At 34.2% G+C, this 69,259-nt stretch overlaps 3 protein-coding genes across 4 annotated transcripts; 2 read left to right on the forward strand and 1 right to left on the reverse strand.

Moving 5' to 3' along the window:
* Window positions 1-26,306: 26,306 nt before the first annotated feature.
* Window positions 26,307-39,356, forward strand: LOC133305974 (ATP-dependent Clp protease ATP-binding subunit ClpA homolog, chloroplastic-like). The gene is made up of 12 exons (XM_061506242.1): window positions 26,307-26,643; window positions 27,267-27,382; window positions 27,463-27,663; window positions 28,088-28,273; window positions 28,430-28,642; window positions 28,798-29,015; window positions 29,340-29,415; window positions 32,401-33,468; window positions 38,006-38,146; window positions 38,376-38,986; window positions 39,087-39,165; window positions 39,255-39,356. The coding sequence occupies exons 1-12, from the start codon at window positions 26,307-26,309 to the stop codon at window positions 39,354-39,356; spliced, it is 3,348 nt and encodes a 1,115-aa protein (XP_061362226.1).
* Window positions 39,357-43,516: 4,160 nt separating this feature from the next.
* LOC133305985 (protein YELLOW LEAF 1, choloroplastic-like) lies at window positions 43,517-46,964 on the forward strand. Its single transcript, XM_061506251.1, has 5 exons — window positions 43,517-43,712; window positions 44,111-44,180; window positions 45,142-45,308; window positions 45,946-46,015; window positions 46,491-46,964. The coding sequence occupies exons 2-5, from the start codon at window positions 44,135-44,137 to the stop codon at window positions 46,697-46,699; spliced, it is 492 nt and encodes a 163-aa protein (XP_061362235.1). The 5' UTR covers window positions 43,517-43,712; window positions 44,111-44,134; the 3' UTR covers window positions 46,700-46,964.
* A 2,233-nt stretch (window positions 46,965-49,197) lies between these two features.
* LOC133305978 (uncharacterized) lies at window positions 49,198-55,998 on the reverse strand. 2 transcript variants are annotated; one of them, XM_061506245.1, is made up of 11 exons: window positions 55,668-55,998; window positions 54,779-54,871; window positions 54,125-54,243; window positions 52,678-53,420; window positions 51,514-52,559; window positions 51,171-51,386; window positions 50,546-50,625; window positions 50,324-50,416; window positions 50,174-50,247; window positions 49,956-50,088; window positions 49,198-49,532 (listed from the first exon to the last, which is right to left on the reverse strand). In XM_061506245.1, the coding sequence occupies exons 1-11, from the start codon at window positions 55,750-55,752 to the stop codon at window positions 49,449-49,451; spliced, it is 2,766 nt and encodes a 921-aa protein (XP_061362229.1). In that variant the 5' UTR covers window positions 55,753-55,998; the 3' UTR covers window positions 49,198-49,448. The 2 variants fall into 2 exon arrangements, with proteins under 2 accessions (XP_061362229.1, XP_061362230.1); XM_061506246.1 differs by having other exon boundaries at window positions 54,503-54,871; window positions 55,668-55,714.
* Between the last annotated feature and the right edge of the window lie 13,261 nt (window positions 55,999-69,259).

Here is a 69,259-nt window from a genome sequence, read left to right on the forward strand (position 1 = left end):
GTGTGGCTTCCTGGAGGGTGTGGAGCAAGCGAAGAAGGCTGGATTCAGAAATGTTTGCTTTGAAGGAGACTCATTGGTGGCAGTTAATTTAATCAAAAATGGCTGTGAGGAGAACCATCCTCTAGCTCATTTGGTCAATAGAATTAAAATGACCATTGCTGATGATTGGAATACGGTTATAACACATACCCACAGAGAGGGGAACATGCTAGCAGACTGGCTAGTAGCTTACGCACACCAACTAGAAAATTGAGAGGTTCATGTTTTTTCTGTTCCACTTCTTGGGTGTAGATCTTTACTAGATAGAGATGCTTTGGGCATTACTCTGCCTATAAGCTGTATTATGTAATTGACTTTTCCCTTATTCCAAAAATATATATATATATATATATATATATATATATATATATATATATATATATATTCTATGAGTGACAAACTAGTTTATTTGCTTACACCAATATGATTACCATCCTTCCTAATCTTGGTAATTCATGATATAACAATGAAAGACAATATTTGATTGTTATGGTACATGTAATAACAAGAGACAATTATAACATGGATAGTTAAGTTGGACCCACATTGCTTGTCTAATGGATTGAACATAGTATAGGTAATAATATACTATGGATTTCTTAAAATGTTGTGGTCATTGTGTGATGACAGCTATTATATAATATGTATATAGTCATATCTCATATTGTAGGTTCTAGCAGAAAATTTCTACAACATTTTTTGTCTGAATACTTTCTGTAAATGATTGTATAACTAGACTTAGGAATATCAGAATTTGGTGAAACCGGTGCCATAAAAAATCTGACTCATTAAGCTATAATTCTGCAAATTTATAGTCTGTTTGAGAATACTTAGTGGCTTCAGTTCCGTTAGAAAGTTGACAGATTGTTTTGATTGCTGTCATAGATTACTGATTTGAACAGCCAACTTCCTGGATGGATATCTCGACCTAGAGACCTCAAAACAATGTGGTTCTAATTGCATATCAAATATACATAAGTGTATTATATGTTGGGTTTGCTCTTTTACTAAAGCCCAAATGGGTTATTAGTATGAGAAGAGCCCAAGGAACCTAGAGCCCAATGAGCTAGGGTTTCTTGGAACCCATATAAATAGTATCTTTTAAGTCATCAGCCTCCTAGGTCCTTTTTGGTGAGAAAGAGGCAAGCTCAGAATCTAATCAGTGCCCACACACTTCCCCTTCCTCCTCGAGAGATAGTTTGGAAGATCTGCCACAGTCCAGCTTCAAGGAGGTTGTTCGTGCTGCGGCGCTGAGGTGAGCTATTCGTGAAGAGGAATCCTACAAGGGAAGATTCTACACGAGACCTGCGCACCGAGAGGTAATTGTGAAACAAGGATGATTCGGTAAGCATACCAATGTACTAGGTCCTAAACCGCTTCCGCATAAATCTAAGATTTCCAACAATTGGTATCAGATCCTTGGCTGTACATTGGTATGTGAATCTAGTGTCACTATTCATGTAATTAGTTTTGCTTCTTGAAATGTGGCACCTAGGGTTCTAGGATTATGGTATGAATCTAGCATGTGTATTTTATAATTCATTTTCATAAAAGTTTAAATTTTAATCGGTAAAAATGCTTTAATCCATGGTTAGGGTCTCTCGTGTATTTCTCGATTTGTAACAAGGAGGCTAATCCCATATGATTAGGTTTTCTCCTTGCTGTTTTTATTTATTTTTGGAATTTCTGTGTATTTTTCCAATATTTTGTAAAAGTTCAAGATCGAGAAACCGCGAGTAAGATGCGCAGTCAGTACTGTCGGAGACTTTTCGAGGACTTCCCGATCTCAGAATGGGGCGATCTATATATGGTTGGAAAGAGGACGGAAAGAAGAATGGAAAGGTGGGTGGATCACCGCCATCGGAGACTACACGCTCCCCCATGCGCCTCCACAAGAGGCTGAGAGTGGTTGTCACTCTCCGGCAAAGAATTGGAGAGTGAGGGAGCGTCCGGCCACCTTTTTGGGTGGTTCCAGAAGCGGTGCACTCGTCTCTATGTGGCGGTCCTTGCCCTGGAGTTTTGGTCTGATTTGACTTCGAGTGACGGCGCGGCAGACCTGACGGCTAGGGTTCCTCTTTCGCGTCCTAGGGTTTCTCGCCAAAGGATTGGGTCTTTGGGCTTTTGGGCCCATGAAACCCTAAAGGGGCTTGAGACAGATACTATGGGCTAGGCGAAAGTCGAATTCCAAAGTTGTATTATTTAAATTAATTTTATTTTATTTTCTTTAAAATAGGAAGGCCATGGATTAAAGGAATTATGATTTATTATTTAATGCTTTTATTGATTGGTATAAATTATATGATTGATAACATGCTTTATTGCGATAACATGCCATATAGAATAGGTGGTGCCATATTGTTGCATAACTTGTATGATTGCATGAGCATAATAGTTATTATGTCTTCAGCGACTAGTATGATAGTTATTATGGGATTATTTTGATTTTAAATCATCCTAAGAAATTAATTAATAATTATTATGATTTTTATTAAAAATCTAGATTAATAATTGAATTAATTAATTTTGGATAATTAACATCAAGACAAATAATCATTATGGAAATTATTTTGATTTCAAATTATCCTCATAAATGATAATTATTATGATTGTTACAATCTAGATTAATAATTAAGTCAGCTATTTGGATGATTTAAATCTAGAAAAATAATTAGAGAAAATTTCCTAAGAGAATTCTTTTATTTTGCGAGTAATTTGTGGGTTTTCTGAAATGGTCGTGGAATAACACACGCTGCATACAACATTCATGTATCATGATTGTTTGGAGCACACGCTGACGTAAAGTGACCGGATTTCAGGACCTTAATGCTTTCAAAATTATGTTAAGCTTAGTGCACGTTTATCGGTGCTCTTACTTATATAGTTTTTGAAATCGAACAAAGGATACTCTCAATTAAATAATTCTTGGAAATTAGAAAATGTTGCTTATGTTGAATGGAAGGAGATTTAAATTAAGAGATTAATTTAACCTTCAAGCGCATTATAGGACCATTAATAAAATAATCATGTGAAGTCCCATCGAATAAGCATGATTGAATTTTATTAGATTGGACTTGAATATCTATGGGAGGAGATTTAAATTAAGAAATTAATTTAACCTCCAGGCGCATTGTGGGCCTATCAATAAAATAATCATATGAGGCCCCAACGGATAAGCATGATTGGATTTTATTGTGCCTTAATAATTTTAAAATTTTAATAAAGTATTGTACGGCCCATCGTCGATAATACTAAGTTATTAAAGATAATTTTGAAATTAAACAATGAATTCGACTGGGCTTATGAAAATTCTCAAACAAAAATGTTGAATGGGTGAAGGTTTTAAAAATTAATTAATTTTAAAACCTGCGGGCTCCATTTGTGGGTTTATTAGTGAAATGGTTATCGCTGAAGCCCCATCGGATAAGGATAATCAGATTTCACTAGATTGAATCTTAATAATTTCAAAATTTTAGTAAAGTATTGTACGGCCCATCGTCGGCAATGCTTAGACACTAAGGATAATTTTGAAATTAAACAATGGTTAATTACATTCAACTTTGGTAAAATTGTTAACCCTCCCATCGAGGCTCTGGCAATGGCACTGAAGGCCCAAATAACAATTTTGGTTTTTACAAGTGACTTGCCCATCGTAAGCCTTGTAAAGATAAACTGAAGGATTGTTAACAATAAACAAGAGTAGTTATGAGAATCTACTTGCACTTCGTTTGTTTATTGCATTATTTGTTTGTAATTGTGTGCTTTATATGTTTTTCAGAAAATATCTTAGAAATGATTTTGAGTCGAAAACCTCTAGATGGTACCAACTATGAATAAGTGAAAAGCAAATCTTTGATATTGTTCTAAAACATGGAAGCTAAAATTTGTCCTGACAATGCGAAGGCCATAGCAACCTGCAGAGAATGCGTCTAAGGAAACTAAGATGCATTTCTCAGATTGGGAAAGGGCAGATATGGTAGTTCGCTGCTATATTATTGTCAGTCTTTCCAAATACTTGCAGAAGCAAGTGTACATGATTAAGAGTGGAGTAGAAATGCTTCAGACTCTTAATGACATGTTTGCTGCGTCCAGCAGTTCTGCTAGACAGAATGCAGTCGGTGCAGGTTTTGCTAAGAGTCTTGTTAAATCCAAAGGAAAACCCAAGGGTGGTAACAAGAACAAAATGACTTGGTTATCAGTTGTCAAACCAGTTTCTATGAAGAAGCCGCAAGGCAAGTTCTTCAAGTGCAGACTGAAGGGATACTGAAAGAAAAATTGCCCAGAGGTGATGAAAAGAACCAGACATGGGCATATCAAGGCCTGATCAGTGAATGAATTATTGATTCAGGAATCACTGATTATGTTTGTTACTCTTTGTAGTAGTTCAAACATGGCATACCTGTCAGCAATGGACATAGATATTTTAAGGTTGAAAATGGAAACTTGTGTCTGCATTTGCAGTAGGACAAGTTATTTATAAGACTATGGTTTTGGGTGACTGTTTGTTTGTTCCAGATTTCAAGAGGAATTCAATTATTGTTAGTTGTTTTGATTAAAACATGGGTTGACAATGCAATTGATTCCTCAGTTACATTTCGAAGTTCATCTTCGTCTTGTTTTGTTCTGGTACATTGTTTAAATAGTCTTTATTACCTATGTCTTATACCCTTTTTAAATTTGTTATGTTGAATGGAAAGGATGATGAACAAGAACTTTCACCAAAGAAATAAAAGTTTCAAATGAAACATAACTTTGGCCTTTGTGATTGAGTCATATTATCTCAAGTAGGAAACATATTTTAGTTAAAAGAGGGACTGAAAGTTCAATAATCTTTTAACTAACAGCTACATGTTAGTCCTATTTGGAAGGTAAAGTGGCCAAGCAATCCTACAAGGGCCAAAAAGGTTTGCGCAACTATTCAACTGGAACTGGTACATACTAATGTATGTGGACCAATTAGTGTTCAGACTAGAAGAGGTGATGAGTACTTCATTATATTAATGTTTACTCTGGATTTGGACAGATGAACCAAGTGCACTATAAGTCTAAAGCTTTTGAAAATTTCCAAGAGGTTTAAGTCTGAGGCAGAAAAGCATGTAGGTGTTCATCAAAAACCACTTTGGTCTACTAAAGTGTTTGGCTACCTGTCTGGTAATTTCAGGTCTTACCTGATTTAAGAGAGGATAGTTTTCGTAACTGTCAACTCTAAGAACGCGTCAGTTGAATGAAGTTGCAGTATGCAAAAATCAAACATTTCTAGACTTGGTGAAGATCATGTTCAGTTATTCATTTTTGTCAATGTTGTTCAAGGGAGATGCCTAAGAGAAGGAAATGTACCTTCTTAACTTGATTCCGTCAAAGTTTGTGGTAAAGACACCTAAAGAATTATGGAAAGGGTGCAAGCCCAGATCAAACCATATTCGGATTTAGGGTGCTACGGCACACGTCCTACAACAGCAGTCAAATAAGATGGAATCTTGTATGGAAGAGTGCATATCTTTTGGCTACCTAAGAGAACTAGGGGTGATTTCTTATTTAGTCTTAAGGACAAGATAATCTAAGTGAGCACTCACATGATTTTCTTAAAGGAGGACTAGATAAGAAATTATAAGCTCTTAAGTTAGGTTATTCTTGATGAGATTTATCTCAGATCAAGAATTTCCAGAATCTCTAGAAGCTTCATCCACTGTCCCCTTGATTGTTCAAGAGGGGATAGATATATCTCTAAGTGAACAAACAAGAGAACCATGATTGGAAATTCAACATGATAATATATAAGTGAAACTAGTAGAAATATTAGTATCACATGTAAAGGAACAATATCAAGGATAAGCGGATCCTCAAGAAATTGAAGATCCATCATTTGACCCACTCTTTGTTTTACCTATAAATACACAAGGTCTAGTGCAGTACATTCGTAGTGGGAGAGAACCTTGTTAACTCTCAAGTTGTTTCTTGTTGAGTGACATTGATTCTACAAGTTACGATAATGCACTAGAAGATGTTGTTGATCAAGTGTTGCTCAGGCTATGAACAATGAGATGAAATACTTGTATTTCAACTCCGTTCGGTCCTAGTAAAGACACCAAGAGGGGTAAAACCCACAAGGTGCATGTGGACATAAAAGGCAAAGAGAGGATGGATAGAAAGGTGAAAACCTTCAAAGCTAGCTTGGTGGCATTTTTTGCCAGACGCCATGCTTGAGTCTATCCATATTCTCTTAGTTGCTATAAGTCTCAATTATTAGATTTCATTTTGGGAGTTGGATGTCAGGATATATACATACAACAACCAAAAGGGTTTATAGCAAATGAGTAGGAACACACGGTATGCAAGTTGTGAAAGTCTATTTCATAGACTTAAGCAAGCATCCAGGTCTTGAAACATCAGTTTTGATCAGGTTATCAAAATTTTGATTTTGAGAGAACCTTGATGAATGATGTGTATTTGTATGTAAAGGATACAACGGAAGACAGTAGCTTTTCTGGTACTTTATGTAGATGATATGCTCCTTATTAGAAACAATGTGGAGGTAATATCAAGCATAAAGAGTTGGCTAAGTTAGTGTTTTGGTATGGAAGTACTGGGGAAGCCAATTATATTCTTGGTATAAAACTCTTATGAGACCGAAAGAATAAGTTGTTGGCATCACCTCAGGCTACTTACATTGACAAAACCCAAAATTCAACATGAGAATTCTAAGAGAAGAATTATAATTCTCAGATGTGGAATTCATCTTCCTAAGGAGTGACCAAAGACTTCGAAGAAGGAAGAATGCATTAGCAAGATATCTTATGCTTTGGCAAAGGTAGACTCACGCATATCATGTTGGGCGTTAAACCAGACATCTGTCACGTAGTGGGAGTAGTGAGATAGTACCATTTTGAACCTAGAGGAATACTAGATTATTGTTAAGCATGTACTCAAGTATCTTCGGAGAACGAGAGATTATATGCTGGTATATTCTAGTGGGAGTCTTGAAAAGCTGAGTTTTCAAAAATTCAGTTATTTCAAATGGATATTGACTCAAGAAAATCAACCTCGAGCTATGAGTTTTTCACTAAACTCAGATAACATTAGAGGTGGATCTTGCAGACCCAGTTACTAAGAGTTTGCCTGAACTTGTGTTCGAGAGGCATGTTACTTCTTTGGGTCTTAGGAGGATCCCAGACTTGCATTAAGCAAGTGGGAGTTATTGGTTTTATTGTGCTCTTGGAGTAAGACGATGAAACAATAAAATAATTTTCTGAATTTCATAAATAAGGTTTTATTTGTTTATTTTGCGCACTATTTACAAACATAAAGGTCCGGATCAAATTGTGGAGTATATGATCATATGGATACGTTCATGGAGGACATGATCATAGGATCTCACAATTGATGAATGGAGTCACAGCCGTTAAATAAAGTTGGGCACTTTATTCAGGCTGCAATATTTTATGAAATGATTTTGTCCGAATCATTGTAAAATATTGGTGTGAATTAACATTCACATTGAAAGGATCAAGGAGAGATTTGATTAAGGTTGTTTTTCTGTCATAAGGTATCAAATCTCCAGTTAACTATAGTTATGAGATTGCTCTTAATCCTGAGTTTATTATAAATAGGTAATCAGATAGTTTTCATTCTTTGATTTACCAACGGGTGAGGTTCGATCTATTGACGGCCAATAACTCGGTATTTTGGGAGTGAGATTATTTGATTATCGGTATTTATGAGATAAACAACATGGAATTTGTAGGATATGTCCCCTTGATAGGTTTCGGTACTTGGATATTAAAGACACTGGCCAGTGCATGTAATCCATTAGAGAAACTATCATAGTCAAGGGAGTAAATAATTGATTGAGTTACAGAAAACTTGTCAATCAATTATAGACATTCTACAAAGGGGTGATGCATATTCATGTTATAAGTGTTGTTAATCTTGGAGTTCAAGTTCGGGCTTTTAGTGGAGTAGCACCGAATTAGATAATCATTCGTTGATTATCAGGAGCCTTGATTAATAACAGATGGTAGATCCCTAAGCTAGCTTGAGACAAGGGATGGGGTATTTTTCGGATAGATGATGACTTATGGGTTACATGATCTTGGGTTTTACGACTCAAGTTTGTATCCAAAAGAGCAAGTGGGAGATTGTTGGGTTTGCTCTTTTACTAAAGCCCAAATGGGTTATTAGTATGAGAAGAGCCCAAGGAACCTAGAGCCCAATGAGCTAGGGTTTCTTGGAACCCATATAAATAGTACATTTTAAGTCATCAGCCTCCTAGGTCCTTTTGGTGAGAAAGAGGCAAGCTCAGAATCTAATCAGTGCCCACACATTTCCCTTCCTCCTCGAGAGATAGTTTGGAAGATCTGCCACAGTCCAGCTTCAAGGAGGTTGTTCGTGCTGCGGCGCTGAGGTGAGCTGTTCGTGAAGAGGAATCCTACAAGGGAAGATTCTACACGAGACCTGCGCACCGAGAGGTAATTGTGAAACAAGGATGATTCGGTAAGCATACCAATGTACTAGGTCCTAAACCGCTTCCGCATAAATCTAAGATTTCCAACATTATATGCCTCTAAAATATCAGATCAATTGAGCAAAAATGCAAGGAGTTGTGCAAGATGTAATTTGACTGCCCTGTTTTGCACTTCAAGCTGAATAGCTAACTTGATAGCTGCACATCTCAGGCCTCAGGAATCCAATTCATGTGATTCTTGAGGCCACAAATCAGGGAACTAAAGTACTTTCAGACTGGAGAGTTTCGTATTCTTGGGATTCGTATGTGAAAATACGTATAGTTGGAACCAACTCTAGGTAAAAATCAACAAAATGTTGTAATGTGTCATCTATGTCCACTGTTTTAAAAAAAATCTATTTCTGGATCTACAAACCTCCAAAGGAGTAAAATCTTATATCATTTTGAAGTCCCAGAGTTCGACTTTACTCCATTGAAATTTCAAGTCATTTGATAAAGATTTCGAATTTATATGATTTTCTGAAGTCAAGTCTAAATAAACACATGTTGTGACATTTATTTTCCACTTACTCATCATATATGTTCTGTCTTCCTTGAGACAATGTGTAACTCAAGTGTGCATTGCATCCAAGTATGCTTTCTGTTCAACCAAAGTTCATGGAAATTGCATTGTACGGTTATAACCAGATAAGTTTGTGGCTAGTATATTAGTTACCACATAGCTTACTAATTGGTGGAAAATTTATATATCTAAGATACGTGTGAATGATTATTGCTGGACATATAGTAGTCTCTCATGTCACTATACTTTGTGCTACTTTTATAGCATTGTGTGATTTAATTTAAAGACATCTTATATATGATGTTGACTGCCCAAGTGTTCAGATTATACATGAGAATCCATGAATGGAAGACCAAAGTAATATTCATGAGTGTATATATATATATATATATATATTCGTTTGTGGGATGGGTCTTGTGCTAAGATTATATAACTAAGTATTATGTGAATGCCTCCATTTTTAGGACCCTATGTACTCTTTTGGAAGGATAATGCCAATATGCATGCTTCAGGGTTGCCAAGAATGCTATAAAGTTTGATGTGCAAATTATTATGAGAAAGCTTATGAGTATTATGATAGGTGTTCCCTGCCCATATGTTTAAAGCTTCCATTTTATTAAAATTATGATGAAAAAGGGTACTTGAGTGAAGATAGCATGTTACTATGAGTATTATTCATGGGAGCATTTACGGATAAGTTATTGTCTCTCGAAAGAGATATAGCTTCAAGTTTCTTGGTAAGTCGGTTGTGATATTGTGAATATGTTTTATTGGGATTGCTATTTTTTTGGCTCCTGATAATAAGCTACATGTAAAATAAATAAATAAATAATGATGAAGCCATGATATTTTGGTTATGTAACTGAAGCATGATGTTAAAGTGATGGCTTGCATGAGTGATTACACTCTTGTTATTAAATATAGACACATGAAATGAATGTGGTTTAAATCTTCTATGACTGTTTGAGGATATCACTCTGTATTTGTAAGATGAATTGATTTGTATAGCAAATACGTTACATGTATTAGTGACGAAGATGATGAATCCAAGGATGTAGAATTCCCTTAGAAGTTTATATAAACCTCTGGCCAGGTGAATGGATAAGTTAAAACCCCGATTAGGAGACGTCCTATAGTAAGCTTAGCTCACAGAGGTATTATATGAATTTTGTTGTTGGGTTGCCCAAGACTCAAGAAGGATATGATTCTATATGGGTTATGGTTGATAGGCTTACGAAGTATGTCCATTTTCTGCTAGTGAAGGTGACTTTTTCTACAGAGCAATTGGCTCAACTCTATCTGAAGGATATTTTGAGACTTCACGGGGTGCCCGAGAGCATTGTAAGTGATTGGGACCCGAGGTTCACATCTCGCTTCTAGGGAGCACTACAGCAAGCTTTCGGCACTTAGTTGCGACTGAGCATGGCTTATCATCCTCAGACTGATGGTCAAACAGAGATGACTATTCAGACCCTAGAGGACATGTTAAGAGCATGTGCCCTAGAGCAGGGTAAGTCATGGGATAGATATCTTCCATTGGTAGAGTTCTCGTATAATAATAGTTTCCATTCCAATTTGGGCATGGCACCATATGAGGCTTTTTGTGGCCGGTAGTGTAGATCAACTACTTGTTGGAATGAGGTTAGAGATAGGAAAATGATTGAGCCAGACTTTGTACAGGACAATTCTAATCAGATAAGAATAATTAGAGATAAATTGAAACAGACACAGATTCGCCAGAAGATCTATTATGATCACAAGCATCGACCACTAGAGTTTGCAAAGGGTGAGCTTGTTTTGTGATATTATCACCTGTGATAGGTGTGGGGCGTGCTCTTAGTGTAAAGAAGCTGAGTCTCAGGTTTATCGATCTCTATCAGATAATCAAAAGCGTGGAACCGGTGGCTTTTCTGCTTGCCTTGCCTCCACAATTATCTGGTATTCATAACGTATTCCATCTGTCTCAACTGTGGAGATAGATTCGTATGAATCCCATGTTGCGCATCTTGATGAGGTTCAAATAAAGGGAAATCTGAAAACTCCTGTGAGGCCGTGAAAAATTCTTGACAGAGATGAAAGAAAACTGAGAAATAAGTCAAATTCCTATGATCAAGATTCAATGTGAAGGCGGGACGTCTGAGGAGGTTACTTGGGAGCGTGAGGATAAGATCCCCCGACTATATCGTATGTTCGTTTCCAGGTAAAATCCTATTTTGCGGACAAAAACCCAAAAAGGTGAGGTAAGTATAATAATGCTCACATTTAATTGTGGATTAATGATTTTATCATAATATTGAAGAATAATTAGAGGCAAAGTATAAGAAAGTGAAATAAAGTCACCTTGGTGAAAAAGTATTAAAAATGATAGTTAAGGGAGTAAAAATGTGGGTAGGCAAAGTTACCCGAAAGTTAAGAGTAAAATAGTAAATATTACCACAAAAATATTTTAAATCAATGTGCAAAATTGGAATTAGAGTCACGTGAGAAAGATAGATAAGTTTATACCAACACTGTTAGTTGAACTCACTTAAAGAACTAAAACACTATCTGATGAGTCTCCAAATTATTATATATTAAGGGTCAATATGAGCTGAAATTTACTTCAAAATATAAGAAATTTTATGAAAATATTATTGAAAATAAAATAATAATTCAATTATAATTCTCATAACTTATAATTATTTTTAATCAATTTTATGCTCATATATTTTGGAAAAACATTCAGAGACACCAATACCAGTAGAACAGAAAACAAAAAAACTAAAAAAATCAAAAGGTAAAAATAATCAGAAGAGCACTGTTCACATCGCCCCTTCATGCAGTCAAGAAAACAACTCAAATAAAATTACAAGTCATCCACTCTTCTGGCCTATAAATAGGACGTTCCAACATGAAGAAAAAATCGAATTCCTTAAAAAGAAATCACTTAGGATAGTTTCAATTTCTACTTTTCAGTTATATAATTTTTAGCAATAGTTAAGTGACAGCAACCCCCCTCCATTCTGTATCTTCCGTTTGAGACTCCTCACGAGTAACTACCATACTTCTCCATTTTATTTTCTTGTAACCTAATCTTGTTTCTTATTAATATAAGTTGTCATTTCTCTTATCTTCCAGTCGTTATCTCTAAATTGAATCTCGGGTCTATGAGACTTCAGTTTGGAATAATTATGTTTATAGTTATAGCCATGGGCTAAGTTATTTGCGGAACAAAAAAGCTGTGAAGTTCTTAAAGAATTATATTAAAAACTTTTGCACTGAAGATTTTGTAATTTTGTGATTAAGTGGGCTTTATTCTTTGTGTATCAATGGAAATTGAACTCAAACTGAGAAAGTAACTTCTGTTGGGTGTGAACTTGTTGGTTGCTTAGATGTTCTTTTAAGGACGTTCCCTTGACTTAGTTCATCAAGAGAAAACACATTTGTTCTCTTGATATCAACCCAGTTTGCGCAAGTGCACGTATCAAGTAATAAATGGGATTATTAATGCCCTGATTATCGTTCTCACGAGGATAGAACTCTAAATAATACCTTAAACTGTTTTACAAATAATTAATATGAAAATAAAAGACAGTATTTGAACTGTTTGGTCATTCATTCCTTACTATCTTGAAAACGTTCCTCAAAGATAGTAAGTTCAGTCTGACTCCAAACAACTCCTCGTGTCGTTATATACCAAATCCTTCTTGATGTGAGAAGGAACGACAAGAATCATTGGAGTTTTGATTTTATAGTCACAAGATTTATGAAAGAAAATAACTACAAGATAACAATATTTAAGAGACAACAATATGGATGGATAAAAACAGTTTTTAACAAAAGGAACAGATCCACTGTTCCATTCTTAAATGGCTATATTCTCAACTTAAGACTTAACCCTTCTGAATTTGTTCAGGTCTTTTCACTGCCAACTATGATTCCTCAGCTCATGGACTTTAATGGCTCACAAGTTTCTATATTCCTATGGCTCCCTTGACTCCAACAGTTACTAAGTTCAGAACCTTCAGTGAACGAGGTGGTTCCTTATTCCTAAGGCAACCAGTAGTGTTGTTTTCACAACACTACCTTCCTCCTCTAATTAAGTTGTCTGAAGCACTATATGTTTGTTCAGTTCATTTCCTGAACCTGAAACACCAGTATCACAAGCACTATATGTTTGTTTGATTCTTTATTGGATAATAAGTAAAATTTATTATTTTTTATATTAAATTATTTAAAAATTTATATTATTTTTTTTAGCTATTTGAGTAAGTTTATAAATTTTTTTAATATGAACTATAGATTTACATATAATCACTGGTTCATGCGATTCAACCAATGAACCACTAGTTGAACCACTAACCCAGTATCTCGACCGGGTCAATGACCAGACCGATTTTAATAACATTGCTCTCAAGCGCTTATTTTCCTGATAGAGTCACCGCACATGTTTAATTATATATAGGCTTTCATATAGAAAGAATCATGGTACAGTGTCCAAAAAATCACTTTTTTAAAAAAAATTATTAAATGTCATGCCAACAATATTTTTTATAAGATTACCATGCGTCCAAACTCGCTATGCTTAGTAGCAAGTTTGGTTATGTCACGTGGTACCCCATTAGCATACCAAACTTGCTACTAGGGGTAGAAAAAGTTTAGTGGTCAAAGCATTTTTTTTTTTTACCAGTTGATTGCCCTTTTGTTTGGCCCGCTTCACAAAATTATCTTGGCGGCTATTGTTTTAGTTTAAATAAAAATAGTGTTTTATAATAAACTTTTATATGTTTCAAATTTTATATCAAAACACATTTATATTTATTATAATAATTTAGCAAATATATACACCACTTACTTAATAATCGCGTGCATGGCATGAATAATTAGATCTACAATTTTACTTATATCTAAAAATAAAAGATATAAGCTATGCTTTATGGCAATCTTATATGTTTTGAGTTATCTAACATTTAAACATTCAAAATCAAATTAAGCAAATGATGATAGGGAAAAGTGTTTGTAATTTTAAATGACATAAAGTTATGTTATTTTGAGAGAGAGAAAGACACACAAAAAATATAATTTTTAATTAAAATTTAAATTAAAAAAAATCACTCACTTTCCATCCCATGATTTTTATTTCTTGTGTATATCTTTCTCCTAAAATGACATAATTTATGTCATTTGAAATGACAAACATCAAACCCATGATGATAATGCACAAAATAGGTTAAAGAATATCAACCTAGAAAATAAAAGAAATAAATAAAAGTTTCAACTTCAATTGAATACAAAAGGCCATAAAGCCTATTACAATCATGAACAGAGATATACAGGAGGTTTCTCACTCTAAAGCCATATCCGGATCCTCTACAATTTCTTAGTGTTAATCTTTAAAAAAGTGTTATTTTATGGTAAAAGAATCATTATAAACACAACCCATAAATTGGGAAGAATTGGATATGCATATGATGATGAAGGGTTTTTAACTGCTGGGAATGCCACTTTCATAAAAGTCGATGGGGTTCTCTTTGGAAATTAAGTTGTTCTTCTTTATGATGAGTGAGAGTGAAATCATTCTTGATGGTGAAGGTTTCACATATCTCTTCTACGCTCTTCTCATTTATCGTATTTGCTATACTCTCCAATAATAGATCCTGAAGACTCTTAATCTCAAGACACTCTGCGGCCTGAAAAAGAAACAAGAAAAATAAAAATAGTATTTAATAACCACAAAATTAACAAGAAAGAAAGGCAAGAAAGACTGAAAAAGAAAACAAGTCTTGAATCTTGATTACAAAACCGAAACCGGTTTAGGATGTGTCTGTATATGTGTGTGACTTCCCATCATCAAATCATAGAGGGTGTTGGGGTCCACATTGGCGAACTCAGTGTCCCACTTCTTTAGAGCATCCTTCAAGTGGTCGTCCCTCTTCCTCAACCACGACTATCTCTTTGTCGGAGCTGCACACATTATATATGCCTGATCAAATGCTGACCCAAAAAGAGTTGCAGAGAATGCGAGTTGCACACCATAAAGCGGTTTGTGTCCTCTATATATAATCTTGACCACCACCTCCTTAAAGATTTTATTTTAAATTTTTTTAAAATAAAAACCGTTATTACCGTTAAGTTGGTTCTTGAAAGATAAGCTTTCAAGTTTTTATAAATAATTGACACTATATAATAATTGGGAAAAGTATTTGTGGAGTATCTAAACTTATGTTCTTTTGGATCCTAACCGTTGATTTCCGTCAATCAACAGTTAAGGTTTATTGGGTCAAATTTATTAATTAATTAGTAATTCACAATAAAACCCAATAAATCATACCCGTTAATTGACGAAAATCAACTGTTATGATCTAAAATGATATAAGATTAGATCCTTTAAAAGGACAAATATTTTTCTCATAATTAATTTGATTGAGTGAAATATATATTTTCGGTTAAATAAAGATAACTAAACAATAAAAGATGATAGATGCGGGTAATTTACATTTTTTTTATGAAGAGTCTCTTTAGATGGACTTCTCAGTTTATGTGTATTTCGACGCGACTTTTGAAAAAAAAATCAAAGTGATGTTATTTGTAAACTAAAATTTCTAACTTTTAAAAAAAGAAAAAAAAAAGAAAAAAAAAGTCAGAAAGGTCTCTTCAAAATTTAATTTTACCCTCAATCCAAAACCCAAATATGGATGTTTTCATCTTTACCTGTTATTTTGAAAAAATTTACTCCTAATTTATACATGAATTTTATTATCTCGAGATGAAAACAAGTTAAATAAATTTCTTTCGGTTTGCTGATATGGGTTGACATAATTGATGAATCTAGAAGTTTGGGTTTTGATTCTCGATTTTTCCTTTTTATTAGATTATATATACACAATGGCGGACGTATAACGTAGAAAATTATTTGGAGGAAGAGGGGGGAATTTATATTGCCTGACAACATTAACACGCAAACTTAATTGATTCACACTTGTCACATTGGGTATTTATGTTTTTTTTGTTATTATTTTTGTTACTCATGTCACAATAAGGACGTACAAAATTTAATTAGGGCATCACTCCTTCTATGTACTGTACCGATAGAGAGCAAGATATAAATACAATTAATAGCATTACTCCAGACAATCAGAATTTGCTCATGATCTTCTTTTATCTTTGTTAGTACCCATATATTCTATAACTGTTACCTCCAAGTTATCTCCACAATTTGAAGCCCACTACCAGCAATTTGTAGATAACAAATTCAAAGAGCACATTGTATATAAACACTAAGTTCTAGTTCAAAGAGAATAATTTTCTAATAGTATAAAACCAACTCTCATATATAAATTACGGGTTCATTTTTTCTGCAGTTAATGCAGAGAAGTTATTTGCATTGAGCGCAAAATAATATCGTTTTAGAACGAAAATCAAGGCGTCTTTGTAATTTTATTTTATTTCAGGGTTATAATAATCTTTATAATTATAATTTTTTAATATTTCAACATCAAAACGATATCGTTTTGGGAAGAAATATATATAACTTATCTGCAATAACTGCAGAAACATTTTTCTGATAAACTATTCTGGTAAAAGTTCTTATTGCACTTAATAAAGTTTTTAAGTAACACCTTTGTAACTGAGTCAAATTTATATGGCTACACGATTATGATTTGTTTTGTATTAGAACTTTGTTTACTTTCTTATGCAGCGGTTTACTCTGTTTACTGTAATTAGAAACATCCCGTGAAGTTGGTGTCACTAAACATTTACACAACTCAAATATTTTTCCTCAAATTTTAGGGGTGGGGGCCACCCTAGCCCCCGTGTAGGCCCGTCTTTGTATATATGTAATCTCATTTTAAATTCTCAACGAAATTAATTATCTTCCTGATTTTGTATCGAGGCTTGTGTCTCTCTTAATTTAAATTTTCATTTTAAAAAAATCACTTCCCATAAAATTATATATATTTTTGTGTGTGTTTTATTGTTAAAAGTATTTTATGGAATTTGATTTAATTATTAAACTAGATTTAGACTGTGCTATTAAATCAATCAAATTATTTACAAATTATTTTAAATTGTCTCGCTCGTTCGAGCAAACTGGCAAGGTAATTTTATCAGCTCGCTCAGTTTCTCGTTCATTCGAGAAAACTGACGAGGTAATTTTATCAGTTTTCGCTCATTTGCTCGCTCATTCAAGCAAGTGAGCGAGGTAATTTTATCAACTCGCTCTGTCTTCTAAGAAATTTCTCGCGCTTGTAGTGCGGATCCTACCCTTGCTTTCTGTGGTGCTTAATAACACGTTCTTTTCTAGTCCTTTTTCCTAATAAAACAACAAAAATTCAATGAGAGAAGAATTGAGTATGGTTTATCAACTTTATAACAAATTTAAGCATTTTTTCTTTCAAAGTGGATTAAATCCTTTCTCTTTTTAACTTAGAAAACTATATATGCTAGAGGCATATCAAACAATTCCCATGTAGACATTGTTGTCCTCAGCAATAAACAAGATCAAACAATAGACAGCAAGGATTAAATCTGTGAGAAGAACACATGTGGCTTAGGCACAATATTGCATTGAGTAATTTCAGAGTTATTATGCTAAGCAAGAATGCCTTTCAATACTGAAAACTTCAAATGAATTCTTTGAGTTTCAAAAAGGAATCTAGAATCTAACTTAAATACCCCTCACTAAGATATGTCATACACTCATCACTCAAGTGTTTTGGGTTTAATCACTCAACCCATCAATGCAATAGTACTACCATAAGCTTGATCTTATTCTCAAGTTCCTAAAGATGAGGAACGTAGATAACATGCACAACTAATCAAAAGGTCTTTGCAGGTTTATAGCTTGGCCTGGTTTGGGGGCAGGAATATTTGGAAAGTAGCTAATTATTGTTGAGATTGACACATATATATTGCTTTAAGGCTTGTACATAGCTCAAACAATATTTTTAATTGCTTTTCTTCTTTTTAGTTCAAGATTTTGCATTCTTTTTTCACCATTTTTCTGTATTTTTTTGCTGCTGCATATATTTTCGTCACTTTCTTCCTTTCCTTTGAATACAACTTTTCCTTTATAATCACTTAACTTCTATGAGAACTTTACCTTGAATTTTATTGATCAGTGTTGAAATCTCATTCAAAAGTGAGTCAATAGGGATATAGGCTAAGTGATTGATAGGAAAATTTATCAAGAAAAATCAGTCTAAGACTCAAAGGGGCTAGCAATGGAAAACTTTTCAAGTAGGCTATTTGGCTAAGTGGTTAACAAGAATAAACATGCCTTTATCATTTCAAATCATGCATGTATCACAGAAAAACATATCAAGTTATGGAGTACTATCATAATAAGGTCTCTCTAAAAAAAAATTCATTGTATAGGTTCAAACCTCACAGGCTAAGTAATCAAACTAGAATCTAAATCCTCATTTCACATGAAGTATTGTCTAACAATTCTCAACAAGAAAATCAACCAAACGAGCAATCATAAGTCAAGCAATTCCAATGCAATATCATGACAATTATTCATTGTGAATTCCCACAAAATATCACATATGCTCTTTAAGGTTTAATCAACTTATTGACTGAGTAGCTCACGAACATCTAGGCATGCCTTTCAGATAATTATTACTACTAAAAAGAAAAATAACAAAAAACAAATTAAAATTTTGAGATAAAAGGTTAAGATATCTCCCCTGAATCAGAAAAAAAAAATTATTAGACGTCCTTTCTGTGTGATTCCTCATTATCGCATATGATGCGCCCAATTCCCAGAGTTAGAAAATTATTGTCCCCAGCAATAAAGCTAATCTAGTCGAGGAATAAACTTCTGCGCAGGTAGGACACACATACACCCTTGTTAAGCATCATAACATAATAAAATAGAAACATGTAGCAGAGGACATAAACATATCCAAAATGTCTCAACATGATCCTAAGTAGAAATCAAAAACATCAAAATAGAAATTAAAACTAAAAAAAAGGAAAGGAAAGGAAATAAAAAGGAATAATAAAAACTCATTGGGTTGCCTCCCAAGTAGCGCTTATTTAATGTCACGAGCCTGATGCAAACAGTCTATGTCTCGGCAAGAGGGACAGATACTTTGTCTCTATTCACTTGTCCTCCATAGTATAGTTTCAACCTACAGTCGTTGACCTTAAAAGGTTTGTCAACATCGATAGGTGAAATCTCTACAGCACCATAAGGAAATACCTTTTTAATCACAAAAGGAGCTGACCAGCGAGACTTGAGCTTACCTATAAACAACCTTATACGAGAGTTGTACAGTAATACCTGTTGTCCCGACTTAAATTCCTTTGGAATGATCTTCTTGTCATGCTACCTCTTTGTCTTCTCCTTATATATCTTGGCATTCTCATAAGCAACTAACCTGAACTCATCCAACTCATGTAATTGCAATAATCTCTTTTCATTAGCTTTAATTGGTTCAAAATTTAGAAACTTAGTTGCCCACATGGCTTTATGCTCTAATTCAACAGGAAAGTGACAAGACTTACCATATACTAGTTAGAAGGGTGACATACCTATGGGAGTCTTGAAGGCTGTCCTGTATGCCCAGAGTGCATCATCTAGTTTCCTTGTCCAATCCTTTCTGGAGCTCCCCACAGTCTTTTTCAGGATTCTCTTCAGCTCTCTATTGGAAATCTCCACTTGCCCACTTGTTTGAGGATGGTATGGTGTAGCCACCTTGTGAGTAACTCCATATTTTGTAAGCAAGCTCTCGAACTGCTTGTTGCAAAAGTGGGTTCCTCTGTCACTGATTATGGCTCTTGTTACTCCAAATCTAGTAAAAATGTTCTTTCGTAGGAAATACACTACCACCTTTGCATCATTTGTACGTAGAGCCACGGCTTCTACCCACTTTGACACGTAATCCACAGCAACTAAGATATATTGGTTGGAACAAGACATAGGAAAAGGTCCCATGAAGTCAACTTCCCATACATCAAAAATTTCCACTTCCAGAATGCAGTTCAGAGAAATCTCATCTTTTCGGGAAATGTTTCTCGTCCTCTAACATTTATCACACTTTTCCACGAACTCTAGCGCATCTTAAATATAGTGGGCTAGTAAAACCCACTCCGTAAGACCTTCTGCGCAGTTCTATTTCCACCAAAATGTCCTCCATAATTGGATGTATGGCAGTGCCACAAGATCTTTGAAATCTCAAATTCAGCCATACCCCAACCTAGTCAACCGACAGCTTAGAAAATAGCCTTTAAGAAGATGACTCAATCCCACATAAGTTTTATGGAAGAGACTATAACATCTTTCAAAAATGAAGAGGCTTCCATAAAGAATCTAGAAAATCATATTCGTCAGATTGCCATATATTTAACTAAACAGATTCCAGGAACTTCTCTTAGTGATGCGGTTGTTAATCCTAGAGAACACTGCAATGTCATCACTACAAGGAGTGAGATAATAATTCAATCCGTGGAAAAGCCTGTAAATACACTGACCAGTGAAAAGGATGCTAATAAAGAGAAGCCTGCTACAGAGAAAGCAGATGAACCTGTTAATGAGAAAGTTGACACCTCACAGAAGAAAATGAAGAAACCCTATTTGGAAGAATGGATGAAATAGCTTGAGGACAATCCTTATCTTAAGGCTCCTTATCATCAAATACTACAGACGCAAGCTCAAAAGCAGTAGTATTCTAAATTTTTAGACATGTTCAAGAAGCTGCACGTCAATATCCCCTTTGCGGAGACTTTAGAGCAAATGCCTTCGTAAGTTAAATTTCTTAAGGAGATCTTAACTAAGAAGCGGAAGCTCACAGTAGAAGGATCCACTATCTTAATAGAGGAGTACAGTGCAATCATACAAAAGAATTTGTAACATCATGAACTTTATTTTGAGACAATATGATTAAGAGATAGCCTAGGCCATTGATGGCTGGGCAATATGTTTTATCTATGTTATGTTATGTCTGGATTATATTGAACTGTCAATCAAGTTGATATTATCATGGTGGGAATTATCCACAGTGGTCCAAAATACTGACGAAATGTTGTCCGTTTTATTTTGGCCATATAAGTGAAAAAGTTTGCAATACATAAGAAAAAAGAGAAAATTTATTCAGTTAGCTTCTGCATTAGTTAAGTTGAGCATGTTGCGCTTACTATCATATGAATGTTAATTAACTATTGCATATGGGGCATTACAATTTGCCACCGAAATTAAACGATCCCAGGAGTTCCAGTATTCCTTGCTTAATCAGCTCGATGACAGTAGAGAAGGTATTATGTGATCTTGATACTAGCATCAATGTAATGCCATTATCTATAATGAAGAAGCTAGGAATCACAGAAGTAAAGCCAACTAGAATGATCCTGCAATTAGCTGACCATTCCACCAAGCACACCTATGAAGTAATTGAGGACATACTCGTTAAAGTGGAAAAGTTTATCATTCTGATGGACTTTTCATTTTGGACATAGAGGAGGATGATATTGCTCCCATGATCTTTGGGAGACCTTTCTTAGCAACCTCCGAGGCGCTAACTGATATGCCTAAGGGTGAACTGACCCTAAGGGTGGAAGGAGAAAATGTTGTTCTCAAAGTGTTTGAAAAAGAGACTCCACCACCTACAGTTCAGCTAGAGGAAATTTTCTTTATCGATAAGAAGAAGGATGAGGAGGAAGACAAGAAAGATCATGAGCAGATGAGAGCTGCAAGTCGAAGGTGAAGATGGCCAAGCCCAAGAGCAAGGGAAAACATATTAAGACTAAGTTCAGAGTTCTTGAGGTTGCTCCTTCTCATCCATATGCACGTGAGTACTATTAAGGCAATGCACAATTTATGATAAAAGGGATTGGGGGTTTGGTTAATTTAGAAAGAATCATTGATAACTTGATCTTGAATATTAATTACATGAAAAGGTAGAATTGTTAGGAAAACATTGAGGAAATCAAATCCTTAACTACGCTTGTCTTTCATTGAGTTTAACTGTTTTTGCTTGTGTCCTTGAATTCTTGATTATTGTTCTTAGTTCTTAATATTAAAAATTAAAAATATTATTTTTAAAATTTGGTTTTACAATTTAAATCGTATTCTCAAGAAAACCTTTTTATCGATCGATCCAACTTTGGTCGCATAGATAAGTTTGTGTTTGATACACCAATCCTCATAGGAACGACAACTCCATTCTTTACCGCTTTATTACTTGTATGACTGGTGCACTTGCCGAAGTCACAACACATTGCTTTATCTTTTTTAGTCTACCCCTTTGGTGCTTGTCTCTCTTGTTAAATCTTTGCCCTCCATCTTCATCTAATCCAACGGTCTTCAAACTCCTTGACAAAAAGTTGTTGAGGTAGTTGAGTTGTTCCTTTCCATTGGTTTATTTTCATGATGTATCACTCGGTATATCTTTTACCAAATATGATAAAAGTAGCTTATTTATACTATTCTTATCTTTATAATTTTTTCCTTCCATATCCTTATTTATTCCCATTTTGGATAAGGGAATATTTTTCCTTTCCACGTCACCTATTACAGGTAGGGGTGTGCAAAAAAACTGGTTCACTTGCCCTGCCCTTGATCCGACCTTGACCTGACCCATAAATACCTATATTTTTTGAACTGGTTTAAATACTGACCCACTTTTATTTGGGTCAGTTTTAGACCTGACTTGTTTTAATATTGATCCATTGACCCAAAACTTGACCCATACCCATTATGTGAAAAAATAAATCACAGTTACATTAAAAGAAAAGTTTTAACGTAAAACAATTACGTCAAAAAATTTTACGAAAAATATTTTCATCAAAATTTGTGACTAAAAACATTTATGTAAAAAAATTTGTCGGAATATTTTTTTTGTCGAATTTTTTTACAGAATCTAAGTTTCGTCAAAATATTTCACAAAAAAATATATTCATCAAAAATTTCGACGAAACACATTTTCATCAAAAAAATTTGACGGATAAAATGTCATCAAAATTCTTTGCAGATTTCAAATTTCGGCGAAAGTTTTCGACGGAAACATTTTCGTTAAACTTTTTGACAAAAAAAAAATCCGTCAAAATTTTTAGCGAAACACATTTCTATCGAAAATTTTCGACTAAATATTTTCGTCAAGTTTTTTGATAAAAAATATTTCCATCAAAATTTTCGATAAATATTTTCGTTAAGTTTTTTGATAAAAAATATTTCCATCAAAATTTTCAACGGAACACATTTCTGAAAAAAAAATTTGAAAAAACTTTTGACAAAAAATATTTCGATAAAAAATTTTGACGGAAAAAAATATTTTGTCAAAATTCTTTAGAGAATCTAAATTTCGTCGAAAGTTTCGAATGAAACATTTCCCTCAAAATAATTTTCATTGAAAATTTCGACGAAACACATTTCTATCAAAAAAATTTGACGGAAAAAATTTTCATCAAAATTCTTTAAAGATTTCAAATTTCGGCGAAAGTTTTCGACGAAAAAATTTTTGTTAAACTTTTTGACAAAAAAAAAAATTTCGACAAAATTTTTAGCGAAACACTTTTCCATCGAAAATTTTTAACTAAATATTTTCGTCAAGTTTTTTGATAAAAAATATTTCCATCAAAATTTTCAACAGAACACATTTCTGTAAAAAAAAGTTTGTAAAAAATTTTGACGGAAAAAATATTTTGTCAAAATTCTTTAGAGAATCTAAATTTCGTCGAAAGTTTCAAATGAAACATTTCCCTCGAAACAATTTCCGTCAAAATTTTTGTCAGAACACATTTCCATCGAAATTTTGAACGAAAAACATTCCGTCAAAATTTTTGACAAAATTCTTTTTTCGTTTAAAACATTTGATGGAAGAAATCATTTTCGTCAAAACTTTTGATGGAAACTAAATTTTGATAGAAAAATTATTTTTTTAAAAATTTTCATTAGAGAAAAAATTTTGTCGCTTTTCGACAAAATGTATTGCGACGAAAAAATAGTTTTGTGACAAAATTTTCGTCGTTTGCAACGTAGAAATTTCGACAAAATTTTGTGGAAAACCAAGTCAAAAACGGGTCAGGTCAGATTTGACCCACTTTAGAAACTAAGTCAGACCCACTTCAGAAACCAAGTCAGGTCAGATCCGACCCGGTTCTGAACTAGTTCAACAAAATCCAAACCAAGTCAGACCTGACTTGAATCAAATGAAAGCGGATCGGGTCAAAATACATGACCTATAAAAACCAAGTTGGGTCGAGTCGGACAAAAATCTGACCCGACCTAACCCATGCACAACCCTAGTTACATGAGAAGTTTGAGTTTTCCTGCTAAGAGAAAAAGAGGTGGGCTCCACCTCTAAAAAACAAAATGGCACAGAAATCGAATAGACATTCACAGGAGAATACACTTCTCCTACAACAACATAAGTGTATTTCCCTTCTACCGTTCAATCAGTATGCCTACCAATATTAAATTAAAACGTCACTACACTAGCTGTCAAAATTTTCAATATTTTAGATTGATTTTTCAAACAAACTCCATAATTTCCCATTATTACAACCATTTTTAATCACTACTTAACATGGTAAAAACTTGTCTCAAGAGTCAAGACATCCTAACAAAACATCCCGAACTTTAAGACCCTACTAATCCTCGATTAGGTTCAACAATAACATCCAAACACAATATTCATTTCGAAGACTTAAGAAGAAGTCATGGTTTCAGGAAATTTTCTTCTATACATCGGATGTACTAACTTGGGTACATCTTTTTTCTATAAAAAATAAATTTTCTTTCCATTAAACCCACACTTTCATTTTTATTCCATCTGTATCCCCACTTTTTTGCTTTTTTGGAACTGATGCATGGTGCATCGGTAGCACCAAAGGTTTGCTCTGGTTTCAGAGCCAAGTATAGTTTGCAAATAACCAAGTACCACAATAGTCCAATATATATTTCTATTTTAAAAATTGTCTTCCTCGCAATCATACACCCAACTCCCAACTTTAAATTCACTAATAAGTTGAACTATATAGGCTGGCAAATCCACCATATTTGGCTGCTGGATTTTCAATTGTTAGGACTTCCACAAAGAAAATTTCTACCTGTTCCTCACAGATTAATTTATTTCACTCATCGGTCTGAGTTAGTAAGGGTAAATCACTCAATGCCCTCTTCCAAAAAAGGCAGTGCCATAAACTTGACCAGTTTCTCTCCTCCTTCAGTATTGTGACATGGGCTTCCCAATCTAGGGGTTCTAACAAGGTGTGGGTAATTAAGGAAGGTTACATTTGAGAGGGGGAAAGGATGTAGCAAGTGAGGGAAAGAGCCAAAAATTAGAGGGTCCTCAATTTAGACATCTGTAAGAGATGATAGAACACTGTGGACTATGAGAAGCCTAAGAACAAAGGTGGTGTGTGTGCATAACAACATTAAGCATACTAAGGTTAAGAGAGAATACCTATGAGATGAATTCCACTTTTTATAGAATAAGCTATTGCCAACTTGCTTAGCCAATCTTGAAGCTCATGATGTGGGCCCATAACAATTGGAAGTGTAACTTAATTATAATTTACACTTTATTTATAAAATTTGGACACACTAACAAGTTACATGAAAGTGAGTTACATGTAATTTTATATTCCTTTTATTTTTGTACACTAATTTTATACTTTTTATCAACCGGTAAACAGTGACACTCAATTTAATTTCTTTGTATCTTTCTATTTTTACTGTGATGATTTTTCATTTTCTCATTTTTCATCGCTTCAAAGTATACATTCTCCATTTCATAGAATTCCTCTCCTAAGTCCTACCTTGGCCCTCCCATTTTTTTTACAATGATTACGTACAATATTTTTCAAACAAGAACACACAACTATGTTTTTCCCCGATAAAAAGTTAGATTTATTGATCATTCCCATGCAAGCAATGGAAGGCAACTTTTATCGAACCAGTTAAGGTGAGAAGTTGAAAATCGTACACAAAAGAACAAGAAAATAAAATATAAAATAAAAGAAAAAATCACTATTGGTGTTCTAGCTTAGTTACACCCCACATAGTTTTGTTCATAATTAACATGATTATTTACCATTGAGACTAATCATTAGTTTGATCATTTCTATGCAAATGAAAGCGGCAAAACTATTAAACCAATTGTAGAAGACACACTCCTTTGTTCGTACGTTGAATCAGGAAGGTGACCTCGATGTTCCATTGCTTAATTCATTGTGTTCATCGTTTAGTCAATGAAATAACCAACCAAAAACCAAATAATTAAATGAATAAATAAATAAACTGCTTCAAGTTCTATTTAAGAAATGATGCAGTGGCTCAGCTTGATGGCAACAAAAATGATGGATAGCTTCACAGAATCTGCAAACAAAGTAGTAATGGCTGCACAAAAGGAAGCTAGGCTTTTGGGACACAAATACATCAGCACAGAGCATATATTGCTGGGGCTCCTTGGTGAAGCAAGTGGGTTGGCAGCAGAAGTTCTTCAATGTGCTGGAATTGATCTTATTGTTACCAGGGTGCAAGCAGAGAAGTTGAGTGGGAGAGGTGGTGGTTGTAGTGATTTGTCTTATGCAGATTTGAGGTTCACTTGTGATGCTAAGAATGTGCTTGAACTCTCACTCAAAAAAGCCAAGCGCCTAGGTAGTTTATGCTTACATCAATGTTGTCTTGGTATTAGAGTTATAATATAAACAAGTCGTGAAGCCTATACTATGGTTAGAGATATAACGTAAAATCATTCTTCTGCCTTCATCCAACAGCTCAAAGCTTTTTGGATAAGCTGTTGAATGAAGATAGATGAATGCTTTTATATTATATCTCTAACCATGTTGAAAGTTTTGTCACTTGTTTATATTTGACATGCTTGTGGTTTTGCTATTTTCCTCCACCTTCTCTCTCTACTACTTTTCTCTATGAATGCTTTTAACTTTGTCTGGGAAACCAAAGACATTAGGGAAAGTAAATAAAATGAGTGAAATTGTTATATGTTAACCAATCTAGGCATGGTTCATGTTACTGGCAATCATTCCTGTCACTCAGTGGCGAACTGAGCCATGTTGATATCAGCTAGGGATACTGGCTGATTTTAAAAAATGGTACATATTTTATTTAAATATTACAGTACAGCCTTAGTATTGCCTGAGTTTTTTTGGCACAGGCTAAAATTATTTTCTGGCTCCGCCACTGCTCTCACTTTATTTCCCTCCTCATTTCTGAACTAGCTAGTGTTCAATTATTGTCTCACATAGTTTATTATGCTTCAGGTCAAGATTATGTTGAAACAACACATCTGCTTTTGGGGTTGCTTCGGGGGTCTGATGGTGTGGTAACTCATTTGATTCAAAATCAAGGTGCTGATGTGAATAAAATTCGTGAACAGGTAAGCCATAATGCCTTTACCTGACTTTTGTTGTCCAATGTAGAGTACCTAGTAATGAAAGTTCATTGAAGTGTGAGCAGGTGATTAGACTAGTGTGTGGCAAGATTGAAGGAAATGTTCACTATGATGATGTGCCTGCAGAAGGTTCTTCTAAGAATAATCAGATGACAGTTCCTGTTGTATCTAGTAACAATGATCTATGTGCAAAAAAAGATGATAAGAATCAACAAACGCCTGCCCTTGACAATTTTGGAATCAATCTAACAAAATTGGCGCAGGAGGTATGGTAATGACATTGAATTTAGATATTCAGGATTTGCTTGTTTGAGCTGGTGGATGATGGAGAGAAAATGAGTGCATTTATTTTCCACCTTCTCATACTTTTTTGTTATACCAAGCAAATAATACTAAATGATTTTCACCTTCTCAGTTTCATATGAACACAATGTTACTAACTCTCTCTTTTTCTTGGTAATGATTACCGGTTCAATTTTAAGAAATTAGGCCACAATAATCATTGTGATGCATGACAAAATAATACATTGGTTTATCCATTCTTTTGAATTTGGTTTAGTTCACAAAATACTGATTTAACTCAATCATTATGCCTGTCATTGCAGAACATTGTAGTGTACAAAAAAAAAAATTGAGTTTCTATATGAATAACAGTGCTTGAAGATTGTTAGAAAACGTACTATGTTATAGGGTAAACTTCATCCTTTTGTGGGAAGGGAAGAGGAAGTGGAACGCGTGATTCAGATAATTTGTAGACGGATGAAAAACAACCCTTGCCTTGTGGGAGAACATGGAGTGGGGAAAGCAGCAATCATAGAGGGCCTTGCTCAGAGGATTTTGAGTGGTTCTGTTCCTGAAAAACTTAAGGGAAAGAAGGTAATTGGTGCTATACTTTGTACTTAAATGGTTCATCTCAATGGTAGCCACTGTATGCACTTATTCATTAGATTGTATTAGTACTATGGAGTGGTGTGAGCAGAAAGATTATTCAACAATGCAGTATAATCATTTCAGCTTATTTTTGTTTCTCAGGTGATTAAATTGGATGTGGCTAATTTTTTATATATAACATCAAATCAAGGAAATTCTGAGGAAAGAACTATGTGTTTATTTAAGGAGGTTGAACAAAGTGGTGATGTAATACTTTTTGTGAAACAAGCTGATATCTTATTTGAAGCAAAGACAAATGGGGCCCGCAATTTTACATGCATTTTGAAATATGCCCTTGAAAGGGGTCTTATTCAGGTAGGAATTATCATTTTAATCTTTCACAAAACTAAGGTGGTTACAAATTTTATGATATCTCTTGATCCTTTCTTTACATTCCATAAACTCATATTTCTAACAACACAAAAAACAACAGTTAGTGTATAGTATTACAAACTTCAATTTGTATGTAGTGCATTTTTGCTACAACAGTGAATGAGCACAGAAAGCACATGGAGAATGATGCAGCTGTGATAAGAATGTTTCAACCAGTTAAAGTGCCTGAACCATCCGTTGAGGAAACCATAGAGATTCTAAAAGGCCTTCGTGGAACATATGAGACTCATTATAAACTCAAATACACAGATGAAGCTCTTGTTGCTGCTGCAACTTTGTCTCAACAACATGTGAGGTAAATTTGTATATACAAAATAGAAATTTCATTGTTCCTGCCTGTACATACAAAATAGGAATTTCATTGTTCCTCTGATTAATCATCATCTCAGAATAGAAAAGAAAAAAAAGTATATCCCATTTTTATTGGCCTGTTCATCACAAGTTTAGACTGGACTAATGGGAGAAGAGGAGACTTTATTAAATAACAAGAATGAAATTTTGAAAGTTCTTAAATCTGAGATAATGATTCTATTTTCTTGTAAACAAAGTTCTTGCTTTGAATGTTCGTGTATTTCCTTTTCTAGTTTTTCACATGTGTTTTTGATATATAAATTTTCAGTGATCGTTTCTTACCTGATAAGGCAATTGACTTGATTGATGAGGCTGGATCTCATGTTCAACTTTGTCATGCAAAGGTAAAATGGTAGTTAGTAAGTGTTGTAATTCTTAAATGTTTGGATCAATCAGATGAAGCTGAAAACCTTGGCAAAGGGCTTAGATAGATGACCTATGGAAAGGAATTTGTTACAAACCATTCTGTTATCACAGAAGGTATATCTACCCTTGTGTTGGACTGTCTTTAGTGCCAAATCCTCACCCAGTGATTGAATCCCCTCTATTTTCCATAAAAGATGAAGAGGTAGAAGCCATCTAGAACTTCACTCCGTTAGTATGTTACCTCTTTCCACACTAATATCTTTTCTTTCACTCCAATGTTTGCAAGTTAAAAGTCAGACCAGGCTAACAATGTTAAGACAAAGAACAAATATATATGTAAAGAACCAATTACATGGTATTAGAGCGTCAGTGTTACGGGTTCGGTCCTCACTGCCCCCCATTTAATTAATAATTAATTAAGTTTTGTGGAGTTTCTTAGCACCGGTAGGTAGGACTGTGTTGTCCACCCTTCGAACCCAATGAGCTCTTGTGTGACGGAGCGTGTTAGATGTAACACCCCGTTCTAGAACCGAATTGTTATCATTGCTTACGGCATTAAGCGCAGTTACAATCACATTGGTTCAATTAGAAAACCGGATAAAATTTTCCTTTTTAAACAAGCCGGATTTAAATAACCAAGTGCGTGATCATAACTATATATACTTCGCGGAATAGTGGGACTAAACTTAATATTATATTCCCATTCTACTTGACAATACGTCGTTAGATGTCTTCATCACTTTAATTATCAAATTAATTCTAAACTCCTTTTATGATTCCCATCTTCTACTATGTTATAGGATTTTTCATTAGCTACGCGTGAGTTCAAACCGCGCTCAAATCGGAGCACCGTAGCCAAAGTTATGCATTTTCTAAGAAAAGGGTGAGAAACCTCCAGAACCCCTGTGCCCGCAGCGTGAGATCCACGCCCAGAGCGTGGGAAAACAGAAAGTTGACGCCCCAAGCGTGGATCTGGCGCCCCAAGCGTGGATGCTACTGTCTGATCTCGTAATTTGGCGCCCCAAGCGTGAATCTGGCGCCCCAGGCGCCATCCACAGGGCTGGGTGACCCAAAACAAGGTCATTTAACCTACCTATGGTTTTCCACTCATAACTTGAGCTATACTCACTAAAATTACACCATTTTGGTCTCTATGGAAAGCTAAGAGAAATTTCTACAACTTCCATAGAGACATCAAAGTCCAATTCCATCACATTGGGTGTGAAAATTGGCCAAACGGACAGGATGTATTTGTTTTCTCAACATTTCCCAATTTAGCACTAGGTACCTAATTTAGTTTCCAGTTCAACAATCCAATACTTAATGAACATACATATATTAAACTTAAAGTACTCATCAATTACAAATCATGTTCATTACAATTCATGGAACTTAGCTTACAAAACACTATGATCATTCCCTTGGCTCCCATCAACAAAAGAGATGACCAAAGGCATGAGCATAGGCTAAGTCCATTCCAATATACAAATCATACATCTATCAATGGTCTATGAATTACAATCCTATACATGTGAGCTACAAAACAACATGTATAATATCAAAATATAGGATCCTCATGCATATGTTAATCCAAATATGGCCACTTGCCACTGGTGGCTCCTGCAGCATCCTTACCTGAAAGGGGGTCCCCACAACACGGGGTGAGATATACGAATATATCCAGTAAACCAGGGGTCCTTGGAGCATCTCTCCACCCCACAGTTCCATATCAGTGTAATAGCAATAACAATAATAATGCAGTAAATACATATCTATGCAAAGTGCAATACATCTCCAAGAGAAATCCCTCGAGCTCTCAAGCTGTCCTAAGGAAACTCAGTTGCAAATAGTCCTACTGGCCAGCTAACTACCAAGTATGATTTACGCATCGTCATGCCACATACCAACATAGGGAAACACCATCCTATGCCACACCAAATGCATACACATACGTATAACAAAGCATTACACTATTTTATTGCATTTATATACACAATCACAACCTCTACCCTTTCAGGGCTTGGTAGAACACTCAAGGGAATTACACCCAAGGTCCGAAGGCTTACCTCAAAGCTTCCGTTCAACCTTTGTTCACCACCAACGGTTCAGCAACCAATCAACTTTGGTTTCAACAATGACTTACAAGTAACACACCTATTCCAAGGAGCTAATCAAGCTCCATAGTTTGCTCCAATGGTTGATCACTCACGGTTGGTCCAAATGCCTCAATCCTAGAATAATATTCCAGACTTTTGGGTAAAGTTTGGTAATTAATGGAATTGAATAGATAGATGAACTAATACCCACATGTTACCACTTAACCTATGTTAAGTGATAAAGTAACTAAAGAAAACCCATTTCCCCCCAGCAACCCGTCGAGCCAGAAGAGAAGAAAAGAAGAAGAAGGAGAAGGAGGAGAAAGGGAGAGAGAAGAGGAGAGAGAGGAGGGAGCAAATCCCAACCGATTGGAGTGATTCCAAAGCCTAAACCACTCTAAATCTTCCCCTCTTTCATAATCCTAGCTTTGTTTTGAGTGGGGAGCATTGTGGAGAGGGATATTGGCTCTCAAAAATTTTTATGGTATCAGAGCCTGGCCCTGGACCGGTGTGTACAGCGGGGACGCTGTATTCCCAGTGGGGGAGGATGTAATGTCCCACATCGGTTGGAGAGGGGAACGAAGCATGCCTTATAAGGGTGTGGATACCTCTTCTAGTGTGAGGCCTTTTGTGGGGTGTCCCAAGAAACAAAACCGTGAGCCTGAGGGCAAAGTGGACAATATCATGCTACAGGGTTTGGGGCTGTTACATTAGAGATATGTATAACATTAATGTAGTGTCACCCATCATAAGTTTTTGGGGTGATTTGGTTTTTTACAATATTACCCCTCTATTTGCTTCATGGTTACATTAATTTTTTTTTTTTTACTATGCTAGAATTTGATATGTTGAATCATTTTGACACAGGCCAAAAAGAGTCGAAACATTACTCTTCCTAGTGTGACAAAATTTGAAATTCAGCATGTTGTTTCTTCCTGGACTGGAGTACCAGTTAGGGATATATCAAGTGAGGAGGGTGAGCGCCTCCTCAAGTTGGAAGAGATGCTTCACAAATATGTCATTGGTCAGGATGAAGCAATCAACGCCATTAGCCGAGCTATTAGGCGTGCTAGAGTTGGTCTTAGAAACTCAAGAAGGCCTATTGCAAGTTTTATGTTCACTGGTCCTTCAGGTGTAGGGAAGACTGAATTAGCCAAAGCACTCACAAACTATTTTGGCTCTGAAGATGCCTTGATAAGATTAGATATGAGTGAGTACATGGAAAAGTACACAGCATCCAGATTAATTGGAACAGCCCCTGGCTATGTTGGTTTTGAAGAAGGTGGTCAATTAACTGAAGCTGTTAGACATAGGTCTCATGCTGTTGTTCTCTTTGATGAGATTGAGAAAGCACATTCAGAAGTTTTCAATCTAATGCTTCAAATTCTTGAAGATGGAAGGCTCACAGATGGCAAGGGACAAACAGTGAACTTCAAGGACACACTCATAATAATGACTAGCAATCTTGGTAACAACATCATTGAGGAGGGAAGTGGTGAAACTAAGTTAGTGATTGATAAAGATGAATGTTTTGATCATAAAAGGAACCTAGTTATGGAGGAACTGAAGAATCATTTTAGACCAGAGTTTCTGAATAGATTTGATGAGATAATTGTCTTTAAGCAACTAACAAAGCTGGAGGTGGAACAGATTGCAAATATAATGCTGAAAGAAGTGTGTGAGAGGTTGAAGGCCAAAAACATGCATCTTTCTGTTACTTGTAGGTTTAGGGACCATGTGGTCCATCATGGATACAATCCTAGATATGGTGCCAGACAATTAAGAAGAACCATTTCAAGATTATTGGAAGACACATTGGCAGAAAGGATACTAATGAAAGAAATAAAGGAAGGGGACTCAATTGTTGTTGACATCAGTGTTGAGGGAAATGTGGTTGTGCTCAACCAGAAAAATGCTACAAGGGAAGATCCTTCTGTAAGTTGTATTGATTCATATGGGAATGATGTAGCAGATGAAAAAAGAGAAAAAATGGTTGGAAGCTCGTGCAGTTTGATGGGCAAGATGTTAGGTCTGCTGGGTCATCGAAAAAGTCCATAACTATACAAAAGTTGCATTTTTTTTCTATTTATTTTTGCAACCAAGATTTTTTTCAACTTCCAATGCCCCAAAAGAATGCACTGATTTCAAGAGATTGTACAATTTACAATATATGAGACTTTTAATTCTTCTCTCCTGCTTATTACATATATATGTTGTAATAGTTCTGATTTCATCTTATTGCCATAGTTTCTTTATATTTTCATTCATGCTAGAAAATTTTTTAAAATTTTGGCATGACAATGGCCAATTATGTTGTGACATGATTTAAAATTATTTTTTCAAAGGATATATCAGTATTAATCTTGAATGGTAAGCATGACCCTGAGTTTTGCCAATTGTGACATACTTTTCTTGTCTTTTCATTTATTTTATTTTTCTCTTTTAAACAATGTTTTAGTTTTCTCACAGTTACCATATAATTATTTTAAGAACCATAATCAAGGCAAGGAAAAAGGTACATGTATTATACTAAAGAGAAATTTCAGGCTAATATCCAATAGAATCTACTTTCTAACGAGGTTGAGACCTTATAATGGTTAAAAATACCATCAAAAGCTAATTGAGTGGTACCCCAATATAGACTTCCCTATATTTGCCTTTCTTTTTCTCCCTCATTTTGCGGATGAAGGTGACAACTTGTGGTCACAAATTACCACATATTTGAAATAGCAAAACTGAGTTTGTTAACACCCCAAAATTTCAGCTGACTCAGCGCTGGGAAGTTATTCTTAATTGAATCTTTATTATTTCCTCCTTTGTGGGAAGCATAGACAAATTTCAGGACCTTCTCTCTCTTCTAGCTGAGAATCCAAAGCATCTTGTGAAGCTGGTAATTCATTGACGAGAAGACTATTTCATTCTACTTTCTGCATGCCTTCTCACGTATACAGGTACATGTCACTTATGGCTTCCATCAACATTTTCTTCAGTGATTTCTTTTGCTTTCATCTTCATTCACAATATATATAGAGGGCTAAACTAATCTCATCTTATATGAGAATATGTTTTATGTTCTGAGATAAATTTGAATGGCTATGATTTCTTTTCTTTTTTCTTCCTTTATCACCATTGATCTATTTTTGTACAATTATGATTTAGTAGCCGAAGATAAAGTTATCTCAAGCATCTTGATAAACGAGAAACGATAAGTCATATATATATATATATATATACGCGCGCGCTTGCGAAAGTGTTAATAAGCACGTCAACGAAGCATCTTTTCATGAAATATAATTTAATAATTTAAGGGTGAGTTATTAGCATTCTTCGGTTATACTCATACATGCATGATGCATACTACAAGAAAAAAGTTTATTTGTGACAAAAATTTTCATCACAAATTTTGTCACAAATGACAATTTTTGACACAAATAATCAAATTTCGTCACAAATAAATTTGCGACTTAGAAATTTGTGACGAAATTTCATATGTAGTGACGAAATTTGTGACACTAATAAGAAATCATAAAAAACATTATTTAACATTTTTTTGTTCTATTGATTTATGTTACACAGTAGGTTGTAATCTCTTTCCTGATCCCTGGTCATTACTTCCAAGGTGTAGAATTTTACCAGCTGAGTCAGTTAACACTTTGAATAAGGATCTAATATATATTCTTGTGTATGTTTCAATTATATTTCCAACTCTTATATAGTTCACTTTGTCTATGATTCAAATTCTAATTTGTTGTTTACATTATTAACAAAAGAAGCTTTGACAGGAAAAATATGGAGCCAAATGTGGAACAAAAGCCCCCAAAGATGAGTATTCATGTAAATATCCCTGAGTATGATATGAATGCTCTTAAGAAACAATCACATATGCTTGTGTCACCAACATCTCTAGCAGTAACCAGAAAATCTTCAAGTGGGAAGTGGAATTGTCTATGCTCACCCACGACACATGCTGGCTCATTCAGGTGCCGGCTCCACCGCACCGCCACCGGAGGAATGAACCGTGGTAGATCTGTTGGCTCCAACCTCTGTCAATTGGGCTCTAAAGGAGACTCAATCAGTGGATCATTCCAATCTTAGTAGCTTGCATTGCAAGTAATGATGGTGTTGAACATATATATACACAACACATATTATCTATACCAGCAGCCAATGGTTGTTCATAGTGTTATTCATAAATCCTTTTGTTTTTCAAGGATATGAAACTTTACTTCTCTTAAACAATCTCATCTACGTGTTCAATTTATTTGTATGGTGATTGAAAAACATATAATTGAGTTCTTGCCAATTGACAACACTAATAATATATTTTTGTTGCAAGAAAATGGGTGCAATAGAGGGGGTTGTATCTTGAGATTTGATTCTAAAGATAACATTTTAAGTAGTTGCGAATTGTGATCATTGTGCAAAATGAACATGTCTTAATCCTTTTAATCCTTCTTGTTTTTATCTACCATAATCAATTGGTAGGAATCGTGTTATTAAAACTTTTATACGTTCACATATTGGTTGGTGAACGAGTCAAAGAGCATAAAATAAGAAACACAGGAAAAACTAAACACAAGGAAAATGGGGTATCAATTATAGAAGTATAAAAAGAATTAAAAAGGCATTTACTTAATATAGCTTCAGCTTTTACGTGAATTGATTGCTTTAAGTGGTGTTAGAAAGTAGAAACTATGACCGCGGAGCATCTTCATCTCACAAGCATTTAAATGATGAAAATATCAATAAAAACCTATTGGTAACTAACACGTGCTGCCAAAACTGGCTTGGCTCGCGGGCCGATCCGCCCTATCTGCTAAATTGTGTGACGTGGGCTGAGTTTTATATCTCATCTTTAAAAGTGAGGTGGGTTGGTTCATTTTTGGCAGGTTGATAGCAAGGTGGAGCGAGTTAATGTAAAACATATTCGGATCAACGGAGCGTGCTGACTCATTTTTTGGCTGGTTGACGAGAGAGCAAGACGTCCACTTTGTCACCCCACCATGAAATTAAATTACAAAAATTCTTCGTATTAGCGTTTTATGGTACATGAATATGTGAAAGAAAATATTTTCAAAACTATCTAAATTTTAAACGTTGTCAAAATCTTCAAAAAATTTCTTAAAAAATAAAAATAAAATACATATACTGTGAAAACAAGTAAAATCGGATAGATAAAGGTTTTTATTATTTAAAGGTAAAATATAAAAATAAATTGTAAGAAATATTAAAAAAAACAAATGAGAAAATTTTGTCATCAAACAAAATAAGAAATAATACACATACAAAAATATATAAGATCATGTGAAGAGAAAAATTAAGTTTTATACACTTTTATATTTGTGATAATGAGTAGCGGATAAAAAAAAAATTTTTGTAATCTAAACGGGTTAACAACAACACCCCAAAGAGATCAATTCAATAAAATAGTTCTGAAATTACAAGACAAACACAAATCAGCCCAATAAGGACAAACATAATTTTTGTGTTTTTTCAAACCCTTCCCCTGATATTTAGCGGATAATTTTATTATTTCCTACATTATCAAAAATTTAAATGCTAAAATTATTTAGAAAAAAGTCTCTTTACAAATATACAAACGTATATTTATCTACAAGCTTCACTCCTACCCAAGTTAGTACGGGTTTAATAAGATTTGGTGGCAAAAAAATAAAATAATGCATTTTAATTAAATAATTACGCATTTATTACAATTTTAAGAATAATTATACATTTATTGCACAATGTGACGCCCCTTTTGGGCGTCACACTTGTGCCCTATATACACCCCCATTTCTACCATTTCACTTCTCACTATTTCACCTCTCTCTAACCAAGGATTGTGCTCCCGACCAAACGCAAAAATTTTCATAGCGAAGCTCTGCCAACTTAGGTAAGTTCGTAATACCTGCTATGTATACGTTTAAATTACAGTGCTACCTTGCGAACATGTTAGGATTTATCGTATATTAGAGACTTAGAACATTAGGATAGTCACTTAGAAATTTTGTACCATGCTATGAATGTTGTAATGATTTAGTAATTTTTTTGTTACGTATTTAATATTATTAATATTTAATTATGCATTGTGGTTTAGCGTATTAATTAGTGATTTAGAAAATAGTGATAGTGACTTCGTAAATTTTGTATGATGTTATTAATGCGGGAGTGTATTGATAATTTTGTAGTCAGTTAGGTGTTATTATTAGTACATATTTATGAAGTTATTAGTGACTTAGGGTCAAGTATTATGTCAGTATGATTTAATTTGTGTCCGATATTTTATTATTATTTAATTACAAATAAATGACTGTACTACGTATTAATATTATTTCATTAATTTCGATTGTAGTAAAAACGTAGGGTTTATGCTTAATATTTTTTATAATAAATTAGGGCATTGCTTAATTAATTTGTACATAAGATGTGTTGTTACATGTGATTAATTTGATTGTTGTTTTATATTATATAGTTTAGGGTCATGGCTGATTCATCATCATCTTCGGGTTCTACATCGGATCCAAAGCCTACTGATCCTAGCATATACATACCTGGTCCTTATAGATGGGACGTCCTTCGTAAAAAGACGCAGCGTGCTCATATTTCACAGCGAGTGTGAAATACGGAGCATGCAAGGAGACTGAAGATCAGGCGTGGGAAACCACAGGGGGGACCACCTACCGGAGCTATACCAGAGGCGGTCACAGACTACCTCACAAAGGCTGAATTTATACATGTTGCCCGGATGCAACATATCCAGGTATGCAATTTACGGCGTTTTGTATTTATGTAATTATTCAATACCATTCGTTAACACGTGATAATTGTATAATTTATTTCAGATTGATGCCCCATTAATTAGTGCTCTGGTCGAGAGGTGGAGACTAGAGACACATACATTTCACATGACCCAAGGTGAGATGACTATCACCTTGCAGGATGTGGCCGGCATATTGGGATTGCCTACTGACGGCTTTGTCGTTACCGGATCTACATCCGAGGATTGGCCCGCTGTTTTTGCTGATGTTTTTGGCGCGATTCCGCTGGCCAGTGAGTTCCATCATTCAGGTGACCTCTGCATCTCATTCTTGGATCGGTTATATACCCGGTGGACTGATCATGTCGGGGATCATGATCGCGAGATCTATTTCACAAAGGCGCACATTGCTCGCATGCTAGGGTGTTGGTTGCTGGCGGACAAGTCTGGAGGTAGCAATATCAGTTGTCGGCTAGTCCCGTTGCTTGGGGGAGGATTTGATGAGATTGGTCGTTTCAGCTGGGGATATGCGGTTCTTGCACACTTGTTCAGGAATTTGTGCGAGTGTACAGATGTTGGTCGATCTGACATGGGTGGTTGCTATATTCTTCTTCAGATTTGGGCATGGATACGATTCTCACCCGTTGCTCCACCCCTTCCTCCTCATCCAGAGCCGGGCACGCATTTTGGATGCCAGTATGCTTTATTAAATTCATTGATTTCGCTAATGAGTTATTTTTTCTACTAACTGTATACTTGCTTGATTATGATTGATGATGTATGTTTCTGATGACAGGTTTAATACGGTGGCAAAGTTTAAACCTCATGAGGTTGTTCATTATCGGGCAACCTTGGATACACTATGTAGAGATGAGGTAAGGTTGTGGATACTTAATATGTTGATATTTCATCATTCATGTATATTTTTTGTAACATCATATATTCTTTTTCACTTTGTGTGTAGGTGGTGTGGAAACCATATATCGACTCCACACCAGTAGTACCTTTGGCTTGCTGTCACACCCCTTATTTACTTCCACACCGTAGAGGCATGTCAACCGGATAGGTGCATGCGGCAATTTGGTCTGGATCAACCCATCCCGGATATGAGCAGGAAGTTGAGAGGGATCCATGATCATACTCTGCGGGGGAAGGTTGAGGAGAACTGGAGGCGTAAGCTTCGTCCTTGGATTGAAAGATGGCAAATCAGGGAGCAGCATAGCGTTCTGCCCCCTCCATTACTAGGGTTGATGTCACCTAACCATGCGTACATGGAGTGGTACAGAGCCAGGGAAAGAGATACATTTCTCGGAGAAAAGCGAAGCATGTATTCGCACCACCTTGGCAAAAAAGCATATGATTCCTCCCAATCGCCGTACATATTTGCCATCACTTTCTGCTTCGCATACCATGCCTTTCTATAGGAAAATTTAAAGCCATATTTAGAGGTTATCCTTTCTTGAATCAAAGAAATTGAGACAGATGGTTCTTCCCTTATCATCCCTGCATTGAATAGGTCACAGACTCGATAACATATAACAAATTTAATTACATAGCAATACGTAAACGTTGATGATGTCATCAAAAATAAATACGTACCTAGAACGAGCTCCGCAATAACGTCTGCATCGAGCTGTCTATGTCCCTGGGAAATGTGCTCATTCAAACAAGTGTGATCTCCACCCCATCTCGTAATCTTCCAATTTTCACCAAACACTGGTTTGATCGCCCTAATGCGCCACGGGAAACCTTTATCATACGCACAACATTTCATGGATAACTTTGCAAGTGTGCTCTCAATTACAATTGCTTCTTGATGCTCCCTAATGAGGTTGTGCTTCAGTGTCATTTGGGCATCTTTTTTTGTTGCAAATTCTTGGTTCACAAATAACTTGTCACCCAGTTGCCGCGGACCTTGTATTGAACCCGATCCTGAAACCGTACCATCAGTGCATGATTCTTGTTCGCTCCGATAACTCCAATCAATGTACGAATAATGCGGAATTCCTTGCCAAAAAGGAATAACAGCTTCGTCACCTGCATCTGATGATTAAAAATTTTTAATACAAACTTCCTAAATCAGGTATAAATTCAGGTATATACAAATTATATCAATTACCTTGATGATATTACCTATTGGGGCAGACACAACGTCATGCAATTGCGGCATTTGGGCGACCACTGGTTCATGGTATACTGGGATTTGAGACGCACCCATCTCACAACCTTCATCTCCTTCTGAAGCACTAGCATCCTCCGCCAGAAGACATTCTTCCATTGCGATATTTTCATCATCGTCGTCGTCGTCGTCGTGCATTTCCCAAGTCGGATCATTTTCATCTCCCTCAGAAATGTTACCAACTGGAGACGCATGAGCGACAGACATTGATGGAAGACGGGGAGAATTTAAATCAACTGACCTCACCGGTAATGGAACACTCTCCGCTGCGGCGATGTCGATATACAACTCCAGAAAATCTGTCCTTGACTGGTTGAAAAATTCTTCCATTGTCATCTCCACGTCTTCATCGTCAACCACTTGCGAACTAATGTATTTATCACAGTGCCATAACATTGTCGTGATCTGAGTGATACATTGGTTGCCTTGAAGACTTAACTTCTGCCAAATTCTCTGATGCAGTTCGCTAATGGTTGTGTTGCGTTGGATACGTGTCGGCCTTTTTTCACCTTCAAACATGACACCTCGTTGACCTTCTACCTTCCTACCATTGTAATATAACACAACACGAACAGAATTAGGATTTGAACTCATTCTTAAATAGAATAAGAAATAAAACTCAAATACTAAATTAAAGATAAAGGATTATGTATGTATGATGTTAGGAATTTTGGTAGAGAAGAGATGTGAAGAGTGAGAGAAGAGGTGTGAAGAGTGAATAGAGGTGTAGGGGAATATATAGGGCACAAGTGTGACGCCCCTTTTGGGCGTCTCATTGTGCAATAGATCCGTAATTATTTCCAAAACTGTAATAAATGCGTAATTATTTAATTAAAATGCATTATTTTAATTTTTTTGCCAAGATTTGGTTTATTATCAAATTATATTTAATCTAAGGAGGGTGTATTGGATTGAGATTTCAAAGAAAATCCGTTGGTATTCGATTAGGATTTTAATGGATTGAAAAAAAGTCATGTGGTATTCAATTAGGAATTTAAAGGATTATTTTAGAATCCGTCCAAATCCGTTGGTATTCAATCAGGATTTTAAACAATGGAATCACAATCTCGTGGTATTCAAAAATCCGACGATTTTAATGAATTTTCTATTGGTGTGGATTTCGTAAGACTTTTTAGTGAAAAATATAAGTAAGATGCCTCTCTCACAATCTCACCCCAACTCCTAGGATTTCTTGAGATTCTTCTATTACAGTGTTTTCTTCTTCCTTTGGTAGTTTGACTGCTTGAAATTGGGTTCCGTCATGGGAGCTTCGTCAAAACAAAAAAAAAAAGATCATATTTTTGAGCGATTTTCATCACAAAATAACCCACAAACAATAAACCAACGAGATTTTAATATAATCTATCTCAAAAATAACATATTTTTGAGCCAATTTTAAGAAATTTTGGAAGTTTAAAAAGTGATTTTTCAAGCTATGGGTCGCGGTTTTTCTTGACACAAAAATGTGCTTTTTGTATTAAAAATAACATAAAATAGTGAAAAATAACAAGAGAACTTTTGTATTATTTTCGTTTTACATTAATGAAACAATATCAATTTAAAGAAAGATTGAAACTTTCATAATATGAACCCTAAATTTCGTAACAATACATTCATGAACGAAATTCTTTTACTATAGGAAACGATTTCAAACAATTTTTGTGTCAATAGATAACTAAAAGCTTGTTTCTCAAAAACCCCAAAGCAATTTAAGGTTTCAATGTATCGATTGAAAAAAATTTGAGAAATTTTCTAAACTTTCATGTAATTAAACCCAAAATTTTAGATTCAAAATTTTCTTAATATTCAATGAAAATATGCATATGATATATGGTTAGAAAATTCCAAAAACCCCCAAGGTTTCAAGTTCAATTGCAAAAAAATTTCAAACGAAATTTTATCATTAACTTTAGGTTCTATATGCAAATTTAGAAATTTTTATAATTAAAAAAAATTGAGTCTTATAATCATATATGCATAGCTTTGATACCAAATGAGGAAGATGATTTTCAACCCATTAGATATGTGAAAAGCTGTTTAGTAATTTTGAATGTTTGTTAAAAATTATATTAATGTTTGGGGCAGGATATACGTACCACCAAAAAAATTTACCACCTTTACAACCAACTTAATCACCATTGATTTCTTTCAATTTAACGGTTATAATTTATTGAGAATTAATAAATACGACCTAATAATTTCCAATAAATTATAACCGTTAGATTGACGAAAATCAATGGTGATTAAGTTAGTTGTAAATCAATGGTTATTATATTTGGTTTTACTTTTTGTGGTAAGTATATATTTACCCATTATGTTTTACTGATTGAGAAAATTATATTTGGTTTTACTTTTTTTATTAATTTCATTGTATTTCTTTGTTATTTTTTGTATGGAGAAGATTATACTTACAACATATTTTCGTCAATCAATGGTTACTATTTTTGCAAATCAAACTTATTAATTAATATTTAATTTGCAATGAATAATAATCGTTAATTGACAGAAATCAACGGTTAAGATATGGTTGTAAAATGTTGTAAACAAAAATAGGTTGTTAGTATAACCTTTCCCTTTTGTATTGACTCTTGTAATTTTGAATGTTTGTTAAAAATTCATATGATTTTTTAAAATCTTATAAATCCATATTGTCCTTTCAAATCTTATGAATTCTATTAAAATCCTTTAAAATCCAATCCTACGAAATCTTGATTGTAAAAAAAGTCTTTTAAAAAAGTCTATAAAATCTCTCCAATTCTAAAATGTCATTTAAAATTTGTAAGATTTTTTATCTCAAAAAAAATCTTTTAAAATCCTAATCCAATACACCCCTTAAGTTTAATTTTGGATTTATATTTAACTTGTTAAATATGTTAATACAAGTTATAACGATATAACATGAACATGATGGGATAAGAGAGTTAATTATAATTAGGGAGTTAAATAATAAGTTTACATTAAAACAACATAAGAAGATGAGTTTAGGTAAAATAATAATAATAATAATAACAATAAATAAATAAATTATAAATAGGAGATGTGGTTATAAAGCTTGTTGTGAATTGAGACCAATTTGCTTCTGCTATCTATCGTCTTCTTCCTCCATTTCATTAGGTTTTTCACTTTCTCACTCGGAGCTCCGAATAAATCCATAATCGAAACCGAATTTCGCAATCCCTAGGTAGTTTTCGTTCGGACAACTCGCGAAATCGAAACACATCGTCGTCGGCTCCGCGTGATACGGTACCATGTTTTGTTCCTTTCTGCGATATCACTGTAAAGATTCATTTCTTATAGTCTTTTTTGTGACCCTTTATTGTTGGGTAGTTGATTGTGTTGTAAAATCGTCGTTTACGTTGAAGGAAGTGCAGTTTACCTCGTTATTGTTTCCTTTATCCACACAACACAAGCTTTATGTTGAATGCTATGTATTCAGAAGATTTGAATTTCTAGAGTTTGTAGAAATTGGTACTTGTCTTTTTTCTCAACACCAACTGTTGTATTCAATTTTTTTTATTCCACCATCTGGAATTTGTTATCAATTGCAACCAACATGCTAGATGATAGTATCTTTTATTTTCTTCAGTTATACTTTTAACTTTTTTTTTTATTTCTAAAGCAAAGTTTTATGCTTATGCTAGTTCTCTGCCTCTGCCTGGATATCAATGTTGGCTACTAGTGCTGTTGCATCTTTGCCCAAACTACCACCAGGTAAATGATATTTTCTGACTTTTTATAATGAGACATTATCTTTAGATATAGGAAATATGAGTTTGGAAAATTATAGTTGCTCTTTCACTTTTATTTTGCATCAGCATCACAATTCCTGCACAGACAAATCCTTGGAACAATGTTCATAAATGAACACGTTAGTTGTATCCTGTATTACACGAGCATATCTTTGGTACTACTGGAGTATGTACTCCTTTACTAAAAGTAGAAAAGGGTGATGGTTTAAGGGAAAATAACCATACAAAGAAGGGTAAAATGGTAAAAAATATATATTATTTTTTCCAAATTAAGTAAATGATGCACTGAGTCTTCAGTACTCCCTTAGCACTGAAGATATTTCCGTATTACACATAGCAAGCCCTTTTATACTTTATAGTCATGTGAGAACTTGGCAACAAAAGTGTTCCATTGTGGTAATATGACCACAAGTCCAGATTGAGCAATCTTGATTGTTAATTTATCTCCCTGGCAAAAAATTTGTTGCATGCATTATTGCATTATTGATTGCTATCTGATCTAAGGATCAATATATTCATGTTTTCAATCTCATGCTTTTAAACTAACACAGCCACTTTTGTGTAAAAATTTGTATCTAGTTTGTTGATTGCACAATTGATTGGATTGTATTTGAGGTGAATGTTTAAGCTGTCCCATTGTACACATTTGTGTAAATTGACTGCTATCATGTACATTTTTGCTTTGTTCTTCTCTATGGTATGGGTTACTGAAATGGATGTAACCCTGTCCCTTCCCTGATTCCTTTCCATTCCTTCCTGCTAATGGTGGGATTGATCCAAAGTCCTTGCACTCACTACAAAGGACTTTCTTGCTAAGCCACAGCTGGCACATTCGGTTTTGTATTTGTCACAAACGATTGAAAACATAATTCATATTTTTAATTATTGTGATTATTGTGAAATAATTACATTTTTGGAAACAGTGAGAAGAGGTGGCCACTGCATTGAAGAGAATGTTGTTGCTACATCTAACTCACCAAGAGGATTACGGAAGATTAATAATTCAATATCCCTGAGTTTTACACAGTTTCCATTTTGTACAAGAACTCATTCGACTCGGACAGCAACTATAATATGTGCTGCAGCTTTGGTAATGTTCTTTACTCACTCTTTTTTTTTTTAATTTATCATCTTTGGTGTTGTTTTCTTCCTTCCCTTAAAATTGTGATATCTTCCAATTCCAATAGTCTATCAGTTTCCAAACTCTGAATATATTCTTCATTTATATTTTATTTCTTTCGTTCTGACCTATAAGGCATACGCAATACAGCTTCATTAGAAGCAAATTGTCTTTAATGGCCTTTTGCGACATTTTTGGGACACGAAATGAATGGCTGAAAAATTAACATATTGTTTATTGCTTGAGTTGTCGCATACTGCTTTAAGGTGGTAAATATCATGCATTACTGTGCATCAGACAAGTTCTGGTATTCATGTGTTTTGATGTATCATGCATTACTGTTTAAATATCATGCATTTTTGTGTTTCTATATGTTATCCTTGGGGTCACTTACTCATCAGACACTTTTCATGCTATTACTGTCCCCATTTTTATATTATACTAAAGATAGAATACTAAAAACAACGCGAACTATTGAGGGGTTTAAATATAGGTTATTTTTACATATTGTGTTAAGATATCTTATTTGAACACACGCATTTGTTATAATATAAAGAAGATAACTTCTTTCGATTCTCACTTTACTAATCCCCTCTGGTATATGCAGAATGCAAGATGTGCTGCAGAGCAAACTCAAACTGTTACTCGCCAGGCTCCGACAATTACTCATATTCCTGGTAATTGTTGTTTACCAACATTTTATGATTTGTTAAATTATGTTAGCTTGTGTCCCTTTAGTCAGGGTACTTTTCCATGTCATTGCAATTATCTTCTGTTTCATTTGTCAGAATATTTTGTAATTTGTATATTTTTAACAAATAATTACCTAAAAGAAGCATTCTGCTCTCAAACATGGAACGGGTAAGAGACATTACGGAAATTGTTAACGATTAAATGTCATAATTATGATTTCCGCTGTCTTTTTCTTTTAGTGTATTTTTTACTTCATGCTGTTGTAAAGGTCTCAATTTTTCTGCTCATTCCAGAATTCCCGTTAAGCGGAAGTCCTTCCAAATAAAGTTAACTTCATTTCTCTCTGTGTTGCTCGTGGAAAATATGATGAATCATGTCAACTTCATATATTACTATTTACTAGTACACTCTCCTAAAGCATGTTCTAAATGGCTTCTCATGGTTTAATTCAACTTTCAGGCAAGGAGAAGTCACCAGAACTCGATGATGGTGGCACCGGACTTCCCCCTCGTGATGATGGTGATGGTGGAGGTGGTGGAGGTGGAGGCGGAGGCAACTGGTCTGGTGGATTCTTCTTTTTTGGGTTTCTTGCTTTTCTTGGCTTCATAAAGGATAAGGAAAGCGAAGACACGTATAGGGATAACCGAAGAAGGGGCAGAATTGGCTGAGACAACTGCATGCTAGTTTAGAATTTTTGCTGGCGTATTCTTTTAAATTTCTTTTCTCATATATACATACTGGAGAGTAGATGTTGTGCTTCATTAAGATGTCTCCGAACACAATTTTGTATTGTTATGTTACAAATTAAACTAAAAGGGGAGCGAACTGAAGTAATGGTAAAGTTGTTCTTTCATGACTGAAAGATTATGAATTCGAATTCAGGAAACAGTTTCTTTGTAATTATATAAGGGTAAGGCTGCGTACAAGAATTACTTCTATTCCACACTCGCTAGCCTGGTACAACGTGGTATGTTACAAATTAAACTCCACTTAAAACTTTACTTTGGAAAGAAAAGCTTTCCTATCATAATAATGAGTATCAAATTATATCAGTAGATGGTTAATCTTGGTAAAAATATGGGAATTTTGTGATAGATTAGCATGATGTTCATATTGAGTATTTTGTCTGCTACCTTTACCCGTTGTTTGACAATAGAATACAATAAGAGACACTCGTTCTCTGGTTAATCTTGATTGAATTATATTAATTTTATAATATTCTTGAACATTAGTACAATGCTCAGCTGTAGTGATTGCATCTAGAAACATATTTTTTTAGAAATATATTTCTCAAATTTTCGACGAATCTCGATTGCTTTTATCTTCGTACTGCATCCAGAAGGTTGATCAAGTTTCTTTTAAGTACGGATACTTTTATGTCTAAAGCGGGATCATGATGAATTCATTGGACTCAACTTATTCGTGAGTTGAGTTACACTGTTTAGATCCATACTACATATTTTTATTTTACTTATTCCAAGAAAATGTGGGGGGTAAATATTAGAGGCTTTTGATTTAGTGGCAACCTACAGTATACAGTTCAAGAAAATTTAATCTTCAAAACTAATTGACAAATCACTGACGTTAAAGTAACTCTTCTGACTACACACTTTTATTGTAGTTGGTCCTCTCTTAATGCAGAATTGCAGATCACATTTTTTTATTTTATTTTTATTTTTTTGATAACATGCAGATCACATTTAAGGCAAACAGTTGTGTGCACGTGTAAAATGAACTAAAACGTAGCATACTTTTTTTTTGGTTGAATTTAAAACGTAGCATACTATTTCTTCATAATATAGTTATCAGTATGATATCGAATAGGAATTATATTGATATAGTATTGTATCGAGTATCATAAGAATATTAAATTAAAATATATAATTTTGAATACAAGAAAATAAAAAAGTGTTTGTGATTTAAATTAAAAAAATCTAAAAAATAATTATTAATAAGGAAAAGAAAATAAAGATTTAATTTATGATTTAAATTCAAAAATCAATTTGATTAATCTGTATTAATAACGAAAATAATTAAATAAATATTCAAAATCTCTTTTGTCTTCAAAATAAATAAATAAAAAATGATAAGTGTAAAGACATCATCATACAAGAACAAGGTAACATCAACAGACATTGTTGAACAATAAAGGAGAGAGGAGTCAAATGAATTAGTTATTTCTGTGATAAATGCTAATAATAATAATAGTGATCTATGTAGCACCGATACTGACATGGGACATGTGACACGATACGACACGTTAATTCTAAAAAATGTTAAATTTTGACACATTAGGGCACGTTTTGATATTAAATAATATTTTTAATTTATATAGTATATATTTTATTTAATATTCAATAATTTAATAAAAAATGTATCTAGATTTATAATATTCATAAATTTTGCAAAGAAACATAAGATATCTCAAATATTTATATTAAACTCAATAAAATGGTAATCATAATCCAACGAATCTAATAGTTGGAACTAAAAACTCAACGCAACTTAACCTTGAACCTTTTTTTGAATTTCTTGAACGCGTATTGGAGTGTCCGAATGTCAGAACACGTCAAAATTTTTGAAGTGTCGATGCTTTGATAACATTAATCTTTATGACTAATGAGTAGAAAATAACTAATTTGTACTTTAATTATTTATGTATTTTGTTGGTTGAATCTTTGTTAAAAATTTGAATTTATATGACATCAATTATATTATATATTTTTAAATTATTTTTTATTATATTTCTGTATATTACAATTTGATCCGAATTCACAATACATGATTAAAAAAAAATAAACAATATACGATAAATATTATAATTCAACAACCTTGCTTTATACCAAATAATTACACAAGTTTTTATTCCAAGTTAGAGTGCCAGTTGTTTGGTTTAAGTTTACATAATCTTATATAAACAAGATCCGCGCAAAGTCCCTTTATGTTTAGGGTTATATCATATGGCAAATGCCTTTTGAGCAAACTTGGAGCATTTCAGTACAATGTGCTAAAATGTTAAAAAAAATTATCAATGACTATTAAATATCATATCGGATATTTCATACTATTATTTCATCATGATGTATTAAATATGAAAGCTACATATGGGTTACCCATTAATTAGCATTTGCTTTTTCACTTTTTACTTTAAATAAATGACTTAATATTTCCTTCGTTTCCTTTGGCTTACACCAAAAATAGCTCGAGAATGACAATATTCACCACGGTGCTATTAAAAAAATGCACATCAACAATAAACCAAAAATGCAGGAACAAATTAAATATACACATGACGGATTTCTAATAAGCCTTAAGATACTACTTAGAACCAGAAGATATTATAATCAGAGGAAAAGAGAAACAAAATATTCTTAATATTAAACCCCATGTTAGCCTGTGTAGCTGTCCGTACATAAATCATCTTGTTGGTCGAATCCATGTCGTCTCCAATGTGATAGTGTTACCATAATAAACCTGCTTTGAGTTCTCATCCCAATAAGCCTGAAAGCAAGTAAAAATTGAAATGAGCAAAGATCAAAATGTCCTTGATCTGGTTCAAAAACACCTACGAGTAAATATCAAACATCAATACCCTTTGAACTGGTGTAGTTTCAACACCTGTCAAGTTGTATACAATACAACTGTTTGATTTTATTAGTATTATGTAAATAAAAGAAACTCCCAAGGGTACAAACGCAAAGAGGAGCACTCAAAAAAAGGAAAGGTGGTAAAACTTAAGCGGAAGAAACAAAAAATTGTATATTCGGAAATGCTTTCCACCCAGCCTCCTCAAATCATATTTCACCCTCAAAATGCTTGCATAAAAGTGATGACAACAGAAGTTGCAGGACTTCACAAACTAATATAGCACATAAGATTTCCCCATTCAAATATAGAACATAGGATAGGACCCTGAAAACACACCTGCCAACTAGATGGGAGACCCTTAGAGAGTTCAATCAGATCAGGCTGCTGCTGGTTATGCTCAATTGCATTTTGCAGTGTGCCAGTAGATTCACTTGCTGCTTGTGCTCTCTTACGTTTGACCCTCTCCCTCCTGCATAAAGTAAACAATTGCATTAGTGTGTGTGTAAGTTGGGCAACTGTTGGATGTGAAATTAAAGGTTTCTGGAAACTCGTACCAATCACCACCTAAAGGCTGAAAATTAGCATTATCTTTGGCCTCTCCACTCGCAATTTGCTTGGCACGCCACTCCTAAAACCAAAGAAACTTGAGAAACAAAATGTTGGATGACTGCAAAATTCTATGAAGTTAAGTTCCACATGCAAACCTCTATTTCCCTTTGGCGCTTTCTTTCCAAAACCTCATACACACTCTCGGGTTCTTCCTCTTCCTCGAGCAACTCCTCTTTAGCTGCCTTCCACTAATAATAACAATAAACAGAAAACAATGCAGAAAAGTCTTAACATATTATAAACTAAGATGAATTTCATGTTGAACAGGAAATCTTCCAGGATATGAAATCACCAGAATACTATTAAAAAAAAACTACCTTGTCCACCAAACTCGAAACCTTCTTATTAGACTTTAATGAGGATCCAACTGCAACTGCCCGCTTTCTAGTGCGTCCAACTGAGAAAAATGGGAGGGAAGTAAGAAATCAAGCATTGCATGATAAGTGATAACTGTATATTTTGCAGCCTCACAGGGGCATGAAAAGAATTTAACAAATTACATTTAAAATTTAAAATGGATGAAAAAAAAAACAGATAGAAAGAAATAGCACGCAGATGCTTGAGAGAAAACATTCTAATTATGATCAACAGAGGCCAACAACACAAGAAATGCATTGTTATACAGACTAATTAAAAATTCCAAATGAACCTCATCAGTCATCACCGACATGGAAAGGCATGATGATGAATAAACCATTAATATTACTAGATCAGCCCATCACAAGGAGGGAGGGAGGAAGGTTCAACCAACACTACCTGAGCAGTTGTAACTGATTATGATTAAGTGTGAAAAACATATTACCAACAATCTAGGATTATATGTACGTTCTTGAACCCATAGATAGCAATTAAGGCCAATAAATCAGGGCCACTCAACTTTAGCAGCTAAATATGAAGCAGTATAATCCAGCCATTAATACCAGACTTGCTCCGAATCTTTACCTTTAGTTTGCGCTTTAGCAACTAATGATGAGGCGTTACTTCCTGCAGCAGCTTCAGCAGTAGCCAATGGCAACGAAACACCATCATCAACTGAAACAGTTGCGGGTGCATGGATGCTAAATGAGGTGGACGGAACATCACTAGATGCCCTGTCAGCCTCACCAACACCACCAGAATCATTAACATTGATAGCTGGTATAGACTTTGAACCAGCTCCTGAAAATTCCAAGGAATCAAATTAATAAAAAAAAGGCTGTAATAACTAAGAAAAGAAGATTCACAGTAATAAAAATAGAAAATAACTTCATTAACTACTGATATACTGGTACCAACATTAACGTACCATCTTGAATCTCATAATAAGCAACAGGGTCAGTTGGATTGACCATAAGTTGAGAATTTTCACTATATATGTTAGGAACTGCACTGTAGTAGAGCTGTGCAGGTGGCATAGCAATTTGTCCATATATATTACTATTTGTGACTTCAGCAGCTGGCTGCCCATAATACTCAGAGCTAGCACCAGGATAAGGTAGGCTATATTGAGCATAAGAAAGGGATTGCCCAGGCTCTGTGTAAGATGGGAGACCATGATAAGAAGCTAGTGGATCACCAGGCGGTGGAGGGGGCACTTGATCATTCTCAGGTGGTGGAGGTGGAGGCACCTGCTCATTATCAGGGGGTGGTGGAGGAATCCATTCATCATCTGGAGGAGGAGGAACAACAAACTCATCATCAGGCATCAAAGAATGGTAGTCAGGAAGTGGATTCAACTGAGCTGTTTGGTCTGTTTGTACAAAACCCTTGGCGACTGACACGTCCATGACAGTTGTATTGCCAGAGGAATTCATATCTTCAACTTCCATGTCCACATCCATATCAATATCTTCTCCAACGTTATACCCATCTTTATGAGTTGACTCCTCAGGATTTATAGTAGCTTCAACTTGTGTATTAACTTCTACACCTGTTTCCATGTGAATCCCAGCAGAATTAGATGGCAGAACATGCTGAGCATTGTTGATATCTTTTAAAACTACAGTTGAAGCATCAGCCTGAGATCCATTAGAAACTTCAGAAGTATGAAAGATCCCATTATTCACATTGTGATCTACTTCAAATTCATGTCCCATGCCATTCTGTTGCTCACCCAATCCTTCAGAGACAGGGGAATGCTTACCCTCAACGTCATCATGTGCTGATTTAGCAGTTTGCAACAAATCATCATTGATTAAACTTTCAAGTAGTTTCATCTTCCTGTCAGAATGCATCCAGAATGGAAGTAAAGACGATCCATAGGATGCAAGAGACCTAAAATCAGAGAGCCTAATCTCAATCTCTAAGATATAATTCAACAAGGAGTCCAGGCCTTGCAAATTGCCTTTTGACCTGTATCAAATTTGCTAGTTACTTAAATCTGGAAGAAACAAGTGTTTAACACTATCAAATAAACAATCAAAAAAATACCACAAACAAATTATGCAAAACAGCTAAGTTGTACACTTACTTTTTCAGTGATTTTAAACTCTCTAACAAACTTTCACTCTGTTTTACAAGACGAGAAGGAAAATCAATTTCTGAAAGCTGTTCTTCAACACTGGAAACAAATGAATGATCTCCACCATACGATAAACTCATGAGACCATCATTACTTCTTATCAATTCATTTCCATTTACATCAGAACTCTGATTTTCATTTGTACATTCACCGCCACATCCATTCATTTGGGACTCATAACCATACAATTCTTTATGAGAAGTCGCTCTGGTTTCCAGAGAACCATCAATTGTGAATGCAGCAGACGTGTCCTGCATCACAGCTGAGTGCACGTTGGAATTATCCATATAAATAGCAGCATTTTCTATTTTATCATTGACAGGACATATTGGATCATTAGCCAACTGATCTGCTTGAGCCAAAATATGGGGTACTTCCCATGAGGTTTCCCCAGTTTCAATGTTCCAGTAATAATAGCGTTGGCTTTCCTCATGCATCACCATCTTCCATCCTGAACTAATATCAGTGACAACTAGTTCATCCAACCTTTCAGAAACATAAATTTGGTCTTTGGAAGTCGTTTCATTTTCCAAATCACCAGCAGCAACATCACTTTCATTTTTTTCACTGCCTTCAACATCAAGTGATGTAGAATTTTGCATTGTATTCTGTTGTCCATTATTCTGAGCAACAAGATCTACAGAGACACTGATGTCTAAGTCTTTGGATTCTTCATCAAGTGCACCCTTAGCCTGACAAAAGTAAAGCACCTCAATGTAAGTAGTACAAAAAGACAGCTTAATCATTTTTAGATTAGGTATCCTACACACTATTCAACAGAAAATATTTCCTCCAATTATCATTTGAGTGACAAGGAATATAACCTATTCATCAATTCATCAATACTGCAATAAATTGTAAAAAGCCTACACAGTCATACTTTTAGATCTTGCTGAAAAATATGAATATCATATTATAGTGTGAGAAAGTTGTGGTAAACTGATTTCCAATAAAAAGTAGCATTCATCAACTGCTGGAAATTATAAGCATCCAATCAAAAAGTCATTACTAAAAAATTTTATATTACAACATCAGAAAAGGGGATATCAAGCAAAGGAGAACATAAAAATGAAGAAGGACAGTGAAAACAATTTCATAAATTTACTAACAAATGCTAGAGAAGCAGAAAATTTGTAACTTTATAACCAAATTAGGGATACAGGGTCCCGTTCCCTTAAATAAACCCAGCCTGTTATGCCTAAACCATAAAAAATAGAGAGAGAGAGAGAGAGAGAAAATGCAAACACACAACCCTTCTCACCATAAAAGAGTTAATAAGGGAGATTATTAAGATCAGGAACATCAAAGGGAAAATGCAAATGTGAGAACAAGGTACATATATGGTATAACAAAATAAAACTTTTCGCTTAGAACAGATATGTAGGTAGTAGAATACCTCTTCATTGAGCACAAGGCTCTGCGTCTTCGTATTATTAGGCCCTTCACTTGATTCCTCATCCAATTCATCATCGCTATATTGTCCAAGTAACTGCAGGGGATTCTGTGGTTGTATACCTGAAGACAAAATGCCAGCATGTCAGAAACTATGAAAATGATGGATTATTAATTATTTAATAGCAATAATATTTGAAAAGAATGCCAGAAAGATTCAAAAACTATAAAAGCAAGTGCTACAATTGAAAAGAAAGACAAAAAGAAACTTAAGGATGCAAATAGATTCACAAGCATTTTAGCTTGTATTATCTGAGTCACCTGTTACAGATGGGAAAATGTCAGTAAGTCACTAAGCATATAAAGCCAGAAACATACGAACCGCTAATACTTTCTACTGTCTGAACCTCGAAAATCCCTTGATGCAGCCAAAAGGGAGGAAAACGATTGGGAGTCATTCATATTTCAATGTGGCAGGGCCGACCTCATCTGAAATGAATGTTCCCAAGACCACAGCTGCCCTACAGTCTGAGAACAGTTTCTTGGGGCAAACAACAAAATATGTCCGGTATATATAATTCCATATTTCCACCAATTTAATGTTGAGCACTCATGTCCTCTAAATATAGTCCTTTTGAAGAAAACTGACAGAACCCACCTGAAGAAGAGGGTGAATTGGGTAACCCATCACGATGTTGTGAGTCGATATCTCCTCCAGCATCACCATGTACAGTGGAGACACCCAACTCTCCTGGAAAGTTATAAAATTAAGAACATGACAAGTTGCAGAAATGGATAAAAATCAATTTCATAATTTGATTCTCTCAGAACTCCCTACCGTTCTTTATAACTAATACATTATACTCAACATTCAAAACATTAAATCACTAATGTAACACTGCAAACAAAACATGTCTTACGTATGACTCCAGAAGTCATTTGCATATTCCAGAAAATTGCACCAAGTATTTCTCAGATACATACACCAAACATGGATATAAACTAGCCCAATGGAATGTATGCACAACTCTGCCCAAATGTAAATAAATAATATATATATATATATATATATATATATATATATATATATATATATATATAATATAGGGTAAGGATCATTTTACACCAGTGTAAGTTACACTCTTAATCTTGTCTGTTGATCTCATTTATATTTAAGGGCTCTAATTTTTTAGTAATGTGAGCCATTAGATATAAGTGGATCAATGGTCAAGATTGAGTGTAAGACTTCTAACTCTTACACCGGTGTAAGAATATCCTGCCCCATATATATATATATATATATATATAAGGTATTCCTTTTACCCTTTCACTTTGAATAAAAATTCAACAAAAAAAAATCATAATTTCAAACATCACCCCAAAACAATTAAATTAAATTAAAAGACAAGTTGGTTTTCCAAAGATATCTGGACCAAATTAGGGTTTCTGAATTCGAAGCAATCCGAAGAATCAACCCCAAAATAAGATCATTTATAAAATTATAAAAGAATTTAAGAAAGCGAAGGGGTAAAAGAAGGAGTGAATACCAGAGGGTTCCGCGAAAAGATCGAGTTTGACTCTACGACCAGCGTTGCTAAGAGCAGCAAGACGACGCTCTTTTCTCTTCCCCATTCGATTCGTTATTCAAATTTCGAAACGACAGAATAAACACTTTGTGGCGTGCTGTGTCGAAGAAAGGAACTTCGGTTATTAGGGTTTGCAGTTTGGAGTGTTCTGTTTTGATTTGAATCTCTGAAGCCAAAACCAACAGACAAGAAGAAGCAGGGTCGGGTCTCACGTTTCGGGTTACAGGTCTCGGATCTTTCGGATCGGGTTCCTCTGCAGTTACGTGTCGGCTCGTTCGTGCGGTGCCTTCCACGAAATGCCCACGTGAATAAACGATAAGTTTGACTCTACGAGGACGTTGGGTTACAAGATATTTATACGATTTTGGAAAATTTAATTTTTCTAAACTTTTAATTTCGAATATTATCGTACACCGAATGTTTTCATCGTATTTTTTAAAATCAAAATTTTTGGATGAAAAAATTTTCTCTTCTGTCAAACGCCTACTAAATGGGGCCACTGTTGGTCGAGTCGAGTGTGGTTCTTTTTTTATTATTATTACAATAAAGGGCCGAAGCCTAAAGACAGAAAGAAACAAAAAAGAAAAACTAAGTCCTACGTAAATCAAAATCTAAAATACTAAAGAAAATTTTCCCAGATATTGGCTAAGCTTCATGTTCCTTCTATACTTTCCTATTAAAACTTGTACCCACATGTCATTAGGGTGGGTCACTATCTGCTAAGCAATCTTAAACAAAAAAGCTTCATTATGAGTATGCAATTTGTGAACTTCCAAACCTCCCAAATTACTTGGGTAGCATATGCAATCCCACATGATACAAGATGAATTCTCTTCCTATCTATAGTGTCTCTCCAAATAAAGGATATTTGTAATTTTTCAATTTCGTTACACACTGTTAGAAGGAAAAACTCTGGTACACAGGGATAGTACTTACTGTTAGAACAGCATTGAACAAAGTAATACGTCAAGCAAGAGACAAATAACATTTTTTTCCAGCCAGCGAAACGTTGACAAACCAAATCCAAAACACCCATATAGTTAGGCCTTCTAACGAGCCCATAATGTAATAAAGCTCATAGATATTTACCCAGATATTTTAATATGGAATTGTGGTGGTGCAGCGAAGAAAAATTTTCGTGGTACCATGACTACTTTTATTAAGAAATATGATGTTGATATTGTTGTTATAATGTAATAAAGCTCATAGATATTTACCCAAATATTTTAATATGGAATTGTTCGTGGTATTTTTAAGAAAAATTTCCGTTATACCATGACTACTTTTATTAAGAAATATCATGTTGATATTGTTATCTTGGAGGCGCGTGTGAGTGGAAACAATGCTCTCCAAATTATTCGTAAAATGGGTTTCTCTAATTTTTTGTTGGAGGAAGCAAATGGATTTTCTTGAGGAATTTGGGTTTTATGGGAGTTAATATCAAAAAACTTGATCAGAGCTCCCAATTTATCTAAACCAAAATTTCCTATCCAGGACAAAGCACTTTTTTCTTTATCGTTATAATAATTCTAAACTGTGTAATATGAATTTGTGATAAGATTATTAATTTAATCATGAAATTAATGGTTTAATTAGGTTAAAATTCTAATTAGATAAAAATAAGGTATTTTTGGAAAAAGTGCAAAAAATGATAGTTTTGGAGTATAATTGCTAATAGGCAAAAGTTGCTCGGAACTTAAAAATAATCGAATAAAATATGAAATAATTTTAATGAAGGTCTATGATTAGTAAAATGGATGTGATGGCACGATTGGAATAGTGCTTAAAGTTGCTTTGACTTTAATGAACCTAATATTTGTTAAAACATCTAAGTTTATGATCAAAAGAACCATTCCTTCCTTCCTTCTTCTTCTTGCACCTCTACTCCAAGCCCAACATCATAGCCTTGGAAGCTTGATTTCTAGTTTCTTGTGTAGTCATCCATTTGCCTTGAATTAAAAACCAAAGTTGCTTGGAAACTTGATACCAACCTAACCTATAATTCAATATCTCTTGAAAGTGAGGGTATGGAGAGAGAAGTGCAAGGGGAGGTAACAGTTTTATTGGAGTTTTGAGAAAATGAGGCCCTCTTGATCTCACCCAAGGATTGGAGAACACTCTTGGGTTGAATATTGGTGAGTTTATGTTTAGAAATCCTATTTTCATACAAGTGTGATGATCATGTAATTTTTAGGTTGCATAATGACATATTTCCATGGTTGATCTGGTTAGAGTGATATGTAGCTTTAGTTCCTTTGGAAAGTATTCTAAGGAACTTAAATAAACGGTAGAAATGAATTTAGATCATCATTTGGACTTAGTTTGATATTTTCGAAAATATCATGTGTAAATAGCTTGATTTCTTGCAATGCAAGTAATGGGCGATTGGGATTTATATTCATTGTTTAATGTTTGATAATGGAATGTATGTTGTTCACACTTGTGACTTTGATAGGTCATCCTAGTGGAATATAATGTGTGGATCTTTTGGACAAGCTTGTGGTTGGATTTCTTAAGTGGCAAGAAAGGTTTGATAGGAAGCTACTGCAGGTAAACTTTCAGACCTTGGGATGTATCTCGTGCTTGTTCCACCATGCTCTTAAGGGGTAGTGGTTGATGTGGCATATTTAATTGCATCGATTTAATGTGATGCATTTGATATATGTACGTGTATGCTATGTTTTTGCACTTGGTATGTATCAAGGAGATTTTCTTGTGTAATTCATAGAGTGTAGTTTCTCTGTCCAGTAGGATTTATTGTTATTGCGACATGAGCATTCTTGAGGAATGTTTGGATGAGCATTATTTACATAACACGGATATGTATATGTTGTATCATGATTTGTTGCTTTTTATGTTGAAGTGAACTTGGGGTAGAGGAATCTTCAAGGACCCTTGGTTTACTTAAATATACATGTATATCTCACTCGGCGTTATGGAATTTCAGGTATAGGTACTAACGGTGCAGAAGCATCACAGGGTATAAGGCTAGGCTAGAGTGCCATGATTTTACATGCTTGTGGAATTTTTTTTTATCTACATTTGCATTTCACATGCATTACATGTAATTTGGAGAGTATAGGGAATGTCTATACTTCTTTTGATTATGCCTACAGATATACTTTTAGCACTATGTATAGGTTATTTCCCTTATGTATCTTTTGTGTTTATTGATGCATTTGTGTATATAACTCATTTTGGAGACTTGTACATGGACTTGTATATGTACATTTGTATAATATGTAATGGACTTTGATGTTACATCCACTAGATAGGTGTATGTTAGATAGTTGGGTATTCATTGAGAAATCCATGGATGGACCAAGTGAATAAGCCTTAATGTGGTTATATGCATGCTTGGTTAATTGAATATCATGTCTATTAGGTTCCATTTGAGTTTGGGGAAAAGTCCTTATAGTCCATAATGCAGCAAAATGCTGTCAAAAAATGGCTTTACCTAGTAGGGTAATCGGATTACCTTTAGGTGGCAATCGATTACCTGAAACAGAGGAGGAAAAAATCAGCCACTATCTTGGTTGGTAATCGGTTACATTGAGTATGGTAATTGATTACCTAGTTGAGTAATCGATCACCCCAGCTTTGGTAATCGATTACCAAAAACAGATGAGGAAGTTTTGAGCTACTGCCTCTACAGTAACGAGGTTGGTAATTGATTACCTTGAGAGTGGTAATAAATTACCTAATGCAGTAATCGATTACCTCCTGTAGGGTAATATATTACCTTACTGCAAAAAATGGAAAATAGTGTTTTTTGAAACCTTGGATTCATGGTATTATCCTCTGAGGGTTGTAAATAAATGTAAGCGCTTCCAAATAGTACTGAAATAACAATTAGAGTATTGAATTTAATTTATTACAGAATCAGTTATAGTTGAAAATAATGAAAAGAAAAAGTTTATCCGTAATTCTAAATTCAATTACTATAATTGTAACTGCGCTTAATACCATATGTGATGTTAACAAATCGATCTGGTAACAAGGTGTTACAACCACTGTTTATGGGAGTCCTCGTTTGGAATCTAGAAAGGAGTTATGGAACCAATTAAGACATCTGAAAAATGAACATCCTACTCCATGGCTAATGGAAGGTGATTTTAACGAGATTTTATTTGCAAAATAAAAGCAAGGAGGCTCAAATATTGATTCACAAAGATGTGATGAATTATTACAAAAAAAAAAAAAGATGTGATGAATTTGCCTCGACCAGTGATATGATGGATCTAGGTAACTCTAGTCCTTATTTTACATGGAGTGGCCCAAAATTTGCTCATTTAGACAGAGTTTTTAAAAGACTTGATCGAGCATGTGCAAACCCACCTTGGAGGATTGCTTTTGATGAAGCTGTTGTTCAGGTTTTGCCTCGCTTTAGATTTGATCACAACCTCATTATCATATCTCTGATGTCTTCCACTCTATCCTGGTCCCCTACACATTTTCGATTCTTTCCAATTTGGATGGAGCATTCTGAATTCAAAGATGTGTTATCCAAATATTGGCATGATGATACAAATACTCCTACAAACCTCTCTTCTATAGTTGTAGTGCTTAAAAAGTGGAACACTAATACCTATGGTCATATTTTTAAAAAAGAAAAATACTATTTTGAAGAGACTGGAAGGTATTCAAAAATATCTTGACAAGCGCCCAAATAGGTATTTGGAAAATCTAGAGAAGGATTTGAAACAGGATTTAGAGTTGATATTGCAATGTGAGGAGCTCTTGTGGTATCATAAATCTAGAGCTTAATGGATTGTAGATGGAGATCGTAATACTAAATTTTATCATCTACAAATAGTTACTCGAAGACGTAAAAACAAAATTCAGGCTCTAAAAAATGATGCAGGTCATTGGGTTAGAGATGAGGATTCCCTTCGTCGCATGGATGTTGTTTTTTTTCCTATCAAAATTTGTTTATAGAAGATGTCCAAAACAGATATTGGGAACAAACTCCAGTCAATTGGCCACAACTGGATCCTGACTTTTATAACAACCCTAATTAAGAAATCTTGAAATAATAAAAGAAGTATAAGTGTGAATACTGGTTTACACTAGCTTTTGAATAAGTAAGCTTTTGCTGTGAATTTTGATGTGTAAATGAATGAATTGACATGCTAAAATTTGTGATGATATAATTCATGTCAAGCAAGGTTAATTAGACCTAAATAAGAATATTAATAAAGTCTCAAAATATAAATATGTGAAAGTATAGGGACTAATTTGCAAATAAGCAAAATAATGACCTAAGCTTAAGCTTGATTGTGTAATTAAATTCTCCATGAAATTTTGATGACTAGAAGTGGTCTTGGATTAATCTAATTATGTTTAGATTAATTTATAAAAATGAGTCAAAGTTCAATTAAATAAAAGTCAAAGGTATGCAAAATTACATGAAAAATCAAAGTATGTAATCAAAGATGACTAGTTTGATAACCTAGTCTTATTTTCTACTAAATGATTGATTGAATGATTTCTTTTAAGTCATGATACATATGAAAATATATGTTTTAATATGGACCAATCATATTAATTTAAAAGGATGACTAGGTCAAAGTTAAAAGAAAGACTAGAAAACTATTGGTTATGTAGTTTTGTTGAATAGTTGAATTCTTACATGATTGGTTAATTGCTTTGTCTTCTCATTTGTGTTCCACGAAATTGTGCTTCCTTGTGGTCAGATTTGTGGCTGAACATATGTGTATTAAAGTGACCAATAAGAATGGATTAAGTGTTTTTGAAAGTCAAAAGTTAGGGCTAATTGGTAAAGTAGAAAACTAAGTCATTTTGTGATCTTTTAAAAGGTGCAATCGGTTCTTTTTCTTGCAAAAGGGCAGCTAAACATATAGAAGGTTCTAGGGGGAAATGTGGGCCAATAATATTCAAGACTGTTGACAAAGTGAAAAGTAGGAAGAAAGGTTAAAAGTTATAAGATAAGTTAAATAACTTAAGATTTTTACATCAAAACAAATCGGTTTCCTTTTCTTTCTCAAGTCCCACGAAGCTCCTCTCCCTTATGCTTCCCATGGCTGAACATGATCTCTTGAAAAGGGGCTAAGCCATATCTCACAAACTAAACATTTTTAAGCCTAGGTTTATTCATGAAACTTGTAGCTTGGGAGCTTATGAATCCAACCATGTAATTGATTTCTTAAGAGGGGCTGTGATGAGTGGAGCATATCCTCTCCAAAGGCATGGATGTATGGCTGACTTGTGTGAAAAGATGATGGTTTCAAAGGTTTAAAGTGTGGAGATTAACCTAGAGTTGTTTTGGAAGCTATACAAGGTAACCTACTTGATTTCTTGTGGTTTAATTTTGAGATTTCATCTTTGTTCTTCATATGTTAAGGCTGAATATATGATGTTATAATCTTGAATGTTTGATAAGAATTTGATGGGATTAAAGCTTGGTTGTTGAATTAAAAGAAAACTAAGTAAACTAGTCTAAAGAAAAAGTGACAAACCCTAATAGAGGTAATCTAGCCTTTACTTTGAAAAAATTATAATTGGAGTTGTAGAACTTCAAATGAAGTATGGTTTGTACCAAATTAAACATATGTAAGCCTAGTATAAAATTTCAAAAATTTAGAGTGACCCAACCAGAATTGAAGATTTCGTGAGTTAAAGAGTGAAGGTTGTTTATGCTGTAAAATAATATTGTTTACCTTAAACCCAAATTAAAAAAGGCATATCTCACTCATTTCTTAATGAAATGAAGTGTGTAATATATCAAATTAAATGTTAAGATGTCTAGTTTATTTTCAAAAAAAGAGTGTATTTTTATGAGGTCTGGATCATGCCAGGATTTGGAAAATGTGGATAGTGCTCGAATCTGCCTGGGTTGACAACATATTAATGGAGCTTTGAAAAATTCATAACTTCTTCGTTTCTTAATGAAACAGGACAAATCTTATGTCAAATTAAAGCCCCAGATGTCCAGTAATTTTCATAAAATTTGAGAACAAACTGGGTTTGATAACGTTTCCAGAAAAATACAAAAGTGTCTGTTGTCCTGTTTCTGACAACGGGTTTAAGCAGTTTGCTTACGGCGGACGTATCTTGAGTTATACTTATCGAAACGAAGCTTATAATACATCGTTGTAAAGCTCATAGTTATCAAATGCGGATTGCGGCTTGATGTGGCCAACCCTCAAAACCGCTATAGCGTTATTGCGGGTTGCGGTTGCGAAAATAGCGAAAAATATATATTTATTAAAAAAAAATTATATGTATGTGTGTGTGTGCGTGTAACATAATAAATTATTAAAAAATAATAACACCTAAAAAAAATATAAATAATAAAAAAATATAAAGATAAATAATAATAAAAAAAATTAAAAACACAGATAGAGTTGACATGTTACCTCTTAGCAATAAGTGTCCAAACTTTAGCTATAGTTGTACTACCTTGAGTTGTAACTATACTTTACTGATTTACCAGATTTATCTTAGTTACTTTAGTGTTTTACCTTAGTTACCTTTTAATGATGGATTCTTTTTTTTTTGGATATAGTAATAGTTTTACCCACTATTACTATAACTAGGTTACTTGGTTATCGTGAATTGTGAATCACTTTTCTGACAAATGTACTTTTATTTTCTTTGAATAAAGATAGATCAGAATCTCTCTCTCTCTCTCTCTCACTTTTCCTCTTTTTCTCTTTCATCTGTTCTCTCTCGCACAGTTGCTCTTTTTCTCCTTCATATGTTCTCTCTCTCTTACTATTTCTCTCACTTTTTCTCCTTTTCTCGGTCATCTGCTCTGTCTGTCTCTCTCTCTCTCACTCAAAGCTTTGCTTCTTTGTTCATGGCTTCCACATTGAACTTCAATACTATAAGAGAGAAAACAAGCGCGATAAAGAAAGCAAGAGAGGCAAAAAGGCAGAAAGAGAAAGTGGGTTAGGGTTAAAACCATAAAAAGACACTATTGCGACGAGATTTGGCCGCAATTGCGGCCGCAACAGTCGCTATTGCGATCTGGTGCGGCGCAGCGTGGATTGTTGCGGCGAAGCTTCGCAAAGCGCAATTGGCGCGGCTTGCGGCGCAATAACGCCGCTATTGACTACTTTGATAAAGCTTATGAAATCCTATGAAGCACCGACACTTCAAAAATTCTGATGTGTCGTGTCCGACACTCTCTGACACTCCGACACTCCCTGACGCTCCAACACGCGTTATAGAAATTCAAAAAAAGGTTCAAAGGTTGCGTTACGTTGAGTTTTTAGTTTCAACTATTAGATTCGTTGGATTACGATTACCATTTTATTGAGTTTATTATAAATATTGGAGATATTTTATGTTTTTTTGCAAAATTGATGAATATTATAAGTTTAGTTTTATTTTTTTGTTAAATTATTGAATATTAAATGTAATATACACTACATAAATTAAAAATATTATTTAATATCCTAACGTGTCGAAATCTAACATTTTTTAGAATTAACGTGTCGGAGTGTCATGTCGTATCGTGTCACGTGTCCCGTGTCAGTATCGGTGCTACATAGATGAAATCTACATTAAGATGGTGAAGTCTTAGAATATAATAAGAACAATTCAAGTAAAGTGAATTTAAGAGTGAGATAAATTATTTAAGTAAATTGATGAAGTAACATATAAATGTTAATTGTTTGAATTGCAAGTGACACTTATTCAGTAATTGATAGTGTTTCATTTGAGATACTAGAGTGTGTTCAAGAGAAAAAATAGTGGAGAATCAAGTTGTTTGTAAGTAAAGCTTCGTAGGTAAGCTCTCTGTTTAAGGAGTTTTCTTCTGTCTTATTGTTCTACCAGAATTCGGTAGGAAATGGTTATTGTCTGTATTAATAATGTGATTGGACATTGGAATGGTGGTATGCATATGGTAAATAAAATGTGATGCATGAGGTATGCTGATATCTAATTTAAATAATGAGTTTAACGTTGACGTATCTGTTAATATATGAAACGATTGATGTATCTGTTAATATGCGAAAAGATTTACATGTCTGCTAATATGTGAAATGAATGATGTGTATATGAATATGCAGAAATAATTGACGTATTTGTTAATATGAAAAACGATTATTTTGTCTGTCAATATACGAAATAATTGATGTGTCTGCTGATATATGAAATGATTGATGTGTCTGATGATTTGTGAAATGATTGGTATGTTTCATAAGTTTGAATATATATTTTGAATATGAAATTATGATGAATTTGTATGTCTGGTAAAGTTTATGTGTGAGGTTCAGATACTTTAGTATTATGATAAATTTGACGGTGAATCGGTTGTATTCCGTAAAGAGAAAAGTAATGAATACTAAGTTTCTGTGATTGTTTGTACAGGTAATCTTTAGGAAAAAGGATGTTTTGTAAATGTGTTGAATTGAAAGTACATAATTTTATAAAATAAATTATATATAAATGTACATGAAATATGAGTGAATTCCAGTACGAGGCCAATGAATAAACTGGTCGTATAAGTTGAGATCATTCTATTAATGGATGAGTCTGATAGAATGTGATAAGTTATTACCGCGAACGCATCCGATTCTTGGGTGGTTTCGGCTATTTGTGATGTGAAGATAAATATATATGTGATTGTAAGTGTAGGTTTATTTTGTATTTCTGTGATGCATTGTAATGTGTGTGTGTGTGTGTGTGTGTGTGTGTGTGTATTGTAATGTTTAATGTATTTGTTTAATTGAGGTATTCTTTTGTATTATGATGTGCTTTATCTAATAAATTATTTGGTATGTCTGTCTATTAATTAAATATATCTACTGATTCTGCATATTCTCCACTATTTGTGTAATTAATTTGTTATCTGTTGATTTTTATTGTATCTGTAAGTTTTACTGATTTTCTGAAAATTAATGAAATTGTCAGTATTGATTTGTGAAAGAAGAATATGATAAAGAAATGTGAGTAAGTCTGTAAATGCTACGATACTTGGAGAAATTACTCCGAAAGTATCAAGTTCACGGGAGAAAGATGAAAACTTCTGTAAGAATTGTAGCATTGAATTATATGGTAAATTCTGTAAGGATAATGGTAAATTGTGAATGGTTTACTAAGTTAAATAAAGTTGTTTGAAAGTGATTGTGTGTTTACATATTTATTTTTTACCGTTGTATGTTTACAAATTATTGATAAGCTACCTGTTTAATTTGAATATGTCAAATTGTTGTCAAACTGTAATGATTATATGTGAATTAACCATAGGATGTAATTGAATTAGATTTAATAATATGGAATTTTGTATATTTTGTGTTGTATGTTTTGTCTGAAAACTGTATGCGCAATCTGTATGTTTCTGCTATTCTATGTGTGTTGACCAATTATGCAAGAAGTGAACTTGAGAATGGGAGACTATTCTATAAACTTAGGGTTTATTGGGATTTCAAATCTCGCCCCGCGTTATGGAGACAAATTTCAGGTGCTTTCTCGGACGTCAAGTTTTCAAAGAATTAGTGACGCGCAAAGAGTGGTTAGCAGACACATCAGGAGCAACACGAGTGGCTAACGTTTGGGTTTATGTGTGTATGATTATGTTTTGGATAAATTATGTATATAATTGACACGATGTTATGTAATTAAAAGTTTGGGTATGTTACATATGGCAAAGTATATCTGTATGTTTCAAGTTTGCTGAGAGTAAGTTGGAATCTATAGATAGATTCTAAAGATGTTAATATGAATATACATGTATTGGATATGTATAAATATCAAGTTTAAGAATTTGGATAGTCCGATAAACAAAGGTTATGCTGTCTGTTTTTACTGAATTGGTAGCTATTACAGTTTGGTGTTAAGTTTTAATTCTATGCAGTTATGGAGCTGTATAGTTTATTTTCATATTGTGAACATAAAGGATACAAAGTAAAAATACTTTAATTAATCACGTAGTTTCAAGAGAGCTATGCTGATACTTATAGGAAATATTCTGCTATTCTTATTTAATCAAGTGTGCATCTGTGCCATTTTGTGTAGCATTCCACTTAGGTAAATCGGGGTGTTACAACTTTCTTGAATCTACTGATCAGCCATTTTCCCTTGAGGAACTGAAAACAAGCTTTTTTTAGATAGGACCAAATAAATCCACTGGACTTGATGGTTTCCCTACTGCATTCTTCCAAAGAAATTGGGATCATATAGGTGCTCAGGTATGTGAGAATCTTCTGCATTTTATGTATCATATGGAGGAAATTTCATCTATCAATAATACGACTGTTGTTCTGATACAGAAAGTTGAGTCACTTGAGAGGCTAGGCCAATTGCGCCTTATTTCACTCTGCAATGTGTTTTATAAACAATTACCAAGTTATTAGTGAATCGCCTCAAGTCTATTATGGACTAACTAGTTTATCCTTTTCAAACTACTTTTGTTCCTGGTCATAACATCCATGATAATGTGATCATTGCTCAAGAAATGACACATTTTATGCATCGTAAGTCAGGTTGGAAGGCTTTTATGTCCATTAAGATTGACTTGCAGAAAGCATATAACCAATTAAGTTGGAATTTTATTAGGCATGTCCTTGAAGAGGTTGGAATACCATCAAATATAATTACTTTTATCATGTCTTGCATTTTGTCTCCCCGCTTTCAAATGCTATGGAATGGAAGCATCTCAGAGGCCTTTACCCTTTCAAGTGGAATACGCCAAGGAGATCCAATTTCACCATACATCTTTGTTCTCTGCATGGACAAGTTAACTCACTTAATAGCGGATGCAGTAAGATGTGAACATTGAAAACCTATGCGAGCTGGTAAACGTGGTCCTTATGTTTCTCATCTCTTGTTTGCAGATGATTTGGTTCTTTTTGGTGAAGCATCTCTACAACAACTTCATGTTATGCAAGATTGCCTTTCCAAATACTATTCAATGTTTGGTCAATGTATTAGTGTAAAGAAAATCGTGATTTATTTCTCTAAGAATATGGAGGATTCAACTACTAGCCTGGTCTTTTTTTTAATACCACTAATATATTAAAACTATTTTTGTAAAAATTTTCATAATATCAATTTTGATTCAACAATAATAAAAATGATTGTATAAGCTTGTAAGGTTGTAAATAAAATCCCTCGTAATAGTCTCAGAAAGTCAAGTTCTTAGATATCTCCAAGTTAAGTAACATGCCAATTATTTAGTTTTCACCCTAAAAATTATCATCCAAATTTGAATCGTGGATCTTTTGACAATTTGTCCGTCTTGAAACTCATTGTCATTTCCATTCAATTTTGTAAAAATTATTATTTAATAAAATGAGAGATTATTATTATTATTATTATCATTAAAAAATTATTCAAAGATGAGTTTAGTGTGACTAATCTAGACCGAATAGGTCCGACTAAGGGTGGTAATTTGGGTTGTCATCGCACAATATGACACGAACATGAATACATTCAACATAGAGACGACACGAATTTAAAAATGGATTAAATGTTTTGACACCAACATGATACACTTATTTTGCAGGTTAACACAACATAACACAAATAATTAGTAATCTCAAAAAGTCAAAGTATGTCACTTATTATGCAGATTGACACAATATAATACAACACAAATAATCTATAAAAAGATTTATATGAGTTAAATTCAATTTTGTGGATTGACATGCAGCACAACATTAATTTTTTCATGTCAATTCTTTGCTAATATAAACACAATATGAATTTAAAAATAAGTCGATCCAAACATAAATATTTCATATGTTAACGAGTCGTGCTCAAAATTAGCACCCTTCAATCCCACCTGACATACGAGTCTCATTCTATTTAAAACATAATTACTAGCCTTAGATCATCATCGATTTTCTTGATGTTGTAATTGATATTTCAAAAATCATCTCAAAAATAAATTGGGGTCAACTTTATTTTCTATTATAACATTTAATTTTATTAAATATGAATTCCAAGTGAATGTGAACGTTCACAAAGTTTTAGGACAAAAGAAGGTACAATTTGTATACGACTTTTGAGTTACATCAATAATTGAGCTGGAGATAGATATGCACACACGGATCCACGTGTATAAAATATTCGTGAAAGAACTACTGATCTATGTTGCACGGACACAGAACACGGGATACGATACGATATTACACTTCAACACGTTAATTTTAAAAAATGTTAAATTTCGACACGTTAGGACACATTTTGATATTATATATTTTTTTTAATTTATGTAGTGCATATATATTTAGTATTTAATAATTTAACAAAAAATAAAGTTAAACTTATAATACCCATCAATTTTGTAAAGAAATATAATATATCTCAAATGATTATATTAAACTCAATAAAATCGTAATCGTAATCTAACGAATTTAATAGTTAGAACTCAAAATGCAACGCAACATAACCTATTTAAACATTTTTTGAATCTTTGCAACGAGTATTGGAGTGTTGGGAAGTGTCGGTGAGTGTCAGGAAGTGTCGGACACGACACGTCAGAATTTTTGAAGTGTCGGTGCTTCATAGCTACTGATTTGTTCTTCTATTTCATATAGCGCTATATTACTCTTATATTGTGGGTGAAAAGATAATTT

Source organism: Gastrolobium bilobum, unplaced genomic scaffold (genome assembly GCF_033153095.1).
Source record: "Gastrolobium bilobum isolate Gb01-03AN ecotype WA unplaced genomic scaffold, APGP_CSIRO_Gbil_v1 utg31018, whole genome shotgun sequence".
NCBI lineage: Eukaryota > Viridiplantae > Streptophyta > Magnoliopsida > Fabales > Fabaceae > Gastrolobium > Gastrolobium bilobum.

Bases quoted from the DNA above. Each gene is read 5' to 3' on its own strand.
- LOC133305974 (XM_061506242.1), top strand. From the start codon at position 26,307: ATGATGCAGTGGCTCAGCTTGATGGCAACAAAAATGATGGATAGCTTC. The intron at 27,383-27,462 runs GTAAGCCATAAT...AAGTGTGAGCAG, and splicing joins TGAATAAAATTCGTGAACAG to GTGATTAGACTAGTGTGTGG. The intron at 38,147-38,375 runs GTGTGAAATACG...AATTTATTTCAG, and splicing joins GTGCTCATATTTCACAGCGA to ATTGATGCCCCATTAATTAG.
- LOC133305985 (XM_061506251.1), top strand. From the start codon at position 44,135: ATGTTGGCTACTAGTGCTGTTGCATCTTTGCCCAAACTACCACCAG. The intron at 44,181-45,141 runs GTAAATGATATT...TTTTGGAAACAG, and splicing joins TTTGCCCAAACTACCACCAG to TGAGAAGAGGTGGCCACTGC. The intron at 45,309-45,945 runs GTAATGTTCTTT...TGGTATATGCAG, and splicing joins TAATATGTGCTGCAGCTTTG to AATGCAAGATGTGCTGCAGA.
- LOC133305978 (XM_061506245.1), bottom strand. From the start codon at position 55,752: ATGGGGAAGAGAAAAGAGCGTCGTCTTGCTGCTCTTAGCAACGCTGGT. The intron at 51,387-51,513 runs GTACGTTAATGT...TGGAATTTTCAG, and splicing joins TTATTATGAGATTCAAGATG to GAGCTGGTTCAAAGTCTATA. The intron at 50,626-51,170 runs GTAAAGATTCGG...CATTTTTCTCAG, and splicing joins TGCTAAAGCGCAAACTAAAG to TTGGACGCACTAGAAAGCGG.